Source organism: Mytilus edulis, chromosome 1 (genome assembly GCF_963676685.1).
Source record: "Mytilus edulis chromosome 1, xbMytEdul2.2, whole genome shotgun sequence".
In the NCBI taxonomy this organism is placed as follows: Eukaryota; Metazoa; Mollusca; class Bivalvia; order Mytilida; family Mytilidae; genus Mytilus; species Mytilus edulis.
The window spans coordinates 120136936-120209024 of record NC_092344.1 but is presented as its reverse complement, the minus strand read 5'-3'; the positions used below and the strand labels follow the sequence as shown (position 1 = coordinate 120209024).

The window sequence follows — 72089 nt, the reverse complement described above, 5'->3', positions numbered from 1 at the left end:
TGGCAAACCGAACAAAATTTAAATTGGTCTCCCATCATTTATATTAGTGACTATACGGAGAAAGTTTTCAAATGATGGTGTAATTATGTTTACAAGTATCTATTGATATTCTTGTTTGTAACATACTTCAACTAAATCATATAAGTCATTGTTTCAATTATCATGAACATGTAAATAAAATATAGAATATTATATCATATTATAAATGCATATCATAATGTACATTAATCCATAGTTTCTATTTAAAGTTATTGTTATTGTATTTTTTCTTTATTTGTAAACTGTTTGGATTTTATACTGTAAAAAATAAACAAAAACACTTTTTAAATAATGTTTAACTTGTAATAAAATTAACGGTACATTTTACCACATCAGATGATCATTTTCACAATAAATGCCTTCAGTGATGCTCAAGACCAAGTTATTTAAAATCGAAAACTTATTCGAAATTGAAACTGATAAAACCAAAAAGTACAAAAGGTATAACTAAAGAATATTCGGACGAGACATCAGAGTTTTGTATGAGGAAGATATATTCCTGAATTTCAAATAATTTCAATATTTTGTAACAGCAGATTTCAGAAAACACAGTATCCGTATTTTCAAGCCAGTACAGAAGAACTGACAACTAGGTTTGTGCAAAATATTCATTGGGACCAACAGTCTACCAGCAGAAGGATCGATTCATTTGAAGTAATGGCATTAATATTAACAATGTATCTGCACCAGATGCGCATTTTAACAATATATGTCTTTTCAGTGAGTTTGGGGTAAAAAATTTAGGAAATCCAAAACTTAATAAAGAATGATGAATATATCCAATGCCGGCCAAGAAATCAGATATTTGCACTAGGAAGAAATTATTTCTTGATTTCAAATTATTCAACAATTTTTTAACAGCATATATGAAAAAACAGTCCATCAGTAGAGGTATCGACCCAGGGAAGTCATAACATTAAGAATACCAATTGTTTAATGATAAGAATTTCTATAAACAACATTATATGTCTTTTAAGAGATGATCAAGGCAAAATTTCGAAAATTCAAAATATTAGTATTGAAAAACTGACTAAACCAAAAAATGTCTCAAAGTAAAGGCAAACCCGGACAAGAAATCAGAGCAATGCACGAGAGAATTCCTCCACCCGAATTAAGGTTCCACCAATTAATATTTCTATTATTGAATCTGAAAACATCCGTTTTTATTTCTTGTTTTTTTATATTTATCTTAGGTTTAGTGGAAACTTTCATACAAATTTGAAAAGATCTGATAAAATGTGAAGATACTTGCATGCATGAAGAAATAATATAGGTTATCATTACATGTAGTCTTCTGAAAATTTTCACCCATTGGTATTGCTAAACTAATAATTAGGTCTTTCAACCTTTCAGGTGAAAGACCTATAGGGTTTGTTCTGATTATTAGGTCTTTCAACCTTTCAGGTGAAAGACCTATAGGGTTTGTTCTGATTATTATTATTATTATTATTAGGTCTTTCAACCTTTCTGTTGAAAGACCTATTGTATTTGTTCTGATTATTATTATTATTATTATTATTATTATTATTTTTATTTTTTTTCTTCCGCCAACTTTTTTTTCCTTCGCTGTTTTTTTGTTTCACAAGATGTCGCTTAGATATATGGTATATGATATCGAACAGTTAATACGCTTCTGAAACTGACACCGCGTAACAAAAAACTTTACCTTGTAAGAGTTATCTCCCCGAACACTGTTTTTCTTGTGTTCTCTAAGGCTTTGCAACCGTATAAAAAACCGACAAATTTATTTTTCCAAATTGCTCGTTAAGTCCTCAGGATGTTCTGTTTTATTTTGACCGAAGCTATACAGAGACTCCATATGAGAGTTATCCCCCCTTTTTATATGATATAAGTGATATGCATATATAACTGGTAAACCATAAGTGATAGAGACCTAGGGTCTTTAGATTTAAGATCCTTGGTCCAAAAAAATGAAAATTAGGTCAAGGTCAAAGGTCAAGGTCAAATTCTAAATTTTGATTTTGGCTTATTTTCACTTATTTTCATTAACTTTATAAGTTTTCGACAAATTATCTTTACTAAATTGTTAGTTGCGACATGTCGTAACTTATAAATTTAGATTGGAAGGGTGCGTAGACAATAAATGGGAGTGTTTGCCCCTCTTATATTTAGAATTTTGCGTAAAGTGATATAACTCATGAACCATACATAATACAGACCTAGGGTCTTTTGATTTAGGATCCTTGGTGTATGACCTTGAAATTGAGGTCAAGGTCATAGGTTAATTGGACGTTCTTGATTTTGATCTTTGCCTGAAATTCATATTTTTATATCATAAAGCCATAGGAACTAACATTTTCAACTGAAGCTTAATATTTTCATATCAAAATAGATCCTTATTGGTTGAAAGACCTTCAATTGTTCTTTGAACAATTGGTTTTTAATTATTATTATTATTTTTTTTTTTTTTTTTCTTCCGCCAACTTTTTTTTCCTTCGCTGTTTTTTTGTTTCACAAGATGTCGCTTAGGTATTTGGTATATGATATCGAACAGTTAATGCGCTTCTGAAACTGACACCGCGTAACAAAAACCTTTACCTTGTAAGAGTTATCTCCCCAAACACTGTTTTTCTTGTGGCCACTACTACTTCGCAACCGTATAAGAAACCGACAAATTTATTTTTCCAAATTGCTCGTTATATCCTTAGGATGTTTTGTTTCATTTCAACCGAAGCTATCCGGAGACTCCATATGAGAGTTATCCCCCCTTTTATATATGATATCAGTGATATGCATTTCTAACTGGTAAACTATAAGTGATAGAGACCTAGGGTCTTTTGATTTAAGATCCTTGGTCCAAAAAAATGAAAATTAGGTCAAGGTCAAAGGTCAAGGTCAAATTCTTAATTTTGATTTTGGCTTATTTTCACCTTTTTTCATTAACCTTATAAGATATCGACAATTTTTTTTTACTAAATTGTTAGTTGCGACATGTCGTAACTTATAAATTTTGGTTGCGAGGGTGCGTAAACAATAAAAGGGAGTTTTCGCCCCTCTTATATTAAGAATTATGCGTAAAGTGATTTTACTCATGAACCATACATATTAAGGAACTAGTGTCTTTTTATTTGAGATGTTTAGTCTATGACCTTGAAATTGAGGTCAAGGTCATAGGTTAATTGGACGTTCTAGATTTTGACCTTTGCTTAAAATTCATATTTATACATCATTAAGCCATAGGAACTGACATTTTCAACTGAATTTTAATGTTTTCATATCTAAATAGATCCTTATTGGTTGAAAGACCTTCAATTGTTCTTTGAACAATTGGTTTTTAATTATTATTATTATTATTATTTTTTTTTTTTTTTTTTTTCTTCCGCCAACTTTTTTTTCCTTTGCTGTTTTTTTGTTTCACAAGATGTCGCTTAGATATTTGGTATATGATATCGAACAGTTAATGCGCTTCTGAAACTGACACCGCGTAACAAAAACCTTTACCTTGTAAGAGTTATCTCCCCAAACACTGTTTTTCTTGTGGCCACTACTACTTCGCAACCGTATAAGAAACCCACAAATTTATTTTTCCAAATTGCTCGTTATATCCTTAGGATGTTCTGTTTCATTTCAACGGAAGCTATCCGGAGACTCCATATGAGAGTTATCCCCCCTTTTATATATGATATCAGTGATATGCATTTCTAACTGGTAAACTATAAGTGATAGAGACCTAGGGTCTTTTGATTTAAGATCCTTGGTCCAAAAAAATGAAAATTAGGTCAAGGTCAAAGGTCAAGGTCAAATTCTTAATTTTGATTTTGGCTTATTTTCACCTTTTTTCATTAACATTATAAGATATCGACAATTTTTTTTTACTAAATTGTTAGTTGCGACATGTCGTAACTTATAAATTTTGGTTGCGAGGGTGCGTAAACAATAAAAGGGAGTTTTCGCCCCTCTTATATTAAGAATTATGCGTAAAGTGATTTTACTCATGAACCATACATATTAAGGAACTAGTGTCTTTTTATTTGAGATGTTTAGTCTATGACCTTGAAATTGAGGTCAAGGTCATAGGTTAATTGGACGTTCTAGATTTTGACCTTTGCTTAAAATTCATATTTATACATCATTAAGCCATAGGAACTGACATTTTCAACTGAATTTTAATATTTTCATATCTAAATAGATCCTTATTGGTTGAAAGACCTTCAATTGTTCTTTGAACAATTGGTTTTTAATTATATTAAAATTTTGAAGGAATCTCGACAAAAATTATGAGTTTTAGCTTGGCTGAAAGAAATATAATACAGGCATTTTTTATGCCCGCGTCACACTGTCCCGATTTTTACGCCGATGGCAACACGATAATGGAAATTTTCAAAATCGGGACTGATCGTATCCAGATCGGGCTATTCGTAGTGCCATCTTTAACCATCGTAGAACCATCGGCCACTTTTTCTAGACTTCGGGGACAACTTCGGGAAGGGTTCTAAATTTTTTAACATGTTAAAAAATCCCCGAAGGTGCGTCCGATGTTGAGGGTTCGTATTGAGTTCGTATCACCATCCTCACTATCGTAATGTCACCGGGAATGCATCTTTGCACATCGTATTGCATTCGTGTTTCCATCGTTTCCATCGGGCAGTTTTGACATTACGATGTCTACACGAATGAATCACGAAGATATCCGAAGGTCTAACGATGGCAACACGACTTCGTGAAGACCTCGTAATCCCGTCGTGTTGCCATCGAATAAAAGTACGAAAGCGACAAGATGGAACTACGACGGCAATAAATCCAGCTAAATGTAAGTTAATTTTCGCGTTAAAATACATTTAAAGTGTAAGCGCGATATGCACTGGTCAGTCTAATATGACAGTTAAGAAAGACGTTCACAAAACATGGAGCTCATATCATATGATTCTATGAGAACAAGAAAGGCAACAGCGTTGTTTTTATTAATTCAAATGGAACAAGAAGAGCAGCTATTACAGGCTCAGGATTTACTTTTACAAATAAAATATTATTTTTTGTCAATTTTCCATATCAAGTAACATAATGAAAATCATAAACGCGCCTCGTACATCAACACTGCAGGTACACGTATATAGGGAAACCAACTTTTTCTTCATTATTCTGATTTTTTTATGTATCGTCTGACTTGTTGTCACACGAATATTTACTCCATAACCATTTTGTTTTCTATATGTCATATTTTGCCGCATTTGTTGCTTTCCCCACATCCTTCCTTTTGTCTATATTATTATGATATTCTCCTGGAAAGAGCTCTTTTTGAATAAAAGGGATCAACGAACCCATTACCTTACCTTTAAGATAGATCAGTAAACATGGGCATACTTATGGGTGATTATTCAGACTAGTGCACACATTTTACAGTTCAAAGAAGGCAATGCCGAGCGTGGCATCCCCTCGTATGTAACATATTGGGGACAAATATGGACATAAAATTGAGAATGGAAATGGGGAATGTGCAAAAGAGACAACAACCCGACCATAGAAAACTATATTTGTATATACACATGCAGAAAATGGTAAATTGAATATGCATATTTGATACATAAACTATTTTTCTAGAAATCAACCAAAAACATTCAGTAACTGGAAATACCTTTAATATTGTCTTTAGAACCAGCAGGTAAAAAAATGAGCAACCAATTCCTGTGTATTATGCTATTTCAAGGAGAAAAAACAAGTCCATCTGCATGACCTTGACCTTTGGCCTTGAACGTAAAAAATGTCAGATCATTACAAGGAGGAACAATATACCAAATGTGGTTAAAATCTTTTGAAGCATATTGGTTTTAGAGTGTACACAAGGGTGATATTGCCCTGTATTACAACTGCCACTGTGACCTCGACCTTTGCACTTTAAAGTCAATAGCGCTTAAGATATTCTTAACGAGTAACACCATACCAAGTTTTGAGCATTTTGGGTCTAGAGTGTCAATAACAATTTTATATACACGCAACGTACATGTAATAGGCGAGGGGATAATAAACTAAGTTTTATAAGAATTAGACAAAAAGATCGATTTCCCGCCATGCATGGCAGACTTGTACAGAAACGATATGTTGTCGAAATTGTTTTCGTATCTTTTAGACATCGTATGGCCATCGCGCCATCATCGTAATCCATCGTGTAGCCTTCGTAATCTATCGTGTAGCCTTCGTGATCCATCGTGTAGGCTTCGGCTGAGATATGAAGCTTAAATACCCGTCTTCGGTTAATCTTCGTATGTCCATCTTTTGCTATCGTATATAATTTCGGCACCATCGTATAGACTTCGATATTCATCGTACTTTCTTCGGTCACTTTTTGGTATTTTAACGAGATCGGGACCAACTTCGTACGAACTTACAATTTTCGCATTCGGGTGTCCATCGTATATAAAAATCGGGACAGTGTGACGCGGGCAGTATAGAAATACTCTTCTGAAACTGGTCTCATCGGTACTCGTTTGAAACAGAACACCATCGTTAGTTGTAGAGACATAATATTAAATTATTTTTATAATATAACTTAAAGATTAAATAAAAAACCATACAAATTACACCGACGATAATATTTGTATGCCATTAAACATATATATATATATATCATGCGATAACCATTGTATTTTAATGCACTAATTATTTACAATGGAATATAATAAAATAGACACGATCAAAATAAAATTGAGAATGGAAATGGGGAATGTGTCAAAGAGACAACAACCCGACCAAATAAAAACAACAACAGAAGGTCACCAACAGGTCTTCAATGTAGCGAGCAATTCCCGCACCCGGAGCCTTGGTATTTCAAAAAGAAATTTTAGAAAAAAACAGAATCAGAAAGTCATGATTTTGAAACACCAGTAAACAAAAAACAACAAAAGTCCATAAACAGTGAATACCTTGTACAAAAATACACTAGTGAAACCCATTACATTGATCATAAAATTTAAAAAAAAATTAAATTATATACCTTACAGTAGCCATTCTTGTTCGTTCTTCGAGTAAAGCCATGCAATCTTTGTTCCATAACAAATCCTACGTAGATACACATATTTTTGTTTAGGAAGAGTAAACCAGACCGATGGTTTAAAAAATGTTATCTGAAGCTAACTTCCAAATGTTGAATTGAAGATGACAATAACAATCAAAACCAAGGGGTAAACAAAGACTCACAAAACCAAAGGACATTACATCAACAGTTATAAATAATAATTAAGAAACAACACGAACTCCACTAAAACCGTGAGTGAAATCAGGTGCTCTGCATATGGTTCACGTATGGGTGATTCATTTAAAACTTTCATTATGATTATCATTGGAACTACCCTTAATCCTCTGTCCGACTTGTTCGAATTAACATTGAGTTTTGCTTTATTGGGGAGATTAGTTCAAAGATTGATGAACATCTTGATCGCATTGAAATTGAAAAAGATAATATCACAGATGCAGGTATCTGCTTCATATCTTGAATTAAAATTGAAAATTCAAAGTTGTTATGAATTGAAAATTCCAACAGAAAAGATAATTTCAATTTTGCATGTGTAATTTTATCACCAATCTGATGCGATATTCTTGTGTTGCATTTCCTATCAAAATATCTTTTTGTAAGAGGATTTCTTGTTACGCAGTTACTGACAGCTAGTTTAAAGCCAATAACAACTAATAACAAAAATATGTATCTAAGTACTAAATATCAATCAGTACTCTTCCACCATCCAATGGACTTAGTGTAAAGACGTCATTAACAGTCAGAGAGAAAACATAACCTTGTGCAATGCCAAAATGAAGGTATTGAAAGATTGTAGTACATAAATGTAATATTTAGTATGGTTTTAGTTTACTGATAACAAAATTTATATGAATTCTTATAAAAACAATATTCAAAGATTTAATTACAGTGTTGAATATGCAATCTTTAACTTTTTCATTTTTGTTCGGATTCGAGCGTCACTGATGAGTCTTTTTTTTTTTTTAGACGAAACGCACATCTGGCGTACATATAAAATTTAATCTTGGTATCAATGATGAGTTTATTTACAACCACTGGGTCGATGCCACTGCTGATGGGTATGGTCATATTTAAAAATTAACTGTTTGCAAACGGTGCTTTTTTTGAAATACTAGATCTTTTCTACCTCAGGAATATATTACCTTAGATGTATATGGTAAAACTTTTAGGAATTTTGGTCATCGATGCTCTTCATTCAAATTCGTGCTTTTTTTGGCCTTTTAAACTTTTTTCGGAGCGTCACTGAGTCTTTTTTGTAGACGAAACGTGCGTCTGGCGTAAATGTAGAATTTAATCCTGGTATCTTTGATGAGTTTATTTCAAATAAGTTTATTTTAAGGATTGATAAATGTAGTGGGCTCGGTAAACTACATCACAATAAAACTTAGGATGTGCTATTCAATTTACTTCATTTGATTGTTTTGTGATTGTAACAGTAAAACTAGATATACTGGTTGGCACAATCCACACCTCTCATATTGCTACAGTTTTGGGACAGACACAATTGTGCCTTGGGAATTTGTCATCTGTATTGACTTATCACTTGGGCTGTATTATAGTCATGTATTGTTGACAGGACAGGATATTTTAGAGTATGAATGTTGAACAGGCGGTCTAGGGACATGCCATTTTGGTTGTTTTGGACCATTCAGGAGTCAATATCTTATCAATCCCTCTAAAAATAAACTGTTTCTTTGCTTAAAAATCTGTTAAATCTAATTCAATGTACTGACTGCACAAAAAATTACTTGCAAAGATCAAACATATTTTTTTTAAAGTGGCTGGGACAAGAAATTACGTTTTTATTGAAAAACGCCCATATATGTCATAATTTTGAGCACTTGGTAATGGTTCTAAATCTGAGTTAACAAAGTGGAGATACATGTTGTTTCTCATTTTCTGAGTGAACCTGGCACAACTCATTGTTTTTGGAAATACAGGAGTATGTTAAAATTGAACAGATGACAGAACATCATGGTAGATTATCTACTTTCAACACGCATTTGAAAATAGAGTCTAGAAAAGCATTCATTTCAGTAACTGTAGGTCTTGCCACAAACATCAAAACTGTTCAATCTCGTAGTGGAATGAACTATTTGTGGATTCTTATAAATTCTATATAACTTTTTAAATCTCGGTCTATTTCTGAAATTAAATTTTACATAGTAAGACGCTCATTGAAAATTTTATTGATGAAACTGATTTGTATGCCAGAAAACAGAAGGAACAACACCCAAGTCAAGACAAAATGGCATGAATGAGAAGTAAAATCACAAAAATACTGAACTCCGAGGAAAATTCAATCGGAAAGTCCCTATCACATGGCAAAATCAAAGGACAAAACACATCAAACGAATGGACGACAACTGTCATATTCCTGACTTGGTATAGGCATTTCCAAATGGTGGATTGAACCTGGTTTTATAGCACTAAACCTCTCAATTTTACAAAAGTCTCATCAAATTCCGTTATATTTACAACGGTGCGTGAACGAAACAGACATATTAAATAAAATACTCAAAATATGAGTACAGCAGTCACCACTGTGTTACAATCTTAAAACAAACAATTTAACTAAAAATCACACAAGCATCTATCAAATTAAAAACATTTGCTTCGCGTGTCTGACGTCAGAAAATTAATACGTCACATAGGAGGAAATTTTGTCGTTCAATGTTCATGATGTTTACACACAACAATTTTACAATTTCAAATGGGAAATGTTGGCTTACAGAGTTAAAAAATCAAAAGTATGTAAGAATTAATTTCAGAAATAGACCGAGATTTAATAAAGTCCAGAAGGTCTGTAGAATTTCTAACAATCCAAAAATGGTAAATACCACTACGCAATTTAAATAAATTTGTCGTTTGTCGTTCAACGTATTTTCTAATTTATAACAGAACTATAACATAATGACATTTAATAGAAGAATAACATAACGACGGGATCTTTTAAAGTACAGAGTCACGTTATGAGAACCAAAGAAACACAAAAAGTCGCATATACAAAACACACCAGCAAAAATGATACAAACACATTGACGGGATGAATAAATATCGAGCCACGTCAATGGATATCACAGAAAACAATCCAAACAGTAAAAATAATAACAGAACAAAGACAAATGAAAGAACAATATAACACGTTGTTAAGATGATAAACAACGTCAGTACGCAGAATCTATACACTAAGACCATCATGTATTATTTGTGAAGTTGATACGGAATATTTATCAACAAGGTCTTGGAACCTTCCGATGAACTTTTTTTAGGAAAAGGACGAGACGTTCTTTGACATACCCCTGGTTAATCAACTTTCTGCTCAGTCACTGGTGACGTTTTACAAAGTCAGAGTAGGAGCTGCAAGCTCTTGAATATCGAATAAGTTGGGAAATGTATATCCAATGTGCAGGTGAAGTTGGTATATTGCTACTAACATGGGGGTGAATTTATAATTTCAAAATTAAAATCGTCTCGTTTGTCATAGATTCTGGTACTGAGATGACTGTGTATGTCAAATTCGAGATATAAGTCTGATGTTTCTTTAATTTCTAGTTCTGGGGGATATGATATATTAATGGAAACCAATCAGAAAATTGTCAGCACAGGAATTATTGAAGATGTATCCACATATTACATGTAGTTTAAAGGGGATTAAAGCATTTTATTTTCCTTTGAATCAAATATTTTGTATCCAGATAGCCAAATAAAAAATAATCACACACATTGAAATTTGACAAACATTGATACCTGTACCTGGAAAATGATGTAACCAGTTGTAGTGCCTTCTGAAGAGTCCTGAGTGCAACTAGTCATTCTTTAATACATATGAACAAAACCTCATAATGAGTAATCAATCCCTAAATTATTTTTCATTGTTCAACTTTTATCATTCATACTTTATTTTTTTCAATTTTGTAAATAAAGTTAATTATCAGATAACAGCACTTTTTATTTTTAAATTACATAACAAAAGCCTTAAAACAAAATAATATTGTAATACCTTTTTCAAATCTCTTTAAGTCTACACTATTTGTCATACTTTATTTATAGAAATTAAGAATCATAATAAAATAAATTGGCTATATATACCATGTTATTAAAATTTCTACTGGTAAATCTGTCTTTTAAATTGTTCATTTGACTACACCCAGTCCTTGGAGAATATAAGAAAAATACATTTTCAAAGAAAGAATCAAAATACATATGTAATACAACAAAGTGTACATTGTTGCTCGTCTAGCTCCATGTGGATTGCAGGTATTATCATCATTTTAAACTATTAGACATTTTCTAAGAAACAATTGCGAACATGTAAACGCAATGCTACTCGTGTGATCCTTTAAGCTTATCAACATCAATGTTCAAAGTAAGAAATGACGACCACAACAAACATAATTAGAAACATAGGAGACGAAAATACATACAGGTTCTTATAATCATTTGGTAATCCATTTAACGTGTATAAAAAGTGTTTCCTCGATGATAATCTTGAACATAAAAACCACTACATTTTTTTAGCGTTTGATTGTGGTCTGATATAGATGATAGCTGTTATTGTGTAACACAGTTTAACATGTAAAAACTATGGGGAAAAAAATATATAAAACTATTTTGTCAGAAAACACTTTCAAACATTTAAACATGATAGCTACACTGATCTGTGTCCACACTTGTACAATGTATTTTTATTTTTTTTATAACAAAAGGTATTGTATATAAACTTGCTTACATTTACCAGTTAATCAAAAAAGTATGGACCTATAAAAATTACAAATTCTTGTCAATTTATAAAAAATGGAGTTGTCGTTGATGCCAAAAAATTATGCCTTAAAGATATTAGATACTTTTATGAGAATAAAACAGCTCCAAATAGCCAGCTTAAGTGGAATTTACATTTTGGGAATGAACTACCATTGGAATACATTTGGGAAACTTTAAATAAGAATTTAGCTAACAGAAAAACTAAACAACTTCAATGGAAGTTACTACATAATATAATTTACACTGAAGAAAAATTACAAAAAAATGAATCGCTCAAACGGGAAGTGTCACTTTTGCAATGAAAACGAATCACTTTTTCATCTTTTTATTTATTGTAAACTGGTGGAAGACGTTTGGCGGGAAATTTTTGAGAAAATATGGGAATTTTGTTCAAAATTAAATATCGAAAAATTACAAAAATCGAAAACAAGTATAATTTTTGGGGTCAGTAATGCAGATGCATCTTATAATTATAAAACGTGTTGTTTTCCATTTTTTACATCACTGGGTCGATACCTCTGCTGGTGGACTATCAGTCCCGAGGGTATCATCAGCTCAGTAGTCAGTGCTTCGGTACTGACATGATTTTACAAACTTTACTAAAATTGTCTGTTTATAAATTTTGAAATTATTATGAAACTTAGGCTTCAACTCCCGCAGGCAAAGTTGGCTTTAGATGAATTTGGCTATTTATTTTAGGTATTTTTGACATAAAGCTCTTCAACGATTTTCGGTACTTATACATCTTCGGATTTCAAATGTTTGGCTTTGAGCGTTCCTGATGAAGGTAAATCCAGAAAAGCGCTTCGGACGCAATAAATTATAAAACGTGTTGTTTTCCATTTTTTACATCACTGGGTCGATACCTCTGCTGGTGGACTATCAGTCCCCGAGGGTATCATCAGCTCAGTAGTCAGTGCTTCGGTACTGACATGATTTAACAAACTTTACTAAAATTGTCTGTTTATAAATTTTGAAATTATTATGAAACTTAGGCTTCAACTCCCTCAGGCAAAGTTGGCTTTAGATGAATTTGGCTATTTATTTTAGGTATTTTTGACATAAAGCTCTTCAACGATTTTCGGTACTTATACATCTTCGGATTTCAAATGTTTGGCTTTGAGCGTTCCTGATGAAGGTAAATCCAGAAAAGCGCTTCGGACGCAATAAATTATAAAACGTGTTGTTTTCCATTTTTTATAACCAAATTTTAGACACGGTGCTTCTAATCACGAAATGGGTTACATGTATCTGGAAAACTAAAAATGTCGCAAAATATCAAAAGAAAGGGATAAGTAAATCGGTGATTTTAAATATCATAAAACATTAAATGCAATTTTTGCTCAAATGTCTTAAACCTAATACGAAAAACGAAGCCTTTTCTACTATGTGTGACATTTTTTGTATATAAATATATATTTTGCGTGGTCAGGTCAGTGCAGTGACCTCTTTACTACCGATTGAATAATAATATGTACACTGCTCTCAACTCCTAGTCCAAATAATTATGACGTCTTGAAAGGCTATTATAATTTTTTTTCTTTGACGCGTAAGCACTGGTAAAAAAAAAAAGTTTCTCATATCATTTTTATCTATTTTGTTAAAATACCAAAAATAACCAAATCAATATTTAAAGTTAGTTCTATTTCTGTCTTCTCAAATATCCAGGAGTTAAGGTCTTCCCATAATTTTGATATATATATGTTCTATTGTATCGACCCCTCCGCACCCGAAACTACAAATATTTTTATCTTTAATTTTTATTTTAAGGAGAAGTTCATTCGTGCCTAAAATCCGATGTATTAATCTGTATTGAAACCACTGCAATTTTGATTTTTTTGTAATATAAAAGGGCAATACATGGATATTTTTCCAATTGAAGTTTGCATTGAGAATTAATGGGCTAAACGTGAAAAGGAAGATGTAGACACTCTATCCGAATGGATTAAGGCAGAAGAATAATTTTGATTATTTTAAACAATGGGAACAAAATTTTAGTATGATTTTGCTGATATTCTATAAATTTTATGAAAAAAAATTCCACAAAAATAAAAGTTTAAGTATTTTAATTCTCATTATATCTCAATTCTAATAAGAAGACTTGTCTCAAGAATGCAAAATGGAAGAAATAACTGATTTCAAATAAAATAGTATCATATTAAATAAAATGAAGATTAATTTTGGTTATTTTTAACAATGCGAATAAAATTTCAGTATGATTTCTCTGCCATTTTTTAAATTTCATGAAAAAAAACCTTTTCTAAACTATAATAAGTACAAAAATCCAATGGCGGTCAATAATTTTCAGTAAAATGAAGAAATATTTGCATTTTAGTCAACGCGTACAAAAATTTAATATCTTTTTCCTTAAAGTAAGATTATTCTATGAAGAACAGCCAATCATGATGTACAAAAAGTACTGAAATCATATGACGGTTAATAATTTGTATCAAAATAAATCAATAACTGCATTCTTATTTCACAAAAATAAAAGTTTAAGTATTTTAATTCTCACTATATGTCAATTCTGATTAGAAGACTTGTCTCTAGATGGTAAAAATAACTGATTGCAAATAAAATAGTATCATTTTTAATAAAAAGAAGAATAATTTTGGTTATTTTAAACAATGCGAACAAAATTTTAGTATGATTTTTCTGATATTCTTTTAATTTTATGAAAAAAAACTATTCTAAACAATAAAAAGTACAAAAATCAAATGGCGGTCAATAATTTTCAGTAAAATGAAAAAATATTTGCATTTTAGGCAACACGTACAAAAATCTTATATCGTTTTCCTTAAAGTAAGATTTTTCTATGAAGAACAGCCAATCATGATGTACAAAAAGTACTGAAATCATATGACAGTTAATAATTTGTATCAAAATAAATCAATAACTACATTCTTATTCAACAAAAATAAAAGTTTAAGTATTTTAATTGTCATTATATCTCAATTCTGATTAGAAGACTTGTCTCAAGATGGTAAAAATAACTGATTTCAAATAAAATAGTATCATTTTTGATAAAAAGAAGAATGATTTTGATTATTTTAAACAATGGTAACAAAATTTTAGTATGATTTTTCTGATATTCTTTAAATTTTATGAAAAAAAACTATTTTTAACAATAAAAAGTACAAAAATCCAATGGCGGTCAATAATTTTCAGTAAAATGAAGAAATATTTGCATTTTAGGCAATGCGTACAATAATTTAATATCTTTTTCTTTAAAGTAAGATTATTCTATGAAGAACAGCCAATCATGATGTACAAAAAGTACTGAAATCATATGACGGTTAATAATTTGTATCAAAATAAATCAATAACTGCATTCTTATTCCACAAAAATAAAAGTTTAAGTATTTTAATTCTCACTATATCTCAATTCTGATTAGAAGACTTGTCTCTAGATGGTAAAAATAACTGATTGCAAATAAAATAGTATCATTTTTAATATAAAGAAGAATAATTTTGGTTATTTTAAACAATGCGAACAAAATTTTAGTATGATTTTTCTGATATTCTTTTAATTTTATGAAAAAAAACTATTCTAAACAATAAAAAGTACAAAAATCTAATGGCGGTCAATGATTGTCAGTAAAATGAAGAAATATTTGCATTTTAGGCAACGCGTACAATAATCTTATATATCTTTTTCCTTAAAGTAAACATATTTTATGAAGAACAGCCAATCTTGATGTACAAAAAGTACTAAAATCATATGACGGTTAATAATTTGTATCAAAATAAATCAGTAACTGCATTCTTATTCCACAAAAATAAAAGTTTAAGTATTTTAATTCTCACTATATGTCAATTCTAATTAGAAGACTTGTCTCTAGATGGTAAAAATAACTGATTGCAAATAAAATAGTATCATTTTTAATAAAAGATTGGATCCCGGATGTTGCTACGGATAGCTGCTGTTTTTTTCGCTCTTGCGAAAATGCGATTTAACTGTGATTACTGCCCAAGTTAGAAATTGAAATTTGTCCGAAAGATTCGTAGTAAGTAATTCTGCATGTTACTAAATTAGTTTTGCTGAAAAATACGTTCAAAATACAAATTTGAGAGATAAAGGAAAACGGAACTTTGTTACTTTTATTTTGTAACCAAGACTTTAACGTCACTATAAGAAATCTGCATTGTTGGGGTATTGTTCTCCACTAACTACAAGATGGCGTCGTAACAACGTTACCAAAAACGATTGAAAATGGATCCAAATGATACAAAACTCTTATTAGAAGAAACTAGTAAAAACACGTTGGAGGCAAACATAGAACCAAAAACTTTGGAGGTTCTGAATAAGATTTTAAATACTTTGCTATCAATGAACAGCAGAATAGCAAAAATCGAAACAGAGGTCGAAAAAATTGAAGATGTTAAACAACAGTTATCATCGGTTGTCCAGCGTATGGATCAGGTAGAAAATAATATTGCCGATTTACAGCAACATAACAAAGAAATGGAAAACAGCTTTGAAGGCATGGGTCAAGTCGTTGAAAAAGCACTGGAAAAATGTGAACTAAATAGAAATGATATTGAAAAGATTGAGGAAACCACAATGCAGGAAAAATCAATCATCAAGGAACTGCAGGAAACCGTCCTAGACTTGAAATGCCGTAGCATGAAAAACAATTTGGTATTCAACGGTCTAACGTATCATCCATCTGAGGACTGTGAGGCAAAGTTACAAAATTTCATTAATAGACAATTAGGAATCGAATACATGGTTACATTAGGCAATGTTCACAGATTCGGTAAATATGGTAGAAACGGAGCACGCCCAATTGTTGCAAGATTCGTTTATAGAAAGGAATTGGAACATGTGCTGAAACAAGCCTATCGTCTTAAAAATACAAACTTCGGTATCAACGAGCAATTCCCTCCGGAGATAGAGATAAGGCGCCGAAAACTGTATCCGATATTTAAAAAGGAAAAAAGTTTAGGGAAACAAGCGAGGCTTGTTCGCGACAAACTATATATAAATGGTCAGTTGTTCAATCCCGAAAACATCAATATCAATCCAGCAAATAATGACAGAGAAATTATCAATCAACGAACTCCTAGTACGCCACAATATAGAGAAGCAGCAAACAGTCCACCCATACCACCACGATCAAAAAGAACCCGTACTGAATCGGATACTGCCGAAAAATCAAGATAGGACATTGGCAACGCTTTAGATAACAATACTGAGCGAATTGATAAACTTAAAATAACTCATCTTAATGTGTGTGGTATAAAATCAAAATTACTGAACCCTGATTTTCACCAGCTTATTACAAAGTATGATATCTTAGTGTTTTCAGAAACTAAATTGGATAACCTTGATGTGCTGGAATTACCCAGAGAGTATGATTACTTTGCAAAAAACAGAAGGAAATTTAAAAACAAATCAGGAGGTATCCTTATTATTTTCAAAAAAAATCTCAAACAATATTTACGGTTTTTAAAGTCGGATTCTGAATTTGTTCAATGGATTGAAATTTCAAACCAAATATCCTCCCTTGATCAACATACTCTATTTGGTTGTACTTATGTTCCACCTGAGTTCTCAAAATATTCATCTGATGAATCATTCATTGAAATTGAAGAAGAATTGTTAATATTTTCTCAAGGTATCAAAAATATTGTGATTGTAGGGAATTTCAATGCTAGAACTTCTTCTTTGAAGGATTATGTTGATGATGATATAAATTTACAAGAAATACTACAAATTGAAGAAGATATCATTAATGATAATACTTCGAGTTATTCTATACTAAAAGAAAATAATATTTTACAAAGATTTAATAAAGATACAGGTCGTGTAAACAAATATGGAACAAAATTATTGGATTTTTGTAAAAGATGTAACCTATTTATAGCAAATGGTCGTCTTTTTTCAGACAATGGTATTGGCCATACAACATGTAAAGATGCTAGCATGGTAGACTATCTGTTACTTTCACCTAATAGTTTTAATATAACTACAGATTTTGAAATAATTGATTTTAACCCGATGTTTTCTGATGTTCATAATAGAGTCCATTTTACAATGAAAATAGATAACGATAATCATCAGAAAAACTTAACTTTTAATCAAAAGGTAGACCAACATGTTCGTTGGAGGTCAGATAAAACAAATGAATTTATTCAAGAAATAAATGATGATCCCAATAACTCATTGAATGAACTTAACATCATGTTGAATAAAATGAATGAAAACACACAGGTTAATGTCGATCAGATAAATAGTTTTATTGATAACCTTTGTAAATTCTTAGTAAATAGCGCCACTGACGCTTTTAGTGATAACAAAAATAATAGGTCTAAAAGGTCACCTAAATTAAATACAAAACCTTGGTTTAATAACGAGTGCAGAGAAAAAAGAAATGCATTTCATCGGGTTAAAAATACATATAAGCATAAAAAATCTGCAGAGATCAAACAACTTTTAAGCACTTCTGCTAAAGATTATAAGAAAACACTAAATCAAAATTTTGGTAAGTATCAAGAAAAATGTGCCGCAGAGCTTAGATCCCACTCGAAATCTGACACAAAAGCCTTTTGGAGGACTCTTAAAAAATATTCCGGTCAAACTAAACAGAACCCTCCAATTCCTATTGACACATTTTACGAATATTTTAAAAAATTGAATCAATATGAACCCGATGCAGCTGATGATGCTATTGATATTGATTTTAACTCTATTTGTGATGATGCTTTGTATGATTCAATTTTGAACGATGAGATTACGGAAGCTGAAATAACTGATGCAATAAAAAATTTAAAGAATAACAAATCACCAGGATTAGATAATATTTTAAATGAGTATATAAAACATTCAACTCCAGCATTGGTACATATTTACTGTAAAATATTTAACATTGTTTTAGAAACCGGAATAATCCCAGAGCACTGGACTATTGGTATAATACGACCAGTTTTTAAAAACAAAGGAGATACCATGGATCCTGATAACTTCAGAGCAATAACATTAATAAGCTGTTTAGGAAAAGTCTTTACATCAATAATTAATTCTAGGTTAACCTTTTTTGCAAATGAAATTTCCTTAATTTCATACAACCAAGCTGGATTTCGAAAAGGTCACTCTACAACCGATAATTTATTCGTATTGCATGCCTTAATATCACTCTATCAATCTTTTGGAAAAAAACTATTTTGTACGTTTGTTGATTTTCGAAAGGCATTCGACACTGTATGGAGAAGTGGTCTGTGGAAAAAACTACAGAACAGTGGTATAAAAGGGAAAATATTTACTGTTATTTTTAATATGTATAACAATATTAAATCATGTGTAAAATACAACAACCAACAGTCAGAATATTTTCCCTGTCTAACTGGTGTAAGACAGGGGGAAAATCTATCTCCCTTTCTCTTTTCTATTTTTTTAAATGACTTAGAAAAATTCTTTATTGATTTAGGTGGATGTCCCCTTGAGATAGTTAAAGAAAAATGTCAAAATGAGTTAAAATCAATTATGAAACTGTTTGCCATACTGTACGCTGATGATACCGTCATTCTGGCGGATTCAGCAGAAAGTATGCAAAATGCACTAAATATTTTTCAGAACTACTGTGAATTATGGAAACTTGAAGTTAATGTTACAAAAACAAAAAGTATGGTATTTAGTAAAGGCAAAGTGCGAAGGAAATTTGAATTTAAATTACAAGGCAAAAATATAGAATTAGTCGATACCTACTCATATCTTGGGCTCATATTTAAATGTAATGGTACTTTCAATGAGGCGAAGAAAAAATTGGTTAATCAAGCACAAAAAGCATTATACAGCTTGTACAAAAGTATTAGAAATCAAGCCATCCCATTGGATTTACAGCTTAAAATGTTTGATGCCATGGTAGAGCCTATTCTTTTATATGGGTGTGAGATTTGGGGATACGAAAACCTGAAAATTTTAGAACAAATTCACTTAAATTTTTGTAAACGTATTCTAAGAGTAAGATCTTCAACGCCTAACTATATGGTATATGGAGAATTAGGCAGATTTCCATTAGAAATAAAAGTCAAAATAAGAATGACATCATTTTGGAGAAGGATAATGCATGGTGACAAATTAAGTAGTAATATGTATAGATTATTATTAAGTTTAATGCAAAATAGCGGTCAATCATTCAAATGGCTGAACTTTATAGAATCAATATTTAATGATACAGGACTAGGATATGTGTTTGTCAATCAAGATAGTGCTGACTACAAACATCTGATAAAACAGGTTTTACAAGACCAATATATACAAAAATGGCATCAAGATGTCCAATTATCTTCCCGAGGTGTATTTTATTCTAGTTATAAAAACTGTTTTGGATTTGAAAATTATTTAATAAAAATACCGGAAAATGCAAGAATCTGGATGACAAAATTAAGAACGTCTAATATAAAAATTCCCATTGAAACTGGGCGTTGGCACAATATTCCGGCGGAGGACAGAAAATGTCACATATGTAAAGAAAGTGTAGGAGACGAATTTCATTATCTTTTTATATGCAAGTCTCCTCAACTGGTTACTTTTAGAGAACAACATATCCCTAGTTATTATACGAATCATCCAAGTAAACAGAAATTATCTGTAATGTTATCTTACTGTAATGTCAATTTATATAGACAGGTGGCAGCTTTTATCAAAAAGCTGAATAACCTATTGTGATATGTATATTAATTTGTCTTATTTTTTTTTATTTTTTTTTTATTGTCTTATTTTATTTTTTTTTTAAATTATATTGTTTTTTATTTTATTTTTTATTAATGTTACCTTTGTATTATAAATCATGTTTACCATTGTATATATGTACCTCATGTTACACATTTATGTGTCTGAGCGTTGCTTTACAATAAAATCTTGAAATCTTGAATCTTGAGTATTTTAATTCTCATTATATCTCAATTCTAATAAGAAGACTTGTCTCAAGAATGCAAGATGGTAGAAATAACTGATTTCAAATAAAATAGTATCATATTTAATAAAAAGAAGATAATTTTTTTTTTTTTTTTAACGATGCTAATAAAATTTCAGTATGATTTCTCTGCCATTTTTTTTTAATTTTCAGTAAAATGAAGAAATATTTGCATTTTAGGCAACGCGTACAAAAATTTTAGATGATTTTAGTACTTTTTGTACATCAAGAAAAATGTCGACAAAAACTTGAAATGTATCGAGAAAAATTCTAAATTGTCCAATATATTTCACGAAAACATGTAATTGCTTTCCTTTGGGCAAATAATCTTCAGTGTTGGTGAGAGCTGATTTATCATTCAAACCTGGCTTTTCGTCAGCAAACTAAATACTGCACATCCAGAATTTCAACAATCACTTTGCAATACACCTTATCGCTATTCCCGGCTGACCCGTCCGCTTGAACTTTTGACGTCAACAACAATCACTTTTCCATTGTGGCGTCAGACATTTTGTTTTATGACGTCAAAATTTTACGGGAACCTGTGTGATTTCCAGCAATGGCGGACAAATAGCGATAAGGTGTATAGTAGACTTGTTTATTTAATGATAAAGATAATAATAATACTAATTATAACATGACGTACTTCTTTTGCTTTGTAACTCCGTGATAATATATTCTTGAAATATCTATACATAGCACAAGCTCATAGATGTACATATTGATGGCTGGTACTGTTTACCTCCCATGTAAATTTATATGTATCATAAAAGAGGGACGAAAGATACCAAAGGGACAGTCAAACTCATAAATCCAAAACAAACTGACAACGCCATGGCTAAAAATGAAAAAGACAAACAGAAAAACAATAGTACACACGACACAACATAGAAAACTAAAGAATAAACAACACGAACCCCACCAAAAACTAGGGGTGATCTCAGGTGCTCCGGAAGGGTAAGCAGATCCTGCTCCACATGTGGCACCCGTCGTGTTGCTTATGTGATTACAAATCCGGTAAATTGTCTAATTCGGTAGGTCATATTCATGAAAGGGAAGATACCTAAGTGCAAACACAATGTACATTTCGTTGTGTTGAAATTGAACTTGAAGCAACATAAACTGTATTCCTATTCTAATACGTAACAAAAAATAATAATTCACAAGAGCATATTCAATTTATAGAATCAACATAAAATTATTTTGCAATGGTAGTTGAATGTGACTCTTCTTCAGTGTAAATGGAGCAAACAGTACATTGGCGAGTCACAACAATAATTCAAAAAACGTATGAATGACTATTGGTAATGACTATTGTTGTAAGCCAGATCTCTATCTCAGTCGACTTTTGCTATCTCAAGGTCACTCTACGGCACTTCTTAAAAGACTGACTATCAGTAATGATCGATTGTGAGCCCCCAAGTAGCCAGTGTTTTATATTTTCTCCCATTTATTTGTGGTAGCCAATCGTGTAATGTTTTCATTTTAATGTTATAATTAACACAGCCATTAAAGCGGGAGGTTTGGCATGCCACAAAACCAGGTTCAACCCACCATTTTTTCATAAAATGCCCTGAACCAAGTCAGGAAAATGGCCATTGTTACATTATAGTTCGTTTCTGTGTGAGTTACATTTCAGTGTTTTGTCTCTATGTGTCGTAGTTCTCTTAGGCCGTGTTCACATTGACCTAAACTCGGTGTTGTGTAAATGTAACTCACACGTAAACTAAACAAAATTACGTTCCCATTGATAAAACTCAATGTTTACATGTAGTGTAAATCATGTTTTGTCTACATGCAGTCGATACTCGATGTAGGCCTTGTGTAGATTAAGTGTACACAAAACTAGTCATTTAAAACATTAGTTTCGCCGTGTATATTTAAGGAAGAAACAATTTTTGAATAAAGTTGATATTTTTAACAATTATTAATGAAGTTCTTAACAGAAATATTTGTCTAAACTTGATATATATATTCTTTTTGAAACTTAACGTAGCTTTATTAAGCCCTTATCAAGACTCAAAGCAGCATTATTGTCGAACACATAATTCATTTGAAAATTAAGGTCTTTCCGAATCGACTTGACTTGCACAGAAATGTTGCCACTGGTCTTTACTCAAACAACGATTCACTCATAAATGCATTACTTAAAGAGTGTGAGATAAATGTATTGTTTATATAGTACATGTATCTCGGATCCGTTAAATTACCATTAAAACTAAAAAATAAAATATTACCCCCTCCCTTTGCCAAATACTCCTTGGAGAAGAAATACCATTTGAAACAAACAGAAAAGATAGGAATATAGTGATCCCTAATATATCATTCCTTCTTCTCCTTCAATCTCTGTACCGATGTAATGCATTGACTTTATGAGAATCAAAATATATATTCTTCGCCTGTAAGCACGCTGCTGCAGCCTTCGTTTTCTAATGCTTAATCAAGACATCTTTATTATTTTTAAACTACTGCAAATCATCAAAATGGCTTTCATAAAGAAGCAACTACTTAACTTAAAAAAAAGGGGGGGGGGATATTTTGTTAATTTATCTGAGCCAGAAATTTTTCCGCGCAAACGTTTTATTCCGTTTTTTTTCGATGCTGGTAATCAATTTTTTTACAATATTTAACGCTATAATGTATGGGGAAACTTTTGATTTAGAATATTTTTGTATCATCTGTAGGACCTTATTTTTTTTTTTATCCAATTGGGATTCGGAATATTTCTATCAATCCCCCCCCCCCCTGATTTGAAGAAAAATGGTCGTTCCCTTACTGCTAGAAAAGTTGTCCGAAAACTTTGCATTCGGTTCTACGTAATGAACATTTAAATGACATAGAGTTTACAAGTGTGAACAAATCTTATGTACAGGTAATTAAACAAGGTGTATAGATGTGAACAAATTTAATGTGAAACCAATGTCCAGTACATTTAACTAATTGTAAACAAGTTTACTCTACATGGCGTTTGGTGTGAACACGGCCTTATATTTCATATGTTTCCCTCAGTTTTAGTGTAAGCCGGATTTGTTTTTTCTCTATCGATTTATGAATTTTTAACAGCGGTATACTACTGTTGCCTTTATTTGGATAGTTGAATAGTATAAATGATACTGATTTCATATTGCATTTGTAGTTTGACTGATTGGTTGCTTACTTGCTCGTCTAATGGAAAATATTTCATTCCTTTTCAATACGAGTCCTGTTTATTTTATAATAAGAAGATAGTTATACTAATTTTAATATGACGTGCTTCTCTTTCTTTGTTAACAACACCCTGTTCAAACTCACGATTTATCTATTCTTAGCACAGACTCAGAGATGTAAATATTGATGAATGTTATTATTTACCTCTCACGTAAATTTACATGCATCCTAACATATGTGAATAAACTCATCATAGATACCTAGATTGAAAAAACACTATGTTAATTTCGTTGTGTTCAAATTTAATTTGAAAAAAAACCTACATAACTGGCATTATATTTGTTATTCTCGTGGGATTTTGTCTGATGCTTGTTCCGTTTCTGTGTGTGTTACATTTTAGTGTTCTGTCGTTGTTCTCCTCTTATATTTAATGCGTTTCCCTCGGTTTTAGTTTGTTACCCCGATTTTGTGTTTTGTCCATGGATTTATGAGTTTTGAACAGCGGTATACTACTGTTGCCTTTATTCCTATTACGTAACAAAACGAATTAATGCGCAAGAGCGCATAAATATGAATAGAATCAAAATGAAATAAAACACCTCGAATTTTGATGAATAATTTTGGTACATTAACGAAATGTATTAACATGATGTCATATGGTTGAAAATTCTGAAGTTGAATGTTTTCCGTCACGTTTACGCTCTTAGTTTGAATAAAATCGCGTGGAGTTGTTCCGTATGTGTTGTTTTATTTTCCATTATATCACATTATCAGCATATTTGTTGATTTCAGCAGGTCAACCTGGCGTTTCATTCCTTAGTTACGACATGTCAACCGTGGGAATTTGAAGTAAATAGTGGCCAACGAAACAAAAGTTTGGGTTAAAAATTATAAAGATTGAACACATTTTTTCTAGTGGTTATTTAAGAAATAATTCATGCAAAATTCAAAATGAGAAGCATTATCTTAAATGGGGTTGATTATAACAATCATACCCACGGCAATCTTACCATTTTTCAGTTTTTAAAGTACATAATTTGTTTTATTAGAATCCAAATAATTCATGGAGGCCATATATTGGGATATTTACATATGGCCTGGGCCGTGATATTCGTTAATTCTCTCACTCGCTTACGCTCAGGTTAACATTCAAGTATCACGGCTTCCATGGATTATTTCTTAAATATAACACTTGGAATTGTATTTAACATTTATTCATTTAAAACAGGGAAATTCAACTAAAACATCTCTATTCTATTTGAGGCTCTCGCATAAATAAATGCAAACAGTTTACATTCAATAAACAATTTAATATACATCTATAAAATCATTAAAACATCAAATTAGCATAAACATTTTCATGCATTTTGTAATCTTCAGGTGCCGATGTATCGATGTCATGAATATCTATTATCTGATGGTAACACTACAAACCATTAAAGTCTGAAATGGCCTATAGCTGTACTCGACTGTACTGATTTTTACTCGACCAGTCTGAATTGGTCTTACTTTTACTTGACATTACTCGACCCCAGTCTGAACCATACTTGACTGTACTGAATCGTACTTGACCCTTATCTTTGCCGTTGAAAATAGTCTGAACTATTACTCGACCAGTCTGAAACAGTCTTAACCCATTCTCGACATGTACTTGACCTATTTTTCAAGTCTAAACCATACTTAACCAAAGGTCTGAACAATACTCGACCAGTCTGAACCATACTAGACCAAAAAAGCCTCTACTTTTTTAACTGTTAAAATAAATTTCTTTTTAATTGACATATATAACAACAGCCAACAAAATTTATACAAGATTTTAACCTTATAAAAGAAATATGTCTCTGATTATATTTAGGATAAAAAAAAAAAATATTATATATAACTTATATAAAAAAGGGATAAAATTAAATAAATTTTTCTGATTAGTGGTGAAATATAAAGTATAACCTCTGCTTGGGGCAAACTCATAAATAAGATCACACCTGGTCAGAGGTATTAAATTCTAATTAACATTGATTCAAAATTGCAACATCCTGTTTAAATTAAATAACAAGGCCTTTCGAATATACATGTATGTACTAGATAAGTAATACGCGAATTTAAGAAAATAGGGCTTTCTTTTTACCTGTAAAACACACATGTACTGAGTTAATTAGAACATATTAAAGTGCTTTATATATGCCAATTTAATTTGACAAAAAAATACTTAAATTAATTTAAAAAATTTTTCACTTTTACTTTGGAATACATTTCCTTTTTTAAAAAGGTTATCAAGGATTGCTATGGAAATTCTATTATAATGATTATATTAAATTCTTGTTTAAATAAAACAAAACAATTAAGCTCTCATTTTTTAAAAATTTATTAAGTTGTTTTATATACTATTTTATATATATCTTAATAAAAAACATTCACTGCATTATTACCTGAACTTAACTGACACGGTGCCATAAATCTATACTAGGCTTAAGTTAATGGTGAAAATAGTCCAGTTACCATAAAATACTTCCCAAATATTCATAAAATTTTTAATAATATTGAAAATATTAGTCACAATTAATTTTTTTAGATTATTTGATCAGCTTGTTTTATTTATATTTTAAAAGTTGATATATATTATTATGTAAGTGTTGATTAATATTGAGTTGAAGTTATATTATGACTGATTATTGTGAAATTTTAATTTCAATACTGTATTGAATACATTTTTAATTTCAAGTTGTTGTTAAAATTTCATTTTTATTAAAAAAAATTCCTAAATTGATAAAATTCAGTTGAGAGATACAAAGAATAGGTCTAGTTTGGTTAAGACTTGGTCGAGTATGGTTCAGACTAGGTCGAGTATGGTTCAGACTAGGTCGAGTACGGTTCAGACTAGGTTGAGTACGGTTCAGACTAGGTTGAGTACAGTTCAGACTTGTATAAAACGGTTAAGTACTGGTCAAGTACACATTCACACTGTTAAGTATGGTTCAGACTACAGTCGAGTATTATCAAGTAAATCTCAGACGAATTCAGACTGGTCGAGTAAAAATCAGTACAGTCGAGTACAAATATAGGCCATTTCAGACTTTAAATGGTTTGTAGTGTAAGGAAAGATGAATCTAATATTTTCATTTAAATGCGTTTGAACTGGGTCGAAAATCAAAATTTAGTGTGCTTCCTTTGCCAGTGGTTTATACATTTTATTAGGGATTCACTTTGTCCAAAATATTACGACAAATACAGATATCTTTCCATAGTTAATCCAAAACTTAACAAATAAGAATTTACAGAAAGATGAAAACACCCGTAAAATAAAATGAACACTGAACTGTATACCAATTTTATAAATATGACGTATCGTCATAGTAACACTAAGAAACGTCTATATAATTTCCGCGAAAGGATGAAAACTCCTGTAGTCCTTTTCACAAAATATCTTAAGTGTAAAATTACTTTTACGATAAAAAATATTTAGTTGAACTGTTAAGGAATATTTTAGACTTACGATAAATTTTACACTTAAGATTTTTTGTGAAAAGGGCTACTGACTTTTAACATTTATTATTATCTTAATGTTTCATTATATTTCAAATTTCCATTCAGAAATGAAAAGTGCATTGGAAATAAAAAAAAAAAAAAAGGTTCATCTGAATATATCGGGATTTGTAAATGTAGGTAAAAACCAATTAGCTTTTGTGTAGAATGTGTACATTCTCTGAAATAAACAAATTTACTTCAAACCGCAAGCGGGTGTTCTGTTTATCCTGTAATATCGCTTAAAACAAATAGTTATATGACGTATATAAACATACTATAACTAAAAAAAAAGAAGAAAACAAAAAGGAACAATTGACTTTTTCTGTCATCTCTTATGGGATTTTATTAGTTCTGAACTTAGAACTTCAAGTTTTTGAATGCGATAATTCTGATGCGTTCCTTCCAATCTTTTTTGTAACTGATGATGAATAATTTTAGCATCATCTTTTCTTCCCAGTGTGAGCAAACAAGAAGCTTTGCCGTAATATGCTTGCCACACATAACGTGTTAAATGAACTCCCTTGTGCTCTTCAATGTTAATCACCTTTTCAAATATTTCAATTGCCTTCTCACAGTCTTCGTCTTTTTTCGACATGTGCAAAACTTTAGCACATTGAATGAAGAATTTTGGCATCTCTACCCACTTACTATGTTTCTCGTCTTTCTCAATGTTGAGAAGTATCCGCAGAAATTCTTCCATGTCATTCCTTGCATCAGACAAAATATCAGCTGATTCTGATATTTTATACAGTTCCTGGTGGTATTTCAATAGTAGTCTGTAGCAAACACAGTTGTGATACTCGTTATCTTCAGTAGAAGTTTTTAGTATACCAAATTGAAAGTAGTGTTTATGTCCTGAATCTTTTACCTTCTTAATTTCTTGTATACGACGTTTTACACTTTCTATTGAAGACATTTTATCATCTTTTTCAAGTTTATACCTTTGCTCTCCCCTATCAAAAACAAGGTAACGAAGTAAAGGGAAATTTTCGAATTCCGTTCTTGTTTTCATCAAATTTGTAAACTCAATACATGTTTTAAACTCAAAGTCTCGACCTTTTTTGGCATGTTCATAACATTGCGCTTCATGCATTAACTCATCCAACGCCCTTCCATTGTCAAATAAAATATGCAACATTAGTTCAGCTATAAAACCTTTCGATATCAAGTTTAACGGCATAACGAGACTGGGCTTGATTGAAAACAATGAACTATAATCATTTTGTGTTAAGTATCCATGCTCACATAAGGTTTCGATTTTGCTTTCATTCCGTAAAATATGCACATCCCTTTCATTCCTATATTTACAAAACACGAACGATTCGAAGAATTCGATAGGCATTTCGAATTCACAAAATGTTTTGAATGCATCCCTAACATGACTAGATTTCATGTGTGGAATTTCATCAGTATCAGTTCTAAAAAAAGAACAATTTTTGTCTGCTAAATCTGAATACTGACCAATTATGTTAAGGCACAAATAACGAGCTTCCATCAAGTGTTTGTGTGCTAAAGGTATATCAGTGGCTTTGAAAAGAAAGGTTTTTCCGATCACATAATTTAAGTAGCATAAGAAAACTTGCGTCTGTTCTATATTTCCATTTTCCTTGACACTATCATCATTTTTCTTAACTGCTTGCAGTTGATTTAATACCTTGCGAGCATGATCAAGAAATAAAAAGTTTCTGTCCATGGAAATATCAACACGCACATCAATATCAATTTCAAAACAGAACACTTGAATTAGAAAACATAATCGTTTGACATCATTTTTCCTGTTGTGTTTGTCAAACACTTTTAATGCAAGCATAATTTCTGGATGAAAAGAGAGCATATTTCCTTTCGTTTTTTCAACTAGATTACACAGTGAATATTTTAAAAATCGATTTACTACGGCTGCAGCAGCTGTCTTTGCTATACTTTTATCTGATGAATAATGACGATAACAAATTTCAATCATATCTTGCCATACTGCTCTATAATCTAGATATTGTAATAGCATAATTACCTCTGTTGTATCTTTGTATTTGCTTTTTAAATCATCAATTATGCTTTTGAAAGAAACAAGTAAAGGGGTAATAACATTTTCACCTAGCTCATTTGAGATGCTTTCGTCTCTACTTTCTTCAACTTCTTTGAGTATATCAATATATTTTGGTATTTTTATTTTAAGGTGTTCAATATAATGTCGAGCTGAATTCAATGTAATCGGTAGAGAACCTGTAGCATGTACTAATTTATCAATAATTTTGTCCGTTTGTTCTTTAAACCATTTTGTTTTTCTGAAAAAGGACAGGTATTCATCTTTCGACATGCCATCGAAATGAATTTCCTGTCTTTGCTCCTCTCCAAAATCACTCAGCAAATCACGTGTAAGTGTTGTGATAATAATTTTCAGCATTCTAACATCATTTACTAGCTTGACTATTAGGTTATATAGTGGATCTGTATTAATATTTTCAAAGAAAACATCGTCAATTATCAATAAAAACGAGTAATTAGACCGACTTTTGTGATTGAAATAGTTCACTAGCAAAGATGCGCTATCCTGGAAAAAATCATCTTCGTTATTGCTGCATTCCGGTGACAATTTTAGCGATAAAAACATTGCAAGTTTTTTCATCGAATCTTTTAAAGAGACATTTGATGTTGCAGTCAGTTTACATATAATATAGTACTGTTCCTTGCATTCCCAGCAAAATTTGTGAGCAGCCTGCGTTTTACCTGCACCATGTGGACCTGAATGAATATGTATTTATAGACAATAGATAAAATTATCATGCAAAACTTATCATGTATATTATATAAATTTCATTAGATCTAAAACAGGAAAACCCGATAAAGTGAAAAGAACAGAGGTAATGTCCGAACACTGTTATCTAAATGATAGATCCACGCGTATTGCGATCACCAGTTGTTTACGAGAGGGTCACGCTATGATCACTTCCATATACGAAAAATATGTCGGCGAATTGCTTCCTGGAAGCAATCAATTAGAATAAAGTAAACTTCTTCTAAATGTGGACAATTTGAAGAATTTTCTTCAGAAAAAAGTATATGTACATAAGTTTTATAATGAAAACTATCCACTTAGTTATAAAATCTCATGCATCATTTGTTTTAATTCAAGGTTTCATATGACTTTAAGTTGCCCGCTATTAACTTTTTTTTGTTATAGTGTATAACTATCTTTGCTGTATTAATTAGTAGACCCAAAAATTAATCTCCTTTGAAAGTGTTGATACTTAGGGGAGGGGGCAAAATTTTACACTTAAGTTAGGAAGGATTCCATTATTTAGCAAGAAAGGTCATCCCTTGTGGCATGATGTCCTGGTAAATTTTTCCAAGTTTAAAAATAAATTGATAGTAAAAACAATCCTGATATGCTGGCCCAGTCCATATGGGTAAACCCAAACATTGACATGAATGGCAAGATGATTTTGAAGTTTAAATATATTAAAATTATAAGTAGATAAAGTTAAAAAAGAACCAAAATCTTGTAAACTTTTATATAAATTATTTCTGGAGGATAATAAAGGGTTATCGTTATCTTCCCGCAATACATGGGAAATAGATTTTTAAATATGCAGATTGAAGATTGGAATGCTATATATTACATGCCCTTCATTATAACCAAAAATTCGTTTTTACAAAATTTTCAATTTATGATTGTTCATAGGAGAAAGACGAAAGATACCAGAGAGAGAGTCAAACTCATAGATTGAAAATAAACTGACAACGCAATGGCTAAAACTGAAAAAATACAAACAGACAAATAATAGTACAGAAGACACAATATATGTTTCTACCATGTAATTCTACCATGTATTTTTTTTTTATTGAAATGTAAATTAAAAGAAACTGAACTGAACTATGTACATATTGTTAAGAAATTAGAGTAAATATTTTTCACATTCTGGGGAATGTAATGTAACACAAAACTTCTTGCTATCCATTATAGATTAGATAAGAAATTATGACATCATCTTGCCTTTCAGTGCAAAAAAGGTCATTTTAGGTGTGTCTGAGAGTTTTATCAACAGTAAAACAGTAAATAATATCTTGTTTTTATTAATATACTATACATACAAATTTATATGCTAGAGCAAATTTACGGAAGCCCTGTAGAGACATGCAATAACAAAAAAATTACAACTTGTGCGCATGAGTTACTATATTTTTCGCACACGTTACTATCTTGTGCGAGCAAGTTGTATTTTTTTTTTTGGCATGTCACTCCATGGCTTTCGTATTCTTAGAGTCTCATACTTTTGTAACAGATATAAAAAAAAATTATTTTCGCTTATGACATCAATTAATAGATGTGTAAATCCGTATATGGTGTAACAAAAAATTAAGCACCTCATGTTTGTAGTTTACCATCTTTGCCGCAATATTATTGTTTTCTGTTTGGAATTGAATTAATATAAGGATCCATTTTGTTACATCTTTGTGATCATTTTTTTTTGCCAATCGTTAATGGCAGGTTTAAGAACATCAGTTTTTCGACCTGTTGGTTCTTATGTTGTACTGCTACACCACTGTCCCAGCTAAAGGGGGAGGGATGGGATCCCGCTAATATATTTAATTCTGTTTTATAACTGATTATGCGGTATTGGCTTCGCTCATTGTTGAAGGCCGAACGGGGATCTATAGTTGTTAATATCTGTGTCATAGTTGGTCTCTGGTGGAGAGATGTCTAATTGGTAATCACACCACATCTTCTTTTTTTATATTCATAGACTGTTATAGTTTTATTCCAAATGAAAGATCATCAACTTTATTTGGAATAAGTTTAAGAAAATTAAATTATATTATATACAGGAATACTAAACGGACTTTACCTATTAGAATTATCAATCGCACTTTTGGTTTACGATCAGCCGTCCTCATATCTTCAAGTTGTTTTATTTCATGGAAATGAGGAACAACATTCATTATTTCCAAACTTCTATCTGTCCAGTTAACTGAAAAGAAAGATAATGTATTGTGAAATTTCAGGAAAAAATAAATTAAATTGTTTTCCATTTTTACATATAAATGTTTTTAAGATCAATACATCAATTTTGATCTTACCTCCTATATATTTCAAGTGTTATTATTGGTTCAAAGCGAAAAATGGATACCTTGCATATTCATTATTGGGTTATTATTTTAATACAAGCCTAGTATCAGAGTAACGTGACTTTATAAAAGCGATATAACGACAAAGAAAATACATTATTGAGTAATTTTCACACTTTCACTTAATTTTTAGTTCTACTCTCTGCGTTAGTTTCAGTATCGTTCTGACAATTAACTTGCATTCAATAAAGATCTGTTCATAGATATAAAAAGATGTGGTATGGAACTATTTCCACTTTTTAGTATGTATAAACATCATACTGCGTTGTCTAAAAGCAACTGAAAAGTACTAAATTTATAACAGTGTTAGTCTGACCATGGACTGAAAGACCGAATATGACTTGAAATATTTTCGTTGAGACTTGTCGAGATCAAAATGACAGTTTTTGATTAACATTAGTTTACTAGTCAAAGACAAGAAAAACAGACCTTAATCTCTATTGCCTATGATATTAAGTTTTCCTGTCGATGGTCGCCGGTTCTCTTCATGCATTCCGGCTTCATTCACCAATAAATACTTTTTTTTTTAAATTTATCATATTTTATTGAAATCTGTACATTGTTAGTTTAAAACATCAATTACCGGTACCTTATCCCGGCCTCGTTAACATTAGTAAATAACATATTTATACAGTTGTTAGTATTTGTTAGTATTATACATTCAATTTATAATATTTGAAAAAAAAATAAAAAATGATACCATGTCAATAATTTCAGAAAGAAAAAAGTTTACCATTAAGATTTTAAAACATAATTATCTGTATAACAAATGCACAGGTTTTGAATATATATATTGTTTTTTTATACTAAATTTCTTTTTTTTCTTTTTTGCACATGAACATAATAAGTTACACACATTTGTATGCATAAGTGTTATATACACTAAAAAGAAGATATATAATATATTTAATAGACACAGCTGTTTTAGTTTGATACATTGCAGATAATGATTTTAAGACAGAGGCTGTTTGGATATGAAATATATATACATTATATGTAGAGTCTATTTTTTTTATGATAGTAAAGGAGTCCAGGGGTTCCAGCAGTTTTCTGCCCTACTGAGTAATTTATTTTTATAGAATATATTTTTTTCTATTAATAAGTTTTCCTTTAAATAATTTTTAAGTGCTATTATATTGGTTTGTTCCATAGATAATTTGCTTCTATACATGTAGAATTTTGTTAACAGAAGTATTAAGTTTCTCAGATGGAAACTGCTTCAATATATTATTCCTACAAAGCAGCTACTATTAAAGTGGAAAATATCTGAGAACGATAAATGCAATTTTTGTAAAACAAAAGAAGAAGATTATTTGCATTTCTTTATTACATGTTCATTTTTGAAAGATTTTTGGGAGAAAGTACATTATCTTCTAGCAAAAATGAATTTTCAAAACAAGATATTAGCAAAACATATAGTATTTGGATACAAAATATCAGATCAAGAGTATAACGGTTTTAATTATTTCTTGACAATTATATGTTTTTGTATTTACAAGTCGTACTATGTATCCGAGCAAAAACTGAAATTTTTAGATGTGTATGCTATGTTTATAAAGGATTTACGAAGGTTTATGAATGAGAACAAAACAGTATCTCAAAATGTATTTTTCATAAAGTTAAAAAGATTAATATAATTGATGGGAACAAAAATAATGTTTTATTATATTTTATTATATTCTGTGTATTTTCCTGGATACTCAGAAAGTATTTCACAGGGATACTTTATTGAAGCTTGGACAATGAAGTAAAGATGTAACATGCAATTTGAAGAATAAAGAATATTTACTTGTTGGTAAAAAAAAAAAAAAGTTTCTCATATCATTTTTATCTATTTTGTTAAAATACCAAATATAACCAAATCAATATTTAAAGTTAGTTCTATTTCTGTCTTCTCAAATATCCAGGAGTTAAGGTCTTCCCATAATTTTGATATATATATGTTCTATTGTATCGACCCCTCCGCACCCAAAACTACAAATATTTTTATCTTTAATTTTTATTTTAAGGAGAAGTTCATTCGTGCCTAAAATCCGATGTATTAATCTGTATTGAAACCACTGCAATTTTGATTTTTTTGTAATATAAAAGGGCAATACATGGATATTTTTTCAATTGAAGTTTGCATTGAGAATTAATGGGCTAAACGTGAAAAGGAAGATGTAGACACTCTATCCGAATGGATTAAGGCAGTGAGGTCGTTAATACAAATCAGAATCAAGAAACTGAATGGGTCCATCAATGCCCATGCTACGTCAATCTTTAAAGACCCAAATGTTGCTAAACACTTATCCGACCTCCATGATAAATATGTTGTTGTCCCCGCAGACAAAGCCTCAAATAACATCGTTTTTGTCTGTAAAAGTCACTACATTAATTGCTTGATAAACGAATTAGGTATAGACAATTCACTTGGAAACTCAACATATACCCTCACGACACTTACCAAAGAGGAAATCCTGGATAATCATAGCTGTTCTTTGTTCTTTTGGTATTTCAACCAAAGATGAAGAACTGGATCTTCCATCACTGTATTGGATACCTAAACTACATAAGTGTCCTTACAAACAACGGTATATTGCTGGGTCTTCCAAGTGCTCCACGAAACCTCTTTCTAAATTATTAACATCTATTTTATCAGCAATCAAAGACGGACTTCAAAGTTATTGTGAAACTGCCTATTCTAGAGGTGGCGTGAATCAGATGTGGATACTTAAAAATTCCAAAGATCTTTTAGAGTACATACAATCTAACTCTCTTTCATCTTGTAACAGTATTAAAACATTTGTCTTTTCTACTCTTTACACAAGTATTCCACATTCCAAACTAAAAGACAAATTGAAAGAGTTGGTATTACTTTGCTTCATAAAAAAGAATGGCCAACGTAGATACAAGTATCTTGTCTTAGGAAGGGATAAATCATACTTTGTAAAGAATCACTCTGATTCTTTAGATTGTAACATAATAGCTGGACATTAAAAAAAAAATCAGGTGTTCAGTCTGGAATATCGAATCATTCATATTTTGCAGATAATTTTAAACCTCCGGTTATGCACATTTGGAATACCAAGTTTTTTTGAAAATAAAAAGATTGCAATTACATATTTTTCTTGCCGATTCTTTCATTTCGATTATTAGTCCTTCCAAATTACTACTTCTTACACATAACGAAGATAATTCCAGACTTATCTACCATGATCTTTTTTAATTTTTTTTGCGATGAATTTAGTGTGATGTCCGAGTCCGAATCCGAACAGTTCTACTATACGAAAACGCAGGAAATTTGTTGAATTTGTATAAGTTTTAGGTCAAAAACTCTTATTTATGCTTATTTAATGTTACAAGTTACACCGTATTTTTTGCCGCTTCTATATGTCCGTTTCATGCTCTATAGATTAAATTTTGATTTACCTTACTAGTAATGTGGATTTTAATGGCATGCATTCATCATTTTATCATAAAAAATTTCTTATTCTTATTCTTATTTAGAAATATTTTAAACACGGTTGTATAAAACTTTTTAAAACGCGCATTTTACAGTTGCCGTCAACTTTGTGCACGCCGTCCTGATACTGTATTTTTTGTCCAATCATACTGTTCAGTACATTAACTTAAGTAGGGTACACAAAAGAGCAACCTAAATTCCTGAATGAAAATACTACCGTGCTACCTAAACGAACCGTTTACACAGCCTGTAGATTCTAATTGTTGATATGCATTTCTGTTTGTTATAGGTTTTTGTGTTTGTTTCGTTTATTTAAAGAAAAAGAACGATTGATTTCTTGTGTATGATGATTTTGAAATTAGTTATTATTATTTAAGTTATCGAATTCGATCATTTTCTTGTGCGGATGAGGCGGTCGCGATTTCTTATCGAGTGAAAAAATGGCACTTATCTCAACGCTATTCTGTTGCAATGCAAATTAAAAATACAACAACCAATTTATTGAATCATTGAATTTTATCCACTAGAATAATTGTTATATAATTATACTGATTTTTTTCGAATACTTTTATAACGAATTGTTTATTTGATCCTTTATTTAAAAGGTTTAATGACAGCTAATAATCATAACATGGTCAACAGAACTTTCAAATGAAAAGAGGATATACCTATTAGAGGGTTTCAATTTGCAACCGTGCTAACAGTTCTGATTATTAGGACTATGTACCTTTTCCGTGGAATGACCTATAGAATTGATCAGGATTTGTTCTAAAGTATCTCTCAAAACACTGTTTTATTGTTATCTATACTTTTTGACAACCGTGAAAAAATATTAAAAATGTATTGAATCTCTTTATCACTTCAGTCGAATTGTTTAAGGAAAAAAGTAAAAATCACAAAAATACTGAATTCCGTGGAAAATTCAAAACGGAAAGTCTCTAATCAAATGAATACATATTTCAGTTTATTCCCCAAATTACCAATTCTAGTTTGAACTCCGGTATGGGTACCAGAGATGTGTGTGTGAGGTTGGAAATCACTCTTCTAATGTACAAAAATTTCAAGTCACCTTAGTCAGAATTTAACTTAGGAGATCCAGTACTGTAGTCATCGATATTACCCAGTAGACCACCACCCACATGAAATGAAACTTTGTAAACCGGAGTTAACTTTTTGTGTAAATCTTATGCTTTTCGTTTTGTGACTTATATTTACTGTATTTTGTGCTTTTTCAAGTGATATGTTCATCCATAAACGTTTTCACCGTGTTGATATATGTACCTTGAAGTGGTGAAAAAAAAACCCAAATCTGAAGTGTAGAAAGGTCAATATGTTATTTTTTTCGTATTCTACGTTTTGGTGAGAAGCATAAATTAGTGATACGTATTCCTAATAATGAAGTTTCTATTTAACGCTAAATATGATCCTTAATTGGATTTCTATTCCTTCAATTTGTCAGAATCGGACGGGGTGTTACCTGTTCATTGAAGCATGTGAAGATTTTAAACTTTTTAAATTCATTCATCATTATACATTTGACGGTTCCGTAGAACAGAATGTAATCATATTTAAAGCTTCAACAACACAGTATTTCAAAATGAACTATTGTTTTACAAATAAACTCATATCAATAAAGAAAACAACTATACGGGGAACAATTTCATACCGTACGTGAAATAGAAATGATACTTTTTGCTTTCATTGTTTCTTTGCTTCGGGTGCACCTATGATGTCACAAAGTGGCTTTGTGTAAAATTAACTGTCTTCTATTTCTGGCGATGCTATGATGTGTCGTGATTGACCACCGACGCTTTCAAAAGAATATGTTTGTAACATTCATTTATACGTCATGATTAAAATTTAAATTGTGATCTCACTTTGACAACTATGCAATTACCATGTCCATAACTTATAAATCGATTAAGAATGACATAATTAACTTATCAAACAAAAACTGATATGCGCGTCGACAGGACATTGCAAAATCTAAGAAGATATGGTATGATTACTAATAAGACAGCTCTCCGCCAGAGATCAAAGGCGAAGAAGTTAGAAAATTTTGTTCACCGAAAGGCCATTATCAAATGAAAAAAAAACCTATACAGCAAAGAAATCCATAAAATGGCTAAAAAATTACAACATGAATCAATTCAAACGAGAAAAAATAGGGCCTGATTATAAACAGTACAAAACACAAAAAAAAAACACATATATGATATACAGTGAGAAGCAAAATCGATTAATTTACGATTTACTAAGACGATGCAAATAATGGTTGTTGTAATTTTGAAATCCAATAAAATGCAACTAGCAAACATACTTGAACCAAAAAAAAGCTAGATTTTTAAAAGATTCTTACCGTTATCAATATATCGAGTCTCATTCATGTCTGAGTCCTTTTCAGTTACTGTTTCCATTTTTCTTTTGGTTTCTTGTGGGTGTGACTGTTTATTGTCATATTCATCTGAAACATAATGATATTGTGACATTCCTGTCTTACATTTAGTTTCGAAAGTTGACGATAATTTAAACAATCCATAGCAAAGAAGGTGTAACTTATCACCTTCCTTTGTTCTTTTGTTTACATAATGAATGTAACGAAACAATTGTGTTCAACTACAAAAGGAGTGTGACACATGTACGTAGAGCAGATTTCCGACTAACATGTTTAACCTCGCCACATTTTGCATGTATGTGCCTGTACTAGTCGGGAGCCTGTAATTCAGTGTTAGTCGTTTGTTTATGTGTTACATATTTGTTTTTAAATATAGGAAGATGTGGTATGAGTGTCAATGATACAACCCTGCATCCAAGTAACAATTTGCTCACACTTAGAAGATGCCACATGTAATATGATAGACAAGGTCAAAATATGCTCACAACTACTAGAATCTTTCTTAAATTGTATTGTACGTAATATAAGGCTAGTTGTAAAGAAAATTTGTAAAACAATTATACATGTTGCCTTACTTGTGGTAACAGAAACATACTATAACATAAGTGTGGTTTTACATATCTGTATCTATATCTGTATATAAAAACAAGAAAATATGGGAGACAACTCTCTATAAGAGAGTAAACAACATAGATATTAATAATTACTGATCAAAATACGGCCTCTGCGAATGAGTAACACCCATACCGCATAATCATCTATAAAGGCTCCGAAATAAAAAAAAATGTGAAATAGTCAAACCAGAAAACAAACGGCCTAAATTACGTACACTCAATAATAAACGAAAAACAAATAGGATTCACAGAAACAAGCGACAACCCCTTAATTACAGGCTCCTGTATATATTTAACAAGTTGGAGTGAAACATGATCTTACAGTAAAAACAGACAGGCTGTACCAAATGATGTTTAGATTTGAAACAAATGTAATTATTTTTAAAATATTATATTGTTACCAAATGGTACCAAAAAAGGGTGAAAAGGTATGTTTTAGAAACTTTTTAACATAAATACTACAGTTGATAATATTCCCTCTGTCAAAAAAAAATATAGCTGTACTTAAAAATTGTATAACAAAAAACAATGTATTCGGTATTCTCTTACTCATGATCAATTAGAGTACAAGTACATTGTGTATGTTTTTAGAAATTTACAGATTTGTAATTAATTATTTTGTATGTGTACTGTTCATTTTACCTTGCTTATGCATGGTTACAGCGAGAAACCCCCGCACCCGGAGGCGTCCTTCAGCTAGCCCCTAAACAAATATGAGCATGGTTCCTAACATTAATAATGAAACATCAGAAATGTATCTTAGCTTATTGAATGAATAACAATGTTCGTGATATTCATGTGTATAGGTGTCACCAGGGATGGATGTACTGATCTGTTATTGTAGTAGCTGACTTGAGTCATTATAACTTGTTGGTAGGAATATGACTCATTTTCTAAAAGACAATTTGAAAGCGTTGATATTGCTTTATTTCATAACAAAGAATGGCTAACGTATATAGAAGTATCTAATCCTAGGGAGGGATAAATGCTACTTTGTAAAACATAACTCAGATTCAAACAAAAAAATATCTGAAACTGAAATGATCAAGAAGCTTGAATTCTTGATTGACAACATATTGTTACATTTGGAGGGCACGTTTTCAACAAACTATCATCATTCGAACTAAATAAACTCATCATAGATACCAGGACTAAATTTTGTATATACGTCAGACGCGCGTCTCGTCTACAAAAGAACCACCAGCGACGCTCGAATCCAAAAAAGCAAAAAAGGCCAAACAAAGTAAGAAGTTGAAGAGCATTGAGGACCAAAATTACTTAAAGTTTTGCCAAACTATGTGCCTCTTCTTGCCGACGTTTTCAAAGATATAGGAAGATGTGGCGTGAGTGCCAATGAGACAACTCTCCATCCAAATAACAATTTATAGAAGTAAAACATTATCAAAAACATGATAGGAAGTATAACATACTGATAAACGGTATAGATGACACTAAAAAAGATGAGAATGTGTATGCTATAACAAGAAAACTGTTCAGTAAATGCATATTGACGAAAGAAAAGCTAATGCTATACCCATCGCAAATGCACATAGAGTCCTTACACATGGGAAAGGTCCAAAGCCTATCATAGTTCGTTTCCTGCATTTTGGGGATAAGCAACTTATCATGTCCAACGCACACAACTTAAAAGGGAAAAAAATACGCATACTTGATGATCTGCCAATTTCAAAGAAGGAGGAGATATATTTACATTTGCATAATGCATACAAAATAAGAAAAAGGGACACATTACAAACAAGAATTCAAGCAAAGGGGGCCAACATGACAGTACAGACTCGTAAAGATAGTTCAGAAGAATGGTCTACATGGGGATAACTGTTGTACTGCAGTTTTATATACTTGTATATATACTATTCTAAGATAAAAACTGGTTGCTATATAAAATGTCATATACATATAATACTATTGAGTAAATAAATTAACTAAGAATATACGAAGATATAGATTAATAATGAATTCTAGAAAACATAATATATTACATTGAAACAAGAATTTGGAATTGTTTAGATTTCTTTTTACAGGCTTTAGATTGATAGTTCATGTATTAAGTATAGAAAGAAGAAGAAAAAAATAGCTTTTTCATTTGGCTTACATTTTATTTTAAGTTTTGCTTCTTTATTTTTGCTCTATTTTGTTTGACTAGCTTGATTTGATATATTTTATTATTATTTTTTCTTTGCTTTTCTTGTTATGTTGAATAAATGCATGCATGCTTTAGCTTACATATAGGTATTATATGTTATAGTGTGATTTTATTTTCTTTTGTTGCTTTTTTCGTTCCGCATTTTGTGTTCAGGTGTTGATATATCTAGAGAAAATGCATAATTGAAAAAAACATGTACATTTTGTACCTTCAATACTCAAAAGGGATAGAAATTTATACCTTAAGGTGAGCTTTAAAAAAATGAATATTTAGTTTTTGGTCTCAATTATAGTAAATTAACAAATTGTGTTTGCTTAATTTAAATCAAAAGATGCAAAGTGACATAAACATATAAGACAAACTTGACCAGATCAGATAAGGAAGCACAAAACAATGGATATTTTGTGGTTTTAAGGTGCTTCTTGTGTGATCTCTTCTCTTTTGTCTAAACAATTATTTAATGATTAAACCTAATTTATTAATTATAAGTTTGTAAGAAATGGTGTTTATTAAATATTGAGATGTAGTACATATTATTATGCAGATCAGTACAAAACTTATTCTGGCCTAATTTTGATCTAAAAACAAATTGAGTTATCTCCCCTAGAACACATGTAAATCTTCATTAAGATCAGAAATATCTTAGTTTGATATTATATGTTTTAAATGTGTTTCTTTTTCTTTTTTGTTTGATTATTTTATGTATATTATATTTATTACAAAACATGGATTTCTGGTATTTGGCATATATATGAATATTTTTTTCAGGATGTGAAATATTATGAAATCAGTCCTGGGGTGGTGTTCTCGAAGCTATCTTAGGACTAGGACGTGTCCTAAGTCCATCTTATGACAGGTATTTTTCCTAAGTCGTGTTCTCGAAGCTCTCCTAATTTACGATATATCGCAGTTTTCGTCCTAACTTTAGGACACCTAATTAGGTGTCTTAGGATCATCCTATCTTCATCCTAACATAATAAAGTTTGGATTTCGCTTTTTGTTCATTTTTTACCTGAAGATTAACATGAAAATGAAACGCACCATCGGTTTTGACTCGTATATAAAGAAATAAGGCATGATTTTAAACTTTGAACTTCGTTTTTACGATTACACTACCAACTCAATTCTCATTTCAAAACAAGTTGTTTTCTAGTTTAAATTACAATCCTTTTTGATATAATTTTAGTATTGCATTTAAAATCATTGATTTAATTCTTTAATTGTAATTATAAAATCCGTAAACAATTTTATTAATTGGTTTAGTCATTAACAAATGTTTTATCAAAAAATAAAATTGACGATTTAAAATTTCTAGACTTAGGATATGTTTATGACGTCCTAACATAAGATACGTCTGAGATAGCTTAGAGACACAACTTAAGAGTGTCCTAAATTGATCCTAAGTCCATCCTAAAATTGGTCTTATCTATGACCTAGGACAAATCTTAGGATACTTTCGAGAACACTACCCCTGATGTCTCGCATGAACTATTTTTTCCTTTGTTTTTAAAAATATCATACTTCACAGTTGAAGAACAAATATCATGATGGAAGGAAAAAACATTAAAATAATGTCCTATAATTGTCAAGGACTTCACATGAAGGAAACACGGGGAGATATATATTTTTGATTATCTTAATTCAAAAGATTTAAATATATATTGTCTCCAGGCTACACACTTTATAGAACAAGATGAAGTTTTGATAAAAAAAAAAAACAATGGAAAGGCCATTGTGTGTTCAATTCATTTGCTTCAAACAAACGAGGAGTTGCTATACTGTTTAAAAATAATTTTGACTATAAAATACACAAAGTTAAAAAAGCTGGAGATGGCAATCTGGTGGGATTGGATCTTAATATTGAAGACAATAGATTTACTCTGATAAATGTTTATGGGCCAACTATTGATACTCCCTGCTTTTATGACAAATTAACAGAAATTATAGATATCTTTGGAAATCTGCTCTGTATTATTTGTGAGGACTTTAATCTGATACAAAATTTCAACCTTGATACCCTTAAAACTATATAAATATAAATAATCCAAGATCTAGAGAGAAAATTTTAGAAATTAAAGAATAGAAGAATCTTTGTCGACCCATTCAGAGAAATATACCCTGATGTTAAAAGGTTTACATGGAGAAGGAAAAACCCTTTTAAACAATCTAGATTTGATTTCTTTTTGATTTCTGAAAGCCTTATAGATGACATTTGTGAAGTAAACATTGGTAACAGCTACAGTTCAGATCATTCACCAGTGATTTTGACTTTAAAAATAAATAAATTTATAAAAGGCAGAGACCTCTGGAAGATTAATAACTCTCTCCTTCAAGATCCTGAATATGTAAAACTAATAAAACAACAAATTACTATAACACAGGTGAGCAATATCAAATGCCAGTGCATAGAGGGGATGCTTTACCTAGTATTGATAATTTAGATATTGATTTTTCAATTAATGCTCAATTATTGTTGGAGATCCTTCTCCTTGAGAGTAGAGGTAAGACTATGTCTTATTCAACATTTATAAAAAGAGAAAGGACAAAACAGGAAATCCAACTGACTGAGGAGATACAAAATTCAGAAAATGAGGTAAGTATAGAGGACACTCTTGATGTAATAGAAGCCAAAAAATGTCAACTTTACAGAACAAGGTCATGCCAAGAAATTTCCTCCGTTGAAATTCTGCAAACACCCCATAGAGCAAATTACATGGATGAATAATATTGACCATTCGGTATATGGCCGTGTTCTAAGCGACACGTACATGAAGGTCATAAATTAATTTCTTGAATGAAATCAAATCTTTAGCTACTAATGACTGCCGTAGGAGGTCGACCGGAATTTTTAGCGAGGATTTCTTGGCATGTTAACTTGAGGTCAATATGTTAGGTCAAGAACCCAATGGATTGAAGAAGAAGAGAGTCCAACAAGTTTATTTTGTAATTTAGAAACACAAAACTTTGTCAATAAAACTATTAAATAACTAGTAACTGATGAAAATGCTGTAGTAGAAAATCAAAATGAAATCTTAAAACAATCAAAAATATTTTATGAGAAACTTTACAAAAGACAAGAATGCCTTAAAAAAGTAAACCTATCAAAAGAATTACCATATTTGACATCGAAAAAGAATCATTAGAAGGTAACATTTCTTTTGCTGAATTAACACAAGCTTTGAAAAGGATGAAAAATAATAAAAGTCCTTCTTCAGATGGTTTTACTGCAGAATTTTTCAAAGTATTTTGGATAGACATTGGAAAGTTTGTTTTGCGGTCAATAAATCATTCATATCAGATAGGGGAAATGTCTGTCACAGAGAGGTATGGAGTTATTACATGTATTCCTAAAGAAGGCAAGTCAAAACAGTTCTAAAAAATTGGCGTCCAATTACACTTTTGAATTCAACATACAAACTAGCTTCTAGTTGTATTGCTGAGAGGATAAAGTCAGTTCTAAACAGAATTATTGATTCTGATCAAACAGGCTTAACCCGGGTAGATTTATTGGGGGAGAACTGTAGACTAATATATGATATTTTACAATTTACAGAAGAAAATGATATCCCTGGTATATTATTACTCTTTGATTTTGAGAAGACCTTTGACTCTATATCATGGGCCTTTCTTTTTGAAACACTTAAGTATTTTAATTTTGGAGACTCTTTTATGAATTATTCGTAAAACTAAGGATTTTCTTATCCCAGGCATAGATTACCTTAGCCGTATTTGGCACAACTTTTTGGAATTTTGGATCCTCAATGCTCTTCAACTTTGTACTTGTTTGGCTTTATAAATATTTTGATATGAGCGTCACTGATGAGTCTTATGTAGACGAAACGCGCGTTTGGCGTACTAAATTATAATCCTGGTACTTTTGATAACTATTTTATGAACAGGATAAAAACATTTATAATGATATTACATCTACTGTCAACCAGAACTGCTGTCTGTCAGACTTTTTCCGTGTGGAGAGAGGCTGTAGACAGGGTGATCCTTTATCTCCTTAACTTCTCATGCTATGTGCTAAAATATTAGGCATTTCAGTAAAGGGTATTACGATAGACGATTCAGAGAATATCTTGTCTTAATATGCAGACGACACATCACTTATTTTAGATGGGTCGCCTTCCTCGCTGGATGCATCTCTCTGTATATTACAATTCTATGCTGAGATATCAGGACTGAAAATTAACTTAGACAAAACAACGTTACATGGATAGGTAGTAAAAAACATAGCCAAGACAAAATATGTGTAAAGTGGGGACTGAAATGGGGTTTCAGTACCTTCAAATTATTGGGTATCACTTTTTATGTTGATTTAGATAGAATGTTAAATCTAAATTATGCTCCTCAAATACAAGAAATAGAAAAAATATTACAAAAATGGTAAAAACAGTCACTTATCCCGTTTGGTAAAATAACAATTATAAAGTCATTAATTATATCAAAATTTAATCATCTGTTCCTGTCCATCCCAGGCCCAGATGATAATATGATAAGTCAACTTAATAGTAAAATTTATTTTCTTCATTTGGGATGATAAGCCCTGACAAGATAAAGCGGGATCTTCTATGTCAGGAATACTTCCGAGGGGGCCTAAAAATGATTAATTTGAGAAATTTTATACAGGGGTTAAAACTAACTTGGGTTAGAAGATTATTTAAGTCAAAATCTAAATGGATTCAATTATTTACCTCCACCCAAAATATAAATTTACAGAGTTGGCTTATTTCATGCCTGGAAAACTATGTCAAAACTCAGACATCCATTTTATTTTGAGGAAGTAATTTCTACATCTAAATGGCATAAGGAACATATCAAAATTGATAATGTCAACGTTAATTATAAAAATTGGGCACATCATGGGGTATGGACTGTAAATGACCTGTTAGATGAAGTCAGTCCGTAGGCCGTACAGTGACCTATAGTTGTTAATGTCTGTGTCATTTTGGCCTTTTGTGGATAGTTGTCTCATTGGCTATCATACCACATCTTCTTTTTTATATGTAAGATGAATATATTAACGTATGAAAAATTTGAAATTAGTTTCTACAGTTTTATGGACTTATATTAGCACTAAAAAAGTGGCTACAAGACATTGGAATCAACACTGAAAGAGAAAAAAAACCATCTGCTCTGGCTATTATACTTTATAGGTGTTATACCACCAATTAAAAGTCCCTATCTGTTCAACCAAATTTTACAATTTTCACAGTTTTCTAAATATTTTACCTTAAGTTAAACTTCATAGAAACCAGGTATATCCTGAATAGTACATGTATCAGCTTTCTTCCAAATAAAGGTACCACTAAAAATAACCCCTGGCTTTCTTGAAATCTTATATTAGTATACTATGGAGTGCATTAATCCTCAATTTTGAATGCAAACTCATAAACAAGTAAATTTTAGCTCAAAATGGTCTTAATATATTTCTCTTTCATCAAAAGTTTTATTTCTGCAAATTTTTTGGTTAGTTTAAGTACACCATGACATTAAATGCACTATTTTTTGTCCGAATAGGCCTACTTTCACATACGTTCTAAATTTGAGGAAGTAATTGGTGGTGTGACACCTAAAGAGACAAAAAAGTTGATTAGAAATCTTTTATTTTGCTTTATTCTTAATCCTTAATCAATTTGTAGTTAAAAACAGCCTATCTGAGCATTATGCGACTTATATTAAAAATTTCACAGCTCAATTTAAACTGATTGTAATGTATGACTTTGATAGAAAATACTTGAAAATTTAATTTTGGGCTACAGGAACATAAACTTTCAATATCAAGATCAGTTTTTGCTGATTTTTCCTTGTTTTTTTCTACTACTTCATAGACTTTCCACAATTTTTGCAATGAATTTAGGAATAAATCCATTGTATTGAAGTGTCAAGGAATATTGACCCCCCTTTTTTCATCTGGTGTCAGTAAAGTACTACAAATTGATCAAAAGTGCAGTCATGGTCATTTAACTGTGTTTATTTACATCAGTTAATAAAATTTAAGATATAAAAATTTCATTTGGAATAATAAATGGTACTTTTGTGAGTTTCTGCAATGTTTACATTAGGCTATGCTATCTGCCAAGTACATAGTATGACGCAATGATATAAGGGGTAAAAATCAAATAATTTCTTTAAATCTGCATGACAAAATTTGTTTGGGGGTAGTAAACAACCTATGTTTCAATGTTTAACACCACAGAATAACTTTCTGTGCATTTATAACATTATTTAGGACATTTTTTTTTTTTATATAAAAGCATATTGTCAAGGTGGGAAAAGGTAAATATAGCACAAATTCAAGTTTTAGGCTATAAATTTGCAATACGTGACATTTTGCCCCCAAAAAGATTGAAATGTGGCTACTATTATCTCAAATGATCAGTTAAGACACAAAAAAAACCAATTGTTTTCTGATTTTGATGTTTCACAGCATTTTGCTTAAAGGCGTCATACCACCAATTAAAAGTCCCTATCTGATCAACCAAATTGTACAATTTTCACAGCTTTCTAAATATTTTACCTTGAGTTTAACTTCATAGAAACCAGGTATAACCTGAATAGTACATGTATCAGCTTTATACATGCCAAATCTCAACAGATGTTTAAAATCATATAAAAAAGAAAAGGTCTTCCAAATAAAGGTACCACTAAAATTAACCCCTGGTTTTCTGGAAATCTAAAATTAGTATACTATGGAGTGCATGAATCCTCAATTTTGAATGCAAACTCATTAACAAGTAAATTTTAATTCAAAATGGTCTTAATATATTTATTTTCACCAAAAGTTTCATTTCTGCAAATTTGATGGTTAGTTTAAGTACACCATGACATCAAATGCACTATTTTTTGTCCGAGTAGGCCTACTTTCACATACGTTCTAAATTTGAGGGAGTATTTGGTGGTGTGACACCTTAACATTAATATTTTCTTCGAGTCCGAAAAAGGATCATAGGACATGTATACTATTTTAAATCAAGGAATTTTACCTACAGATTTTGTCTGCAAATTGATACAATATTCCCGGGCTTATATTTCCTATCAACATTTTTTATAGAGGGTTGCTGCTCTCAAGGACGCTATTAAATCAAAAGTCCCCAATGTTGAAGTTTGAATCATTCCTTTGTACGTCTAATATACGTTATACAGATGATAACGGATAATTCAACTAAAATCTCATTCTCTTGTCACAAACATGACCAACCGAATTTGTTACCGGATGTGTACAATCATGAGCAACACGATGGGTGCCACATGTGGGCAGGATCTTCTTACCTTTCCGGAGCACCTAAGATCATCCCCATTTGTTGGTCGTGTTCATGTTGCTAATTCTTAAGTTTTCTATGTTGTGTTTTGTGTACTATTGATTGTCTAGTTTAAGCCATGTTGTTTTCAGATTACTTTCGATTAATGTGTTTGAATATCCTTCTAGTATCTTCCGTCCCTCTTTTACATGAACCATCATTTTTTTAAATTTGCAACTGCAGTTGTTCAGAACGTGAACATGTTTACAAAGTTGTCAAGGCTACTTACTAATTTTCTTTCAGATGAGGATTAAGGGGCGGAGGGTGTCTGGTCTTCTCCTTATGGGGCTTCATGTACGATTTATGAATAGATACTTTACATGTTCCACTTCAAACATTGTCTAGTGTGTGGTCCCGAACTCCCTCTTTTAAAATAAATTCACCCTCACTTGTCTTTAGGTGTAATATCACCATTGATTTTCCCCTATTAGTCTTTGTTAAATTTGCACTTTTCAAAAAAATGTGCAGAATTTATCTTTGTTTCAAATAAAGAAATACTTGGTATGAGTAAAGTTTTATCCTGTCCAGTACTATAGAAAAAAATTCACATAACATTTCATTGCATATAAGAAAATAACCATCATTGGAAGTTAACCAATCACATGTCTCCCCTCATTTTATCTGTGTACAAGGTTTAGTCACCGTGTAACCTCAAGATCACAAAATTTTCTATAGAAATTTCAAATAAAAAATAATGGTGTTTTGAAATACCCAAGACATATGTTTAAGACACAGAAATGTTTTTACTGCAATAAAATGTATGATTAATTACCAACAACTGTCAAATTCAAGGGAATATTTGTTTAGACATAGACATGACGTAGCATGATTTGGTGATATTACACCGCATATACATGTATGTATGTATCAAATTTGATTTTTTTTTAAACAACTACCACGAAAGTAGCTATGAAGCTTACAGCTTGGCAAGTATAAAAAAATTGACAAAGTAGTTTTAAAGTTTTCATAAAAGTATAAAACGAAATTGTCAACTTCAAAATAACAAAATCGTGAAAAAAAGAGAAAAAAACACGTAAACAAATAGACTCAAAGAAAAAATAAAACCGCATTTATTTCTTATCACACTATCTAAGATCGTTCTAGCCGCGTCAATTTTTCAATATTAAAGGCAAAGTGAAAGTACATCTCATTACACTACCATGTCAATTTTTCAGTGCTGTTAGACTGCAACGAGGATTTTTGTACATATAAATATTACATAATCACTGTCACTTAATTTTCAGTTAAATGATCTTAAATAAATGATTTTTTTCTTTTTTCTTATTTGTTACGCAAGATAACCGTTTAATTTTCAAAAGACTTATTAGTGGTGGTCAAATCACGAAAAGAAGATAACTAAGATACGAAATTGAAAAGCAGTGAACACTGGAAATCCCGAAAAAAGCGAGCAAATTTTACCAATGTTGAATACTGAACCAGTTTTGAACATATGGTACAAAATCAAGTCGTTAACGTCAAATGAAAAACTTCAAATAAAACTAGAGGCTCTCAAGAGCCTGTATCGCTCACCTGACTTTACTTGGGTTTTTGAAATCATATAAAAAAAAAGATAAAATTTGGCTACAAAGTAACAACACTTGGCCAGCACCTCAAAAGGAAAGGAACAAACAGGTTTGGTTTCATTCAATTCAGTGGTTCTCTATAAGAAGAAACTTGTATGTATTTTCCATAGGGTCCTATGTTAAACTAAGTCCCCCAATGGCGACCACCTTGGAAGATGGATCGGCCACAAAGAAACAACACTTGTTCCGCACCTCATCAAGAACATTCATGCTAGGTTTGGTTTCATTCCATTCAGTGGTTCTCTAAAAGAAGTCATTTGTATGCATATGATTTCCCATAGGGTCTTTTGTTAAATTAAGTCCCTCGCTGGCGGCCATCGTGGGTGATTGATAGGCTCCAAAGTAACAACACTTGGTCAGCACCTCATAAGGAACATTCATGCCATATTTGGTTTCATTCCATTCAGTGTTTCTGTAGAAGAAGTTTAAAATGTAAAAAGTTAACGACGACGACGGACGACGACAACGGACGACGGCGACGGACGACGGAGGACGACGACGGATGACGAAGACGGATGACAGTCGACGGACGATGGACGACGACGAACGACGACGAACGACGGACGACGGCGACGGACGACGGACGACGGACGCAAGTGATGAGAAAAGCTCACTTAAAATAACGATTTTGATACAACAAATACTTTAACTGTTAAGGAATATTTTAATAAACAAATGTTTATATGTATACGGAAAATATAAAAATAACTATCCTGGCTCTATCCATTCACCTATTGGTTATGTTTTCCACGAGCTTTGTGATTATGGGCTTTCCAATTAGATTTTCATCTAAGTTCAGTATTTTTGTGATTTTAGTTTTTTGTTGTTGGTTTTTTTCTATGGATATAACAATCTAGCAAAATTCAATAACAAATTTCAGAGTTCATTAGCTTGCAATTAACAATTATCGAATGAAATAGTGCTTTTCGATAATACATTATAGTTTTTAAAAATATAAATCAAAACGTACATACAGGACTTTTTATAGTATATACACATCCTTCGTTTCAATTATGTCATTAATAATAAAATAACAAGAAAATTAAACAAAAGAAAAACAATAGTATGACCAAATAGAACATATAATTCAAACAACTTACGGCATAAACATAGTAATATCACAATTACTAATAAAGCTGTAAGGCATACATAAACCAGAATCAAACACGCTTGCATCAATGAACCTGGGATTAAATGAAATATAAAAGAATTTATCAGATTATGTTCAAATTTCAAACTATATGGACTTAATTTGATTGCATAATTCATAAACACAAAATAGCATATCATATGGAAACATAATATATCATATTATAAGCGACGGAGAAACAATCTTTCCCAAAAATAATCGCGAAAAAAAATAATCACTGAACTGCAACAAAAGCAAACAGCAACATACATAGAAACTTATACCATATTCCTGACTTGGTATGTAGGAATTGTAATGAAAAATGGAGGGTTGAACATTATTTCATGGCTAGCCAAACCTCCTGCTGATATGGCAATATTAAAAAATATTGCTAAAATATTAATCTTAAAAAACATGAATATTGTACAAACAAAGGCAAGAACACCACCACAGGGAAATATATAATGAAATAATAATATAATACATTACAACATGAAAACTGCATGATAACAGCGGATACCCCAATGAATTTACGAAAGCACACAAGGACACCACACACGAAATATAAACTGCGTGTCGAATGAATGGATGATCGTACCAAAAAATTGACGTTTATATTGCCACAGGTAAGTTACTGATAATAAAATAGATTTGTTTTAAAACGACACGTACAAAAATATTTATATTGAAATTGAGTTTGTAAGGTTTTTTGTGGTGTATTTTCTAACCACGACAAGAATATCAAAATAGAATTGCGTTTGTTATGGTTCGATTACTTATATTTTCTAAATCAAAACTGTGTTTCAACATAACATTCTGTGCATTAAGTCGATTTATAATTTAAAACATAAATAATATTGAACTTTATTTCACTGTTGTCTTGTCTAATGAATGTCTAGAAGTGACCAACAAGGGAAAATTAACCCCGCCGCATTTGAACTCCTGTCCCCAGTCAGGAGCCTTTGGCCTTTGTTAGTCTTGTATGATTTATAATTTTAGTTCATAGATATTTTGTTGAGTTTAGTATGACGTCGATTATAACTTAACTAGTACACTTTTTTGCTTAGAGGCCAGCGGAAGCAAGCCTCCGGGTGCGGGAATTTCTCGCTGTGGTGAAGACCCATTGGTGGCCTTCGGCTGTTTTATGCTCTTTGGTCGGATTGCTGTCTCTTTTACACATACCCTATTTCCATTCTGAATTGTATTGGTGTAAGTATATGAAATAACAGGTGTTATATTATTTTTGGAGTAATCAGGTTTAATTTTGGACAGATTTTGGGTAGAAAATATTGCTTATATTAATACCATCTAAATATTTATTGGAGAATTCTACTTTAAAAAAAACTACGTTGCGAAATAACTGGATGGGTATGGAAAAGGATTTCGTGAGTTGTTTGTATACATTCATGTACTAGTTCTTCATAATTTGGAATTGGTTGTGTGTTATTCAGTGTTTTGAATCCGAACGTTTAGTGTGTGCAATGATCTTAAATGATGGTATTAGTTGGAAGGATTTATTTCCTTTAATATAGGTTTGCTATACTATAGTGTCTTACTTTTGGCAGTCTTTTCAGTCTTCTTAGTATGGAGTGCTTCTGTACTTTTGTTTTGAATGCTGTACATTAAAGACAAAATAAATTCTGATCAGTTATGTATATCTAAACCTTTGTTGTCAATGCTTGAACTGACAAGGTTAATTAAACTACTAGTATATGAACATTTTATCAATATAATGGAAACATAAGCTATTACATGTAAAAACAGTGTTTGAAATCAGAAGTGTGAAGAGATAACTCTTATTTACAGCTCTGTATACTTATGTAATCTGTCAGAAACGTTAAACCCAAGCTATATCATCGTATACGACGTTGTATAACTAACTTCATACCAAAACTACTACTAATACACATATGAATAAACCTTCTTTGAATTGAATCTTGATGTTGGGTCATTTTTAAAGGTATCAATAGAAGTGTATTTAGGACATTTTTTTAAAGTGAAATCATAAGAGACAATATAAACATCCTAGAGATAATATGATTTAACATATCATGTTTAATTTTCTGCTATATATAAATCGGTAAATAGTTTGATCTACCAATAACATTGATTTGAATTTATATTGAAAGTCAGATTTATTTCTTTGAGGAGTGTTCTTAGGACGTATACTGCTGTTTTCGTTTGTAGTTGCTTTCTATCTCTTTAAAATAGGTGCAATCTATTCGATTATTTTTCATGTTTCGGATTGTCTTGAAATGCTGATATTTTACAGAAAAAAAACTAATAAAAACATATCTATTCGAAAAACAAAATCATAGTACAAAAAAGCAACGACTCCTCTGCCAAACAAATATTTTTCGTTACCTTGTCAATGATGAGTAATTGCATGTACCGTATAGTTCTTCATATGTTTAAACGAAACCAGGATTTCAAATTATGAAATAATTCCAAGGGGAAATTAAACGGTCTGGTTTATGCTAAAACAATGCATGAATGAAGAAACAAAATATGTTGGCCATTTTTCAGAATCCATTCATTTAACACTCCAAGACATATTTTTATTTTCTAAATATGGTATACATTCAAGAATCATAATTAACAAAAGTTATCAAAATGAAATTTTTAAAGAAAACAAAGGATATAATTCATAATCGAAAAAAATGTAGTTTTTTTATCAAACGTATTTTGTCATTAAAACAATACCGTTTTAACATGCAATACTTGAAAGGCTTTGGATACAAAAATTTTGATAGTATTGCTCGGAAAGGACTTTAAGGGTAATTTTTCAATCAATCCAGAATCTAAATTAAGAACGGCAAATTAAGAAATCGACAATATTAAAATTGACTTCAATTTTATCATAAAATAAATGTCCATTTTCAAATCAATAAAGGACCATTAATCCTCAATACCTACGTTATATAGCACAGAAATAATTGGAGACGACCGCCAACCCTATTTGTTGCATCAATCGAAATATATATAAAAAAAAAAGATTTTTGTATATAAACCCAGTTTGAATTATGAATCAATTATCATTCTCATTATTATAACAAAAGGAAAAATGTATTCTGAACAGTAAAACTTACGGATCTATTGTAATGCTCGGGTAACCGAATACGACAGAGACGTTGCTTTCCTCAGCGCAAACATAATCTAAAAATATCATATAAATAGATAATCCCGTTGATCATAAACAGGTAATTCATTTTATTTATACATCTGCCCAAGTAATATCACAGTTCCACCAGGCCACGATCGCACTACGATCTGTGAAAAAAAATGCAAATTTTGACGATCGTAGTGCGATCGTGTCGATCGCAGTAAGGTCGTAATACGGTCGTGGTGAGGTCTTAATAATAATAATAATAATATCTTTATTTAGAGAGAGTAACTCATTTGGATTACACCAATTTTCAATAAGGCTCTCTTAATACAATAATAATTACATTACAAATAAACAATGCATCAATAATAATGGTAAATAAAGATTATGTACAATTTAAAATACAATAAACATGCAATTATGATATGGCATTACAGTAAAAATATGATGGTAATGTTAAAAGTACATATATTTGTATTTATATTTAAATTCGGATACTGTATTTGATTTTTTTATTGAATTAGGAAGAGCATTCCACACTTTTGGTCCATTGTACGAGAAACTAGACTTATACAACTCTGTATTTGGTTTTGGAATAATAAAATTATCTGAGGATGAAAATCTCGTATTATATTTTTGGTTTGCAGAAGCTGATACAATAAGACTGGACATATATTCTGGAGCTAAGCCATGTTTTGCCTTATACATTAGTAATGATTTGTGATAAAGTATTCTTTGTGTGATTGGCACAATGTTACATTCGTGAAATAATTCTCTTGAAGGTTTGGTGTAATCATGTTCGTCTAAAATTATTCTTGCTGCCCTTTTTTGCAGTTTTAGTAAACTATCTAATAGAAAGTTATTACAGTTTCCCCATATTGAACAACAATAATCTAAATGAGGTAAAACGTAAGCGTTATAGTACATTTGTCTAGCTTTATGATTTAAATATTTCTTTATCCTTTTTAGTAAAGCTAAAGAAGAGTTAACTTTTTTGATTATATAATCGATATGAGAAGACCAAGATAGAGATGCATCAATAAAAACACCTAGAACTTTTTCACATGTACTTTCTATAATTTGTTGTCCATTTAAAGCAAGATTAATGTTTTCATTTGATGTAACGGAAAGCTTTTGTTTAGATCCAATGCATATAGCTTTCGTTTTAGATACATTTACAGCCATTTTATTGTCATCACACCAGCGAAAAATATCTTGTAAAACCGTTTTAAGTTTTTGACTGAAGCAACTTTTGTTTTGTCCAATGACTGATATGGTGCTATCATCAGCAAATAAATCGGTGTTATGATTAGGATTAGACAAAGGAAGATCATTAATAAAAATTAAAAACAACACCGGTCCTAATACGGATCCTTGAGGTACACCCGTTTTTTGTTTTTGTACGTCTGATAATGTATTTGAAATAGATACTTTCTGATATCTGTCAGCCAAATATGATGTAAACCAACGTAATGAAGTATAAGCTAATTTGTATTTGTTTAATTTTTGAATAAGCAGTTCATGATTGAGAAGATCAAAGGCTTTTGCTATATCTAGAAATACTGCTCCAACAAGATCGCCATCATCAATGGCTTTAAGCCATTTATCTATTAAAGCTGTTAAAGCAGTTTGACAAGAATGGTTTGCACGAAAGCCTGACTGCATTCTATACAATAACTTGTATTTATTAAGATATTTTACTAAGTGTGTTTTCACATGTTTTTCAAGGATTTTAGAAATGAGTGGTAAAATTGCAATTGGTCTATAATTAAAAACATCCTGTTTTGAGCCTTTGTTCTTATAAACTGGTATGACTTTTGCCAGTTTAAATGAGGATGGAAAAATACATTTTTTGATACTCAAATTAAAAATATGACAAAGTGGTAGTGAAATAGCATGAGAAGACATCTTTAAAAATTTTGCACTTATGGTATCAAGGCCTGTTGCTTTTGATTCATCTAGTGCTTTTAGTTGTAAACACACAAAATCATAACTCATAAGTGGTATAGAAAAATACACGTCATCTGGTACATGACCCGATATAAAATCACCAAGTTTGTTAAAACAACTACTAGAATTGTTGATGTTTTGATCTATATTAAGATTATCTGTGATATTTGTGAAATAAGCATTAAAAACATCAGCAATGCCTTTTGGTTCTAAAATTTCCTTTTTGTTACAATCACTTATGATTTTTATACTGGTATGATTGTCGGTACCGCTGACAGTATGTAGGTGCTTCCATAATTTACTGCTGTTGCTCTTTTTTTGTTCTATGATATTGGTATAATAATTTTGTTTAGAGTTTTCGATGAGATATTTGACTTTATTTCTCCAAAGTCTATAACTATACATATCTTTTTTCTTATGATAAAAATCACGTTTTCTCATGCTATCTAGAATTTCATCATTCATCCACTCATTTTGATACAAACGTTTTACTCTCTTTTTAATGAGTGGAGCATGATGATTTTAAAATACTTTAGTAAAAATATTCAAAAAAGACAACAGTGCTTCTTCGGGGTCATCAATTTCTAATACACAATTAAATGAACACTGTGATATGTCATTGACAAAATCATTTTCATTAAAATGTTTAGTAGATCTGAACGTAATATATTCATGAATTTTCTTTTTCGATTTTAACCCAATAGGAGCTGTCAAGTTACAAAATGATGATTGTTTGTTTTTTCGCCACATCTTGCTCTGTTTTCTATGTGTTTTTCCCCCGATTTCCTTTATGCCACGGAATTGTCAATTCATTTTCGATTAAAGAAAATCCATCATTTTAGTATCTTCGCCTCTCGTTTATGTGGAATGTTGGACTAATTTTTTGTAAATTTTGTCACATCAGTAGATAAATATCACCTATTATCACCATAGATTGCATATATGCATCATCTTCATTATTATTCATTTATCTTAATATTTAGATAATAGACTTTCACTTTCAAAAGGACAGATAGCGATCGATCTTCACTTGACAAAAAAGATCAATTAAAAAGAGTTGTCGATCATTTACACAGACATGAAGAGAGAAAAAAAGATACCAATAGGTCATTTAAACTCATAATTATAAATATAAACTAACAACGTCATTGCTAAATAAGGAAAAGGGCAACAAACAATAGCACATAAACTACAAAATGACATAAGTTTAAAAAAATAAAAAATAATGAGATGTGAAATGATTGCTAGAGACTAAATATGTGGATGCTAGCTCTCGATAACAACGAACAACCTAAATGTTGTACAATGATCAAAGTGAATCATGTATAAAAAGCAGGTAAAAATATATTTGCTTTTTGGCCTTGAATGTTTGTCCCTAATATTTTATTAAACAGTGCATTTACATTCAGATATCGCCGATCAAATTTATTCGTTCATAGTGTATAAATTTACGTTTTTTGATTAAGTTAGGCCTGCCAATTGATATTTTATCGTGTGTTTTTCTTTGTTGTGATGTTATGCTATTGTTTCAGAAAAAGGGAGAAGGTTTGGATCCATTAAAACGTTTAATCCCGCTGCAAATGTTTGCACCTGTCCTAAGTCAGGAATCTGATGTACAGTAGTTGTCGTTTGTTTATGTAATTTATACGTGTTTCTCGTTTCTCGTTTTTTATATGGATTAGACCGTTGGTTTTCCCGTTTGAATGGTTTTACACTAGTAATTTTGGGGCCCTCTATAGCTTGTTGTTCGGTGTGAGCCAAGGCTCCGTGTTGAAGGCCGTACATTGACCTATAAAGGTTTACTTTTTTTAAATTGTTATTTGGATGGAGAGTTGTCTCATTGGCACTCACACCACATCTTCCTATATCTATATATCATCTAATGCAGCTTTCTATTCGCTTGTGCCACCAAACAGCTTCCGATGTTGTATCATTCCGCAACTTTTCGTATTTAAATAATAATATGTTTTTTCACATATAGACAACTTTTAGGCCCGTATCAATTTCTGGTAATAGTCAATTTCCCCTGATCATGCGACTACACCGAATATATTGTCAATGTAGCAAAAACATAATCGTGAAATCGTAAACTTGTATCCGCTCAACACAAACCTGGTGTCAGGACTTGGCGTTTATCCTGACATTTCTTCAAATAGCAGGAACAGTCTTCATCCAGAGGAAAGCAACTATTATGATGCCTAGGTGCAATTATAAAGGCGTACCCTCTTTTATAATCACAACGACAAGACCTATCTGTTTCTGTTGAACCATTTTCAAAAACCAGTTGACCCGCATCAGTGCAATTTGACTTTATATATGTACACTTGTCGCTTTCGTTAGATAGAATACTTCCTGGGGAAAAATTGTCAAAAGCACATTTTTCTGCATCGATGTTGCCTTTATAAACTGGTCGGAAACCTACAAAGAAAATATAACAAAAATACTTTTGCGGTAATTTAAAAAAGAGGGAAATCCATACAAAATGTCAAAATAAAGCGTTATCAATCAAACGAAAAATTAATGGAAAAATGTCTTTTCATTAAATATACATGTACTATCCATATAAAATAAACCATTAAACATAAAACTCAGATGGTACGGTAGTGTGTGTCTTTGATATAGATGGCGCTGTTTTTATTTTATTTTATAACGCTTAATTCTTGAAATTTGCTTTGGTATTATTTCATGAAAAGTCCAATACACTTATACAAACATATAGTTCTTTAATTGCAGTATCACACAGACCCAAACGACAGAAACGTGAATATACACCACAAACGCCTCTACTAATTAATCAAAACTCGCCTACAATTTAGTTAATATGATGCATGTTCTTGTTATTTATCATTTATTTAATAATGTATAGATTACAGTATAAATAAACATGTTATTATATTTTAAATATAAATATAAAGTGACTGATGTAAATTTTCAGATCTTACATTGTTGGGCCAATTTTCTGACGAAGTATACAGACATTCAAGTTGTTGTTTTAACACCAATGTGCATAATTTGATAAGCTTTGTTCTAACGATGACGTTTTACGGAAACTTGCATGCAAACTATTATTATCTCATGATTTCAAAAACCAGGTACAACATGTAAACAATAAAAAAGTTTTAATCTTAAGATATTTACTTAAAATTTCGGCGGTTTTCAAAAATAACCATAAGCGGAGTTTTGTAAAAGCAATGTTAACATCTCCTTAGTTTGGGTTAAATTTGTGATAAACAATTCTTTGAAACTAATTCATTTACATTTCATGATTTTAGAGGGGGGAAATCATTGTTTTGCTCTTTCAATAACAAATAAATTGCAAATCGGTAATTTCTGCATTTAATCTTGTACACATGATCTTTTTAAACGAAAAAGCTATTTCAGTAACAAATAAATTGCAAATCGGTCATTTCTGCGTTTAATCTTGTACACATGATCTTTCTAAACGAAAAAGTTATTCGTGTTTTTTTACAGCAATCAATTTACATGTTTTCGAGTTAATTATTAAAAGCATTGAGCATACATTTTTTTAAATAAGTGTACGTAAAAAGTTTGCACATTCTGAGGAGTGAATGTATTTTCAATAAAGAAAACAGAAAAAAAAACACCTTCTCTTTGTATTTGTAGTTGCCTCTAAGTTGAATGCATACCTTTCCTGTAAACCTTTGGATTTTTGCATACTTCAATATGAATATGTTTGTTTTTGTCAAGTATACAATGATAACGATTTTCTTCAGAACATATGAGCTTTGCTCGAATTTTTCTATTCATTCCATGTGGACATCTCTGAAGATCCAAATGAACATCTGAAAACTAAACATAGAACTCAATAATTGAAGAAACAATAACATTAACGGTACCAATTTTCCTGCACCAGATGCGCATTAAATATTAGTTGATTATATCTAAGAAGTATAAACTGTTAACTGAAACAGTAATTTGACTGTCATAATTTCTGTAATACAAATTGTGTGATGAAATTGATTTAATTTTCCTGCAATGGAGCCTTGAGTTGAAGTGGAATACTAAGGTGACATAAATCGATTAAGGAGGCAAATCAAAGTAACACACATACTCAAAGGGAATTGCACGCACTCCTAGAGGAGCGATACAGATTCATCAGGTTACGCGTCTTTTGAATGCGATCATCACTAGCTGTACGAAACTACACTCAGTCAAAATGTCTCAACCGGAAATGGACGAACTCGGTAAAATTGAAGATCAAAACACTATACTGAAAATATATATACTAAGTAACTCCACACCATGAGTTCGAATCCCGGCAAGGGAAGAACAAAAATTTGCTACCACAAATATGCAAATTCAACATTGTTGTGCCGATATTTTGAGTAATTATACGTATAAAATATATTATAATATTTCTATAAAAAGGACTGCCCAGCAAATTTAATATGTACCGAATCGTCTAGAATAGATGATACTGCAGAGATCAGGAATACATTATATAAGTCTAAAAAGTTTGCTCAACAGTACTAATAGATGATGGTAATATACGATTGTTATAAATCCATGTTGACAAATATTTCAGCTTAACAAATAGCTTTTGTCAGTGTCAATGATTTTAATAATTACTAATTGTATGTGTAAAACAAATAGACTTTTTCAATTTTAAATACACATATACTTTATTTGGAGTTCTATATATAAGCTCCTGTATGAAATGTGCATTATATAAATAAAGGAACCAGTCGTGGAAAAAAGAACCACATAGGGTTAGCATAGGAATTGCTATTTTTGCTGAAAGACAAAAAAGGATTATCATTACAATCACTGAGGTGCATATAAATCGGGAGCAAGATCGGGATGACACTAGAAGTTTTGTTCATACGCTATCCGATGTTACACTGCAATACAATTAACGGTACCAATTTTCTTGCAACCTAGACAAAAAAGAGTTTTACTTGCTAAAAGATGTTAAATTAACGAAAACACATCAGCATTTAATTTAATGGAACCAAACTTTTAACTTGTTGGAAAACACACTAATATTGGAGTTTAATGCTTCATACAAACAAATTACAAAAATTCTGTAATTACAATCTTCAATCCTACATAGTATGTTGTGATAACATTGAAACATAATAGTGCAGTTGGAAATTTTCTTAGAACTAGATATCATGAAACGAAATAAAGAGATAATATCAAAACTGGAAACACGTATTGGTGTATGTAGACGACAATCCTATTTATAGTAAGGATTATTCAACTTTGAAAAGACATCTGTCTCTTAGCAGCTTTATTTGATAGAATGATCAAAAACCAGTGTGCGCGTTACCAACTAAGGTTACGCTGTAGACCAAGATAACACATCATCAGTACACTCCCAAAAATGTCAATAAGAAAGCATGTTTCTTGGTTTGTATACACACCTAAAACGTCTAATAGAATATGTTCCATGTCAACAATACTACGACATGAAACTCTGAGTAAAACTGATATGGAGGGCGCATGCTTTGAAATCAAGCACACATGTGGGCACAAAAATGTCAGTATTCTCCTCAGAAACTAACAAAACCTTTAAATAGACTTATTAAAAGGGGATATAGTTACGATACTGTTGTCAGGTCATTAAAGATTGCATATTTTGGCTTTAACATTGATTCACTGATAGGGTCTTTGCATCGGAACTAAACACATTTATTTCTAAAAAAACAGTTGTTGGCATGACACGGGTTATGTTCTTCTCATATATTTTATGATAGTATGATACTAAACCCCTAACGGGAGGGATTGTACCTGATATTCATATGATGAAGACATAATCTTTCAATCAGTTTAATTGAGGTCTGAAGCTGGCATGTCAGTTAACTGCTAGTAGTCTGTTGTTATTTATGTATTATTGTCATTTTATTTATTTTCTTTTGTTACATCTTTTGACATCAGACTCGGACTTCTCTTGAACTGAATTTTAATGTGCGTATTGTTATTCTTTTACTTTTCTACATTGGCTAGAGGTATAGGGGGAGGGTTGAGATCTCATAAACATGTTTAACCCCGCCGCAATTTTGCGCCTGTCCCAAGTCAGGAGCCTCTGGCCTTTGTTAGTCTTGTATGATTTTAAATTTTAGTTTCTTGTGTATAATTCGGAGTTTAGTATGACGTCCATTATCACTGTACTATTATGCATATTTTAGGGGCCAGCTGAAGGACACCTACGGGTGCGGGAATTCTCGCTACATTGAAGACCCATTTGTTGCCTTCGGCTGTTGTTTGCTCTATGGTCGGGTGGTTGTCGCTTTGACATATTCACCATTTCCTTTCTCAATTTTATGTTAAAAATAGAGAATGCCTGGCATTTATTGTTGCGATTAACATATGCATATTTGGCAAATAAAACAATCTAAGTGTATACAGACCAGAAAGCTTTGGATAACCTCCGCCAAATTATAGAGATAATATGACGTTTTACAAGAGGGTCTGCTATCTTCAGTCAAACAATTTCAGGGTTCAAAATCAACCAGAAAATGACAACATATGTGAAGAAGTCCTCTCCAGAATTCAGCTACCAGAAAACAATCATCCTAGTCAATGCAGTATAGATGGACTAGAAGTGTCATTTACTGCAACTGATCTTTCCAAAAAGAATATGTGACCAGTTTAATAATGAAAGTCAAATTTCAGAAGCTATTCAATCGGTGAAAACATATTTGAAGCTAATAGATAATTATACATCTGAACGAAGATAAGTTTCAATAATAACAGCAGACGAATATTAATGCGGAGTGCACCCATTCATTCTAACCATCGAAACCACAAAGCTTACACGGGCGAGTTTTAAAGCAGCTCATCAAGATGCTTCAATACATTTAACAAAATATTAACCTTCAAACAAAAAAAAGCTGAAGTAGTAGTCCAAGTAGCAAATCATGGTCGTTTTTTATTGTATATAGTTTCACCAGTATTATTTCAGAGGGAAAATACACTTAACGAAGAGGGTCAAAAACAACTTGATGTATCGAAGTCCTAACGAAATGTACCATGATTCAATTTTCCAGTGAACATAAGGATTGACAAAACCTAAAACAGCATTCGATTGAGGTATTAATGAAAGAGAATGAACTTTGATATCGAAGAGCATTTTAAGACATGCATTGAATTTCAACACTCTACAATAGCACCATTGCAGCCTCTTTCGGTAACGGGTGTTTTTGAAAGAATACACATAGACATTCTGTACAAATTAACCCCAGTCGACAGATAGTTTCTACCAAATTTTGCTAGTAGCCTGTTCTCCAAACGGTTTGAAGCTTAGTCCATGAAGAGGAATTCTTACAGATTTTCGAACTGCGTAAAACAACTCTGCAAGATTTCCAGGATAGCAAGCTCAATGCACCATCATATTACCCAAAAGGTAAGGCAGCAACAGAACGACATAATCGTACATTGACAATATTCTGAGAATGTATTAATATGAGAACAAGTCGAAATGAATAGACTATTTACAAGGAAATATGATAGATTTCTGAAACACAGTCGACACAGTTTATCCATATTATTCGGTTTTACTGATGGAAACACCGAAAATGCTATCGGATTTATGCCAGAATCTTCCTAAGGATTGAGCAAAGATGCAGAGTCAACCCTAAGATTGTGTGTTAATAATATCGCCGTTGCCAGAAACATAGCTAAAATTAACAAAAAAGTTGCACAACAGAACCAGTGACAACTCTATGGCAGATTTTACCCATTGAATCACCAGTGATGATGATACAAGGCTGAAAACATATTCTGTATATATAATTCGTCTAAATATCAGGCCAACAATGTTAAATCTGTAAATTTGCGAACTCTACAATAATAAAACTTTCGGTGGCCGGGTTTTACCTTTCCTCGTCAGTTGTTAACTAGTGACGTATATTACATCGAAAGCTTGATTTTATCCAGCCAAGATTGTCGTGTGGTCTAATGCACAAGGCATAATGCAAAGCGATATAGTGCCACGATATATCATTAGCATGAGTTCGTATCCAGGTAGGGGAAGAAAAACTGATGTAGCTTTGTTTGGCAAATACCTTAACAAATTTTATATATATAGGCGAGTGTAATATTTGAAAAAGACGTCTAGTTAAGGACTTTAATGCACCCACCTAACACACGGCTAATTTTTTTTTTAAATGAAAGAATAATGATTAAACTTTGATTTTTGCCCGGTCGTCACAAAATCGTACGGTGCAGTTTTTGTAAAATTGACGTTTATTTCAGAAATTAGTTGAAAATTATAAAATTACGACATGTTTTTCAAGCAAAGGAAATAAGTCGTATCTCTTCTTTTAGACAGAATAATTAAGTGAATTAGATTCTTAAAATAATGAAAAACAATATTTTTAACTGAAACTCCGCATGCTTTTGCATTCCTTCTAAATATTTGACATTTTGTACCAAAATTTTCATAATCCCGACCTTTTTGGATCTACAATTAAATTTTTATTAAATGTTTTTGCTCTCTATCCGTTTTAGAACACACCAAATTACTCGTCAGTTATCGTTTTTTCATTCAAGATCAAGACTTTATCTCAACATTTCTTAAAATCACGAATTTCTGTAATTTTATGATGTTGGGTAAAATCACTATAATTTCCGGAATCCCTTATCTATTTCGTTATCGTTTTTTACTGAATATATTAGTCGATTTCCGTGTACTTAATAGTGCTTTTGAGTACGGTAAATCATATTTAAACGACTCTATTTCTATCTTTAACTTCAGTGTAGCTTAAATAGATATAAAATCGTCCGAAATACAGATCAAATCAAAGTAAAACATAGTTTTTGAGTTCTGTAGAATTCACCCCTTTCTAAATAAGGAATCGTATCGGAAAATTGTAGAAAATCTTCCGAGTCGTGTCAAATTTTCACAGTCCAGTTCACAATGAAACTCTTCATTTGCTAAAAAGCAAAAAAAATCCATTTATTGACACAGATGCATAGTCTGTCATGTATTTACTACATAGCAACTATGTAGTTAAACACTTAAATGAAGATACAGTTGTATTGCCGCAGTGGGAAAACGAAAAGATAAAGTTTACAGAAGACTAGTAGTCGATGAATATGAAAAAAATAAAAACATTCCATTTGAAAATACAAAATATCATAAGAGTTGCTATAAATATTTCAAAAGTAAGCACAACCTATCATCTTCTGTTTTGTCTGTACAAAGACTTTGTACTACATGTACCAATTCTACCGACCAGTCTCTTCTAATATATCAACGAGGGCAGTAGATCTACAACTCATTCTGATTTGGCTGTTTGTATATTTTGCAAATGTATAAAGCCTATAAGCAAGTTACACAACTTCATAAGGTATCCTCTGAGGAGCAAACTCAAGCTGTTTTGAGTGTTACTACATATATCTCCTACAATGATCTGATTTACAAAATAACTCATGATAATTTTACTATTAACTCTTTATACCATCAAGCTTGCATCGCTAAATATTTGCTACAAAATTTGAAATCAGAAATTAAAGAGCTATTTAGTTCTGAACATAAAACAGCTTTTACTAACATTTCGACGATTAAACATGACGTGCCTGTACACAAGGAAGTATTCTGGTTAACAACTTTAATTACTTGATCAGTGAACCGGGCTTAATTTCTGCCCGAGGATCGCCGCCGAGAAAACTACACAACATATGATCAGCTTCAACAAAAACTAAAAAAACATGGTCAATTTATAGTTACATGTATACAGCTTCAACAAGGCCAAGGTGCATCCAATATTGTATACAGTAGCTCTATAATTTTGTCTTATGCCGTAATGACGGAAAATTACCCGTTTAAAATGACTGTGATATATGGTCTGTCAAAATTAAAGATCTGAGCAGTGACTGCGAAACTGGTTGCAAGCACTTTATGCAGCTACTAGTATTTTACGGAAGCAGATATAGGGTAGAGTTGTAATCCAATCACCTTATCCATTATCTAAAACATTTCACTGGATTATTCAATTGAAATTATGCCATCTGCTTTAAAAACATTTCTGTATTGTCTTAAGCTTTTAGATGATGACAAATCTGCGGCAGTTAATAAAGCGTACGATATTTCTATTGACAAAGTTCTTAGACGTATGGCTTAAGTAGAATGTATATTATCTATAAATATTTTTTTAACTCTTTTTCATTTAGGTTTATCACTACAAATGCACCGTATTTATGGACACACCTTTGATAACTATCAACAAGTTTGACTGATCAGGAGATAAGAAACTATAAAAATGGGGCATCCATTCTACATGGCATTATTTTTCTTCTGGGGGTTAAAATTTTATCCAAGACAATGTCGACCTAACTACAGAAACAATAACAGATCTCCGTATGACTTTGGTTGGCTAAAAGACAACATCGGTCCGATATGATGTCATTCAACTTTCTACAAGATTTGATCTGTTCACGCATTGGTATAGGTATAGGCAATTTTGCGCCTGTCCCAAGTCAGGAGCCTCTGACCTTTTTTAGTTTTGTATAACTTTTATTTTAACTTCTTGAGTATATTTCGAAGCTTAGTATGACGTCCATTATCATTTCAAACTAGTACATTTTTGTGTAGGGGTCAGCTAAAGAACGCCTCCAGATTTGGGAGTTTCTTGCTGCATTGACGACCCATTGGTGGTTTTTGGCCGTTGCCTGCTTTTAAGCGCGTTGGTGTCTCTTTGACAAATCCCTCATGTCCATTCAGTCAAATTTTTAATTCAATCTGTATATAGTAGATCTTGTGTCCGCTTTGAGCAAAACCTCTACTGTACTGATATATGCCTATGCCAAGGAAGTTGTCTTTGTAACAGTATGGATATGTTGACCGATAAGAATGATGAGATTACAAGTTTAAATGAAGCTATAATATTCCGATATCGCAATATTCCGACACCTAAATGGTCCAACATCCCATTGGTCCGACGTTTCGATCATTTAGGTTATACGCTAACGGGATTTTAACATCAGAAAGCCAAATAAAAGGTTCAATATTAGGATAGCCTTGTCCTCTGTTTGAAGCGGCGAAACAAGATAAAAAAAAAAGTAATACTTAGTGCCAAAGTAGTTGAACGTCATCACTAGCGTAATTTAAAAAGAGTACCAACTACTTTGTCAAGTGTTGTTTGATTAATTATATATCTCAAGATACACGGCGGCCGACTGAAGTAAAATCAAACACAGTTTGACGTACAATGAGTGATCATATTTTCCTTGTGATGTTTTATATTAAAACTAATCAATTTGTTGATATAAATATACTAGTAGCACTTTACTCATTTTAGTTATGTTTGTTAGTACTCTTATCATATCTGATTTAGTGATGTATGAGTTGTTAATGTCTGTGTCATTTTGGTCTTTTGTGGCAATCATACCACATCTTCTTTTTTATATATCAACATATTGCACTACAATAATAAAAGAAAATCTGCTCTATGGTTGTCTGATCTTGAAGCGGTTGGCAGGCTTTCAAACTAACAGGAGACCATACGCTGCCTCAATTTTAATGAACAGCTCATCATGGGACTTTTCTAAACAATTAAAAATACGTCATATGTTATATTTTCCTCTTGCTTCAAATATTTTGTTTCGGATTATTTATATCAAATTTGCAGATATATGTTTGTAAATACGTGCAATCAAATGTTATGGAGGTATTATAAGATTTAGATAATGCAATGGCGACTACAGATACATGTGTGTGACTTAAATGGTTGATTTTCAAAGACTCCGAGAGAAAACGTTATGTAACATGTGTTACCGTTAAAATCAACCAAAATTAATTAATATTATGATAGAAATATATTTTCCCAACAGTAATACAGCATTCCTATAAAATTGTTTCGTTTTCGCATTTGTTTTGACTTGCTTTTACAACTGGAAGTATCCGTGAATTGAAATTGCACCCATGACCTTTGACCTCGATTTAAAAAAAAATGCACCATAATTTCTTTTGACGACCGGGATATTTAGAAAGTACACATTCTTAGCTTTCTAATGATATATAATTTAGCCGTGTGTTAGGTAGGTGCATTAAAAATGTAAATTTGGCTCTCATATCACTCGCCTAATAGAATGTGTATTCAGCATTGTATCACCATCACTGTTGATCCTAAGGATCATATCTGTCGGGATTACTAGTGATTGTGATACAAGGCTGAAACACATTTTGTATATATAATTCGTTTAAATTACAACCCAACAATGTTACAACTGTTCTTCCCTGGCCGGGATTCGAACCTGCCAGGGAAAAACAAAAAACAAAACTTCCGAAAATTTACAAATTTAACATTGTTGGGCTGTTATTTAGACGACTTACATATATATATATATATATAACCAGTCTAAAATATTACCAAAACAAACCAATAGAATCAACAAATGTTAAATATTTCAGATAACAGATGTTCTTCATCAGTATGATCACGATGCAAAATGAATCATTTCAATCTATTCTGATTATCAAACTAAAGCAATCTTCAAATTATATACAATGAAACAGTTTTAACCGAACATCCAAGGGACTCTAGTACAATTCTTAAATACTAGTATTCAAACATGAAGCAAAGATATGCCTAATATATATAAAAAAAAAGAATCCGATATGAACTGGCACAACTATGAAATTCAAAAGGTGACGACAGTTAAGATGTGACAATAACTGGGTTGAAATACATCCCGAAAAAAAAAGCACTGACCGATCTAAGCTGGTATCATATTTCAAATTTGACAACGGTAGAGTGCTTAAAACAGAAACTGAGCATCTATACGTCCCAAATAAATAGCAGTTGAATAATGATTAGAAAAATGATTAAAATTTTATTTACTACGGTAAAATAATTGAACGTGGCTGCGTACTTGTACATCTTAAAACTGTATGTCCGGGTTTATCCAGGTTAGCCAAAAAACCTTTCCCGAGCAAGTCTGTCGGCTCTTGACCAACCTTTGTTATGGTCTATGATTGTGATGGTAAGGTTATTAATTTTAGTTTTTTCTAATTTTTAATATATATACAGAATGTGTTTTCAGCCTTGTATCACCACTACTGGCGGTCCGATGGATAAAACCTGTAGTAGAGTTTTCACTGGTTTACATCCTTGAGTACTTGATTCTAAGTATAGTTTTTGGTTAAATAACAAGAAATATTTTTGAAACATGTAATTTTAAAAGTATTAAGTTATAATGATATGTTTGATAGTATTCAGATATAGTTTCCCCCTTTGAATACCCCATGTGTATATATGTAAAGAGGTCAAAAGGTCAACAATTAGCATTTGATATTGTACTTCATGCGTTTAAACTTTTAGGAATTTTGGTCCTCAATTCTCCTAAACTTCGTACTTTATTTGTCCTTTTTAACTTTTTTTATTCGAGCGTCACTGATATGAGTCTTTTGTTACGAAACGCGCGTCTTGTGTAAATACAAAATTTTATCCTGGTATATAAGATGAGTTTATTTATCAATATGTGTACACTTTTAGCAAACAGAAAGACGAATCAAGATAACAACCCACAGATGAAATTTCATCATCAAACACAAACTCAAATTGTAGACATTTGTGCTCTAAACAATAATTCTGGAAGTGTTATAGATATTAACATTACTATGATTTTAGTTCGTCTATCTATTTAATTTAAATATGTCTTACTGTTCGAATTCGATTATTGATTTCAAACATTTACAAGTCACGTAAAATTGCGAAAGACAGCATCATTATACTCGTCAACTTCGAAGAAGGAGTTATTGCTGTTATACAAAGTTGCTTTAAACCAGTAATCGAATTATTGTTATATACGATTAAGATTGAACAATAGTATTATTTAGTATGAAATTCAAAACAGTGTAGCTGAGGCCATTGATTGACACATTAAAATCATTCATTGACTAGGACAATTTAGGTGAACGTTTGTATGTAACGACCAATGCTCACTATGTACTTTTTAAAGACACTTAAACTATGGGGTCACCAAAGGTTCTCAACACCTAAATAAAGTAATTCGAAAAATTAATCAGAAATAACACGATATTTTGATTTATATCAATTATATAAATCAAAACACAAAGGTTATTCCTGATTAATTTTTCGAATTATTTTATAATTAAAGGCGTTAAGAAACCTTTGTTGACCCCACAGTTTAAATGTCTATCGTAGGTACGTCATGAACAGTGGTTGTTACAGACAAACGTTCACGTAAATTGTCCCAGTCAATGGATGATTTTGATGGGTCAATCAATGGCCACAGCTACACTGTTTTGAATTTCATACTATTTTATGAAAAAACATTTAGCAAATAATTGTGTATTAAGGGATTATAGATTTTGTAAATGGTTGCTAAGGCAGTCTTACTCTGTATTTCATACTGCAAATACGTGTCGATAAATCTTTATTTTATACTGAAAACGGAACATAACACAGAGCTATAATTGTACATAATTTCTTTTGTTTGGTAAATGCCTTGGGAGTATATGTTTAGTATCCAAGTTAATTGACAAAATCTACTGCAAGCAAGAAATGATATGTGATTTGAACAACAACGTTTTTCAAGGCTGATCTGCAAGGATTACAACATGTTTGTCAAGGAGGTCGGACAGTTGTCAAGTAACATTAGGGTCAATGAAATAAATATGGCATCATAGTGTTCATAGACCTTTTCGGTTTTTATATGAACAACTTCAAAATAGTAAGGTATTTCCGACTCATCTACTTTATGATGAACGATTATGCTACATTTGATAACCTTGAAATTTTTCTTGCAATTGAAAGATTAAGAAATAAACGTTTCTGCAACGTATCTTTTCACTTACCATTCTGTCTTACTATCAGTGGCAGACGATTGTCGCATAGCATAATGTCTCCCGTGGTCACATTGTCCGCAGACTTAAATTTATATTGATATACTGTGCAAAACTGTGAAACATTTTCCAGTCCATCAATTCGTTATGAAATAGTGTCCGTTCCAAAGAAATTTTAGTGACTCCTTTGGTACATTATTTTCCGCTGCTACCCTGGCCCTGTTTTGATATAGTGCTTTTGTCTTTTTAAATACATGTGTATTAACATTTTACCTAAACTGGACTTCATTGAGCAGTTGTGTATTACATTTTACTCTACAGTATGTACAACTACAACAACCTTTATTCTGCGTCTTTGTCAGAAATATGATTTTTGAATTTTTAAACCAGCTGATTATACAGTTTTAGCTGACAGTATCCCAATTATCATGATAATTGTGTCGGTTTTGGTTGTTCTCCTCATTTGCCAATATGATGGAACCTTAAACAACAGTCATATACGTAATAGGCTAAGCAAGCTGTCAAACAAATAAAGGTAAAGAATAACAAAAATAAAACGTATATGAACATCTAAAACTTACCAGCAGTAGGATTAGGACAGTCCCAAAACCATTCATTTCCATCAGTGAACTGATTATGCATCTATAAATAAATAGAAATATTATATTCACCTCTTTTGGATTTTTTATTTGTCTTCTATTTATGTTTTTCTATGAATTTTCTCAAACTGTTATTTTGTTGTATTGTCTTTTTTATGTAAATCTTTTTTAAACTTTTTTTGAGTTTTAATATTTCCACTTTCTTACCATATTCTGAACGAAATGCAGAAATATATGTGTTGACAAGTTTATTTTATTGAAAACTTCCACAAATTGTTTTTTGGTAATAAAGTTTACCAAATGTTGTCTCATATTGTGCGTAAATATCACGTTCCAAAATTCGAAAACGATTAACAAGGGTTGTCGCTTAATTCAACATGATCATCCAGGGCGAAACAACCTGAAATTCTGGCAAAAACAAACATGTTGTATTCTGATTTATCTAACCGTCTAAAGATTTCCTTTGTATCTGGTTCGATAGGTATTTTACTCGATTATAAAATGTTCGAAATAAAAAACTGA

General features: G+C 31.3%; 1 protein-coding gene across 1 annotated transcript; it reads right to left on the bottom strand.

Annotated features, from left to right (window-relative positions):
• Positions 1–26146: 26146 nt before the first annotated feature.
• Positions 26147–71606, bottom strand: LOC139503678 (uncharacterized). Its single transcript, XM_071293501.1, has 9 exons — positions 71550–71606; positions 59840–60002; positions 58305–58610; positions 54226–54292; positions 52693–52751; positions 51108–51191; positions 38307–38411; positions 32223–32345; positions 26147–30117 (listed from the first exon to the last, which is right to left on the bottom strand). Exons 1-9 carry the CDS (start codon positions 71589–71591, stop codon positions 27704–27706), a joined length of 3363 nt encoding a protein of 1120 aa, XP_071149602.1. The 5' UTR covers positions 71592–71606; the 3' UTR covers positions 26147–27703.
• Between the last annotated feature and the right edge of the window lie 483 nt (positions 71607–72089).

Coding starts and splice junctions, on each gene's coding strand:
- LOC139503678 (XM_071293501.1), bottom strand. CDS start 71,591: ATGGAAATGAATGGTTTTGGGACTGTCCTAATCCTACTGCTG. Junction 58,611..59,839: donor TCCAAAGGTTTACAGGAAAG/GTATGCATTCAA, acceptor TTTTCTTTGTAG/GTTTCCGACCAGTTTATAAA. Junction 32,346..38,306: donor GACTCGATATATTGATAACG/GTAAGAATCTTT, acceptor CTTTCTTTTCAG/TTAACTGGACAGATAGAAGT.